This window comes from Coregonus clupeaformis, chromosome 19, assembly GCF_020615455.1.
Source record: "Coregonus clupeaformis isolate EN_2021a chromosome 19, ASM2061545v1, whole genome shotgun sequence".
NCBI lineage: Eukaryota > Metazoa > Chordata > Actinopteri > Salmoniformes > Salmonidae > Coregonus > Coregonus clupeaformis.
The window spans coordinates 38481013-38553101 of record NC_059210.1 but is presented as its reverse complement, the minus strand read 5'-3'; the positions used below and the strand labels follow the sequence as shown (position 1 = coordinate 38553101).

Sequence of the window (72089 nt, the reverse complement as noted above, 5' to 3'; positions counted from 1 at the left end):
TTATCCGCTTATCCCTTATGCTGCAAAGGGAGAAGCACCTGTAAAAAATAAATAAATCATATGGTTATTTTAACACGGCATTTTCACCTATTTTTGTACAACTAAATTCCTTTGTAAAATACATTTTCAAATGATTTCCAAAAGTAAGATAAAGCAACATACATTCTTCTTGAAGTGCGTCTTGACACAGTGGCTAGTGTGAGATATAGGCTGGTCCGGTCTCTCCAGGTCTCAGGCTCCTTGTCTCCTCCCTGTCGACCCATTGTGTTCTGCCTGTGAGAGCAGAGAGCTAAGAGGTCAGAGAGACAGTGGCGGGTCCCAGTCCCACGGGGCCAGATAAATGGAGGGAGAGGGTGGAGGGGTGGAGGGGAGTTGGTGCGCTCCTATGCTGAGCCAGGGCGGTCCCTGGGTTGCCCCCCTCCTCCCTCTCTCTCTCTCTCCTTTTCTTTTAGCCCCCTTCTCTCTCCCTCTCGCTTTCTCTTTCCTTCCCCCTATCCCTCTCTCTCTCTTTTGTACCCAGCCTTGCCAGTCTGTTCCTACCACTCTAGTGCCAAGGTCTAGAGATAGGGATGGAGAATAGCATGGTTGGTGAATCGGAAGTTCCACCCTCTACAGGAAGACATGCTGTGTAACCCTGGTCTGTCTACATAGACCCCAGAGCTCTGGACTCTGGACACACAGACCTCCAGAGCTTTAGCCCGAGCACAGAGACCCCCAGAGTGCTAACCCTGAGCACAGAGACCCCCAGAGGGCTAACCCTGAGCACAGAGACCCCCAGAGGGCTAACCCTGAGCACAGAGACCCCCAGAGCGCTAACCCTGAGCACAGAGACCCCCAGAGGGCTAACCCTAAGCACAGAGACCTCCAGAGCGCTAACCCTGAGCACAGAGACCCCCAGAGCGCTAACCCTGAGCACAGAGACCCCCAGAGCGCTAACCCTGAGCACAGAGACCCCCAGAGGGCTAACCCTAAGCACAGAGACCTCCAGAGCGCTAACCCTGAGCACAGAGACCCCCAGAGGGATAACCCTGAGCACAGAGACCCCCAGAGCTCTAACTCCAAGCACAGAGACCCCCAGAAAGCTAACTCTAGACAGACAGACAGAGAACCCAGACTACACTGTTCAAGTTGTGTCTACAGTTTCCCAACTTGGTCCTCAACCCCCAGGTGTTGCACGTGTTAGATACCAGCACTAGGCTAGTGAGGGAAGCAGCGTGATGCTCAGTGGACTAGTTGATACCAGCACTAGAATGGTGAGGGAAGCAGCGTGATGCTCAGTGGACTAGTTGATACCAGCACTAGGCTAGTGAGGGAAGCAGCTTGATGCTCAGTGGACTAGTTGAATCAGGTACAGTGGGGAAAAAAAGTATTTAGTCAGCCACCAATTGTGCAAGTTCTCCCACTTAAAAAGATGAGAGAGGCCTGTAATTTTCATCATAGGTACACGTCAACTATGACAGACAAATTGAGAAAAAGAAATCCTGAAAATCACATTGTAGGATTTTTAATGAATTTATTTGTAAATTATGGTGGAAAATAAGTATTTGGTCACCTACAAACAAGCAAGATTTCTGGCTCTCACAGACCTGTAACTTCTTCTTTAAGAGGCTCCTCTGTCCTCCACTCGTTACCTGTATTAATGGCACCTGTTTGAACTTGTTATCAGTATAAAGACACCTGTCCACAACCTCAAACAGTCACACTCCAAACTCCACTATGGCCAAGACCAAAGAGCTGTCAAAGGACACCAGAAACAAAATTGTAGACCTGCACCAGGCTGGGAAGACTGAATCTGCAATAGGTAAGCAGCTTGGTTTGAAGAAATCAACTGTGGGAGCAATTATTAGGAAATGGAAGACATACAAGACCACTGATAATCTCCCTCGATCTGGGGCTCCACGCAAGATCTCACCCCGTGGGGTCAAAATGATCACAAGAACGGTGAGCAAAATCCCAGATCCACACGGGGGACCTAGTGAATGACCTGCAGAGAGCTGGGACCAAAGTAACAAAGCCTACCATCAGTAACACACTACGCTGCCAGGGACTCAAATCCTGCAGTGCCAGACGTGTCCCCCTACTTAAGCCAGTACATGTCCAGGCCCGTCTGAAGTTTGCTAGAGTGTATTTGGATGATCCAGAAGAGGATTGGGAGAATGTCATATGGTCAGATGAAACCAAAATATAACTTTTTGGTAAAAACTCAACTCGTCGTGTTTGGAGGACAAAGAATGCTGAGTTGCATCCAAAGAACACCATACCTACTGTGAAGCATGGGGGTGGAAACATCATGCTTTGGGGCTGTTTTTATGCAAAGGGACCAGGACGACTGATCCGTGTAAAGGAAAGAATGAATGGGGCCATGTATCGTGAGATTTTGAGTGAAAACCTCCTTCCATCAGCAAGGGCATTGAAGATGAAACGTGGCTGGGTCTTTCAGCATGACAATGATCCCAAACACACCGCCCGGGCAACGAAGGAGTGGCTTCGTAAGAAGTATTTCAAGGTCCTGGAGTGGCCTAGCCAGTCTCCAGATCTCAACCCCATAGAAAATCTTTGGAGGGAGTTGAAAGTCTGTGTTGCCCAGCGACAGCCCCAAAACATCACTGCTCTAGAGGAGATCTGCATGGAGGAATGGGCCAAAATACCAGCAACAGTGTGTGAAAACCTTGTGAAGACTTACAGAAAACGTTTGACCTGTGTCATTGCCAACAAAGGGTATATAACAAAGTATTGAGAAACTTTTGTTATTGACCAAATACTTATTTTCCACCATAATTTGCAAATAAATTCATAAAAAATCCTACAATGTGATTTTCTGGATTTTTTTTCTTCTCATTTTGTCTGTCATAGTTGACGTGTACCTATGATGAAAATTACAGGCCTCTCTCATCTTTTAAAGTGGGAGAACTTGCACAATTGGTGGCTGACTAAATACTTTTTTCCCCCACTGTATTACCAGGTGTGCTAGTGCTATAATTATTTGTTCTATTCACCCGTTGAAACCTGGTGATTATGTACAACAATTGGAGGTCCCTAAGGACAGGGATGGGAAACACTGGAAACACCGTCCACATACAATGCTATGGTGGTCCAATAACAAAACTGTCTGCAGCCATTTCATTAAATAAGTGATCAGGCTAATGGGGCCCTGTGGCTGGGCAGACCATCCCTTCTCACTCCATGTTATTTCAACTAGTCCTCCTGAAATGGTGGGAAAGTAAACTCATCATGTCCCATGTTAACCTCACACACTCAATCACACACACACACACACACACACACACACACACACACACACACACACACACACACACACACACACACACACACACACACACACACACACACACACACACCTTTGCTTTAATGGGAGTCATAAAGCGCTTCCTCCTTGTCATTCAGTCCGGTCCAGGCAGGGTTTGGCTGCTAATGCTAGCAGCTCAGGAAATCTCCTGTTCCTCTGCAATAAGCCATTTCCTGGTTCAATCAGAGTCTGGTGACCTTGTGCACACATCCACACCCTGACCTATGAACCCTGAGGAGGGCTGGAGAGAGATGGATGACCCAAACTGTCTGTCTCTGTGATGATGGGGCAGAGAGCCCAACATAGCAAGCTGGCTGTATTAGTGTACTAGGTCAAATACATTTGTGCCTTAGTTCTAATGATATTGTTTACATTGTGAAGTACTTGACATGTTGTCACTGCTGAGGAGCTGTTGAAGTGTATTGCATTACAAGTGATCTGGGATTACAATTTGATTACTTGTCGATAAAACATTCCAGGTATTCTCTGGTGGTAGAAGAAGGGAGGAGAGAGGAGGAGGAGGGGAGAGGAGGGGAAAGGGGACTAGGAAAGGAGGAGGTGACCCCTCTCCTCTGGCCATCCAGACTGATGACTGAGACAGAGCACACAGAGCACAGCTTCCATCCTGGTGTTCTGGTCAGGAAACGACCTGACACGCACTCCTGTCCCAGCCTTTCCCCTTTTATAATCAGGCAGAGTTGCCCTAGCATGTCTAGGGGTCCTGATAACATCCTTGTGAGTCTGCAGGTCATCCCTTGGTCCATCTCCACAGGCCATATTGGCTTCCTCTTATTGACCTTTCATTTGAAATGTTGAGGTCTATCTTATATTTTTTATTTTTTATTTTTTTATATTAAAACATACAATCTACTTGCAGCGAAGCTGGGCAACATCTACATCACATTAGTCATCTAACAGACTCCCATCCAGAGCGACCCACAGAAGCAACCAGGGTCAACGCCCTGCTCAAGGGCACGTCGACAGATCTCCCACAAGGTCAAAAATGGGGACACGAACCAGCGACCTATCAGCCACCGGCCCAAGCTCTTAACTGCCAGGCCACCAGCCCTCCAAGATCCCCCCCACAGTTCCCCGAGAGCTGCCTCTCAACCATCTGAGACCCCCCCCCCCCCAATATAATTCCATTCCACACCCACAAGACCCCACCAATGCACCAACAAGCAACATATAGGCTGGTTAGAAGGCTGCCTAGAAGGTCAGCATCCCGGAGTCGCCTCTTCACTGTTGACGTTGAGACTGGTGTTTTGCGGGTACTATTTAATGAAGCTGCCAGTTGAGGATCTGTGAGGCATCTGTTTCTCAAACTAGACACTCTAATGTATTTGTCCTCTTGCTCAGTTGTGCACCGGGGCCTCCCACTCCTCTTTCTATTCTGGTTAGAGCCAGTTTGCGCTGTTCTGTGAAGGGAGTAGTACACAGCGTTGTACGAGATCTTCAGTTTCTTGGCAATTTCTCGCATGGAATAGCCTTCATTTCTCAGAACAAGAATAGACTGACGAGTTTCAGGAGAAAGTTTCTGGCCACTTTGAGCTTGTAATCGAACCGACAATTGCTGATGCTCCAGATGCTCAACTAGTCTCAAGAAGGCCAGTTTTATTGCTTCTTTAATCAGCACAACAGTTTTAAGCTGTGCTAACATAATTGCAAAAGGGTTTTCTAATGATCAATTAGCCTTTTAAAATGATAAACTTGGATTAGCAAACACAACGTGCCATTGGAACACAGGACTGATGGTTGCTGATAATGGGCCTCTGTACGCCTATGTAGATATTCCATAAAAAATCAGCCGTTTCCAGCTACAATAGGCATTTACAACATTAACAATGTCTACACTGTATTTCTGATCAATTTGATGTTATTTTAATGGACAAAAAAAATGATTTTCTTTCGAAAACAAGGACATTTCTAAGTGTCCCCAAACTTTTGAATGGTAGTGTATATTTAGCACCCCTACTTTGTAAAAGTGCTAGGTGGCTAGTATTACAGAGAAACAACAAAACATTTTCGTTTGATTTATTCTTCAAGAAATCAATAGGCTACATAACTTAATCAAATTCATTTTCAAACATACAGTGGGGGAAAAAAGTATTTAGTCAGCCACCAATTGTGCAAGTTCTCCCACTTAAAAAGATGAGAGAGGCCTGTCATTTTCATCATAGGTACACGTCAACTATGACAGACAAAATGAGAAAAAAAAATCCAGAAAATCACATTGTAGGATTTTTAATGAATTTATTTGCAAATTATGGTGGAAAATAAGTATTTGGTCAATAACAAAAGTTTCTCAATACTTTGTTATATACCCTTTGTTGGCAATGACACAGGTCAAACGTTTTCTGTAAGTCTTACACAAGGTTTTCACACACTGTTGCTGGTATTTTGGCCCATTCCTCCATGCAGATCTCCTCTAGAGCAGTGATGTTTTGGGGCTGTCGCTGGGCAACACAGACTTTCAACTCCCTCCAAAGATTTTCTATGGGGTTGAGATCTGGAGACTGGCTAGGCCACTCCAGGACCTTGAAATGCTTCTTACGAAGCCACTCCTTCGTTGCCCGGGCGGTGTGTTTGGGATCATTGTCATGCTGAAAGACCCAGCCACGTTTCATCTTCAATGCCCTTGCTGATGGAAGGAGGTTTTCACTCAAAATCTCACGATACATGGCCCCATTCATTCTTTCCTTTACACGGATCAGTCGTCCTGGTCCCTTTGCAGAAAAACAGCCCCAAAGCATGATGTTTCCACCCCCCATGCTTCACAGTAGGTATGGTGTTCTTTGGATGCAACTCAGCATTCTTTGTCCTCCAAACACGACGAGTTGAGTTTTTACCAAAAAGTTATATTTTGGTTTCATCTGACCATATGACATTCTCCCAATCCTCTTCTGGATCATCCAAATGCACTCTAGCAAACTTCAGACGGGCCTGGACATGTACTGGCTTAAGCAGGGGGACACGTCTGGCACTGCAGGATTTGAGTCCCTTGCGGCGTAGTGTGTTACTGATGGTAGGCTTTGTTACTTTGGTCCCAGCTCTCTGCAGGTCATTCACTAGGTCCCCCCCGTGTGGTTCTGGGATTTTTGCTCACCGTTCTTGTGATCATTTTGACCCCACGGGGTGAGATCTTGCGTGGAGCCCCAGATCGAGGGAGATTATCAGTGGTCTTGTATGTCTTCCATTTCCTAATAATTGCTCCCACAGTTGATTTCTTCAAACCAAGCTGCTTACCTATTGCAGATTCAGTCTTCCCAGCCTGGTGCAGGTCTACAATTTTGTTTCTGGTGTCCTTTGACAGCTCTTTGGTCTTGGCCATAGTGGAGTTTGGAGTGTGACTGTTTGAGATTGTGGACAGGTGTCTTTTATACTGATAAAAAGTTCAAACAGGTGCCATTAATACAGGTAACGAGTGGAGGACAGAGGAGCCTCTTAAAGAAGAAGTTACAGGTCTGTGAGAGCCAGAAATCTTGCTTGTTTGTAGGTGACCAAATACTTATTTTCCACCATAATTTGCAAATAAATTCATTAAAAATCCTACAATGTGATCTTCTGGATTTTTTCCTCTCATTTTGTCTGTCATAGTTGACGTGTACCTATGATGACAATTACAGGCCTCTCTCATCTTTTTAAGTGGGAGAACTTGCACAATTGGTGGCTGACTAAATACTTTTCCCCCCCACTGTACCTCCTGCAATTCCTGCCCATCATCAATAGCTAAAATCAAATCATATGCTGTGTCACTACACTTTCTCTCCTCCTCCACTGACGATATCATAATAAATAATTATGATAAAACGTGGGCTTGAAAATGAAGTTTAGCATGGCAGCTCTGTATCATTTGACCATGAAACAGATGAAGACTAAAGGACTGTAAGTTATTTATAATGAGGGATACCTGGAGAAAATCTGACCTCTCTGAAATGAAAATGGATGGCCCTCCCTTCAGTAAAATATAATTTTTTACCTGACCCTCCCTGAACGCTTAAAAAATATATAAAAAAGTGACCCTCCCCTATATCTAAAATAATAATTCAAACAGTGGATAGCAGAGAATATGCCTGCCATTTACCCTCACTCCGAGGACAGACCTTAGATGTTCAGTTTTAGAAACTGTTCTTTGTTTTGTAAGTGTTACATGGCAAAGTAGCCTGAAGGTTGTGGATTCGCAAACCACTGTGGACAAGGGTAGGGGTGAAAAAATCCCCATTATTGAGAAAAAGCCATTAGTTTTTAACACAGCAACCGCATAGGCCTATATGCACTTGCAACATTTTTTTTAATTTGGGAAACTGTCATTTTATTTTATTTTATATACAGTACCAGTCTAAAGTTTGGACACACCTACTCATTCAAGGGTTTTTCTTTATTTTTACTATTTTCTACATTGTAGAATAATAGTGAAGACATCAAAACTATGAAATAACACATATGGAATCATGTAGTAACCCAAAAAGTGTTAAAAAAATCAAAATATATTTGAGATTCTTCAAATAGCCACCAGTTGCCTTGATGACAGCTTTGCACACTCTTGGCATTCTCTCAACCAGCTTCACCTGGAATGCTTTTCCAACAGTCTTGAAGGTGTTCCCACATATGCTGAGCACTTGTTGGCTGTTTTTCCTTCACGCTGCGGTCTAACTTATCCCAACCCTCTCAATTTGGTTGAGGTCGGGGGATTGTGGAGGCCAGGTCATCTGATGCAAATCAAATCAAATCAAATCAAATTTTATTGGCCACATGCGTCGAATACAACAGGTGCAGACATTACAGTGAAATGCTTACTTACAGCCCTTAACCAACAGTGCATTTATTTTTAATAAAAAAGTAAAATAAAACAACAACAAAAATGTGTTGAGAAAAAAAAGAGCAGAAGTAAAATAAAATAACAGTAGGGAGGCTATATATCCAGGGGGGTACCGGTGCAGAGTCAATGTGCGGGGGCACCGGCTAGTTGAGGTAGTTGAAGTAATATGTACATGTGGGTAGGGTTAAAGTGACTATGCATAAATAATTAACAGAGTAGCAGCAGCGTAAAAAGATGGGGTGGGGGGGCAGTGCAAATAGTCCGGGTAGCCATGATTAGCTGTTCAGGAGTCTTATGGCTTGGGGGTAGAAGCTGTTGAGAAGTCTTTTGGACCTAGACTTGGCACTCCGGTACCGCTTGCCGTGCGGTAGCAGAGAGAATAGTCTATGACTAGGGTGGCTGGAGTCTCCTGAGGGGGAATAGGCTTTGTCGTGCCCTCTTCACAACTGTCTTGGTGTGTTTGGACCATGATAGTTCGTTGGTGATGTGGACACCAAGGAACTTGAAGCTCTCAACCTGTTCCACTACAGCCCCGTCGATGAGAATGGGGGCGTGCTCAGTCCTCTTTTTTTTCCTATAGTCCACAATCATCTCCTTTGTCACGTTGAGGGAGAGGTTGTTATCCTGGCACCACACGGCCAGGTCTCTGACCTCCTCCCTATAGGCTGTCTCATCGTTGTAGGTGATCAGGCCTACTACTGTTGTGTCGTCGGCAAACTTAAAGATGGTGTTGGAGTCGTGTCTGGCCATGCAGTCATGGGTGAACAGGGAGTACAGGAGGGGTCTGAGCACGCACCCCTGAGGGGCCCCCGTGTTGAGGATCAGTGTGGCAGATGTGTTGTTACCTACCCTTACCACCTGGGGGCGGCCCGTCAGGAAGTCCAGGATTCAGTTGCAGAGGGAGGTGTTTAGTCCCAGGATCCTTAGCTTAGTGATGAGCTTTGAGGGCACTATGGTGTTGAATGCTGAGCTGTAGTCAATGAATAGCATTCTCACGTAGGTGTTCCTCTTGTCCAGGTGGGAAAGGGCAGTGTGGAGTGCAATAGAGATTGCATCATCTGTGGATCTGTTGGGGCGGTATGCAAATTGGAGTGGGTCTAGGGTTTCTGGGATAATGGTGTTGATGTGAGCCATGACCAGCCTTTCAAAGCACTTCATGGCTACAGACGTCAGTGCTACGGGTTGGTAGTCATTTAGGCAGGTTATCTTAGTGTCCTTGGGCACGGGGACTATGGTGGTCTGCTTGAAACATGTTGGTATTACAGACTCAGTCAGGGACATGTTGAAAATGTCAGTGAAGACACTTGCCAGTTGGTCAGCACATGCTCGAAGTACACGTCCTGGTAATCCGTCTGGCCCTGCGGCCTTGTGAATGTTGACCTGCTTAAAAGTCTTACTCACATCGGCTACGGAGAGCGTGATCACATAGTCATCCAGAACAGCTGGTGCTCTCATGCATGCTTCAGTGTTGCTTGCCTCGAAGCGAGCATAGAAGTGGTTTAGCTTGTCTGGTAGGTAACTCTGGGTCTTCCATTCCTGTGGCGGTCCTCAGTTAAATATGACATTTAACTGATTACAAATTATATGACCCTCCCCTGGACTAACAAAAAAACAAAAATAAACCCTCCCCCTGACTGAAATTTTAAAAGCATGATCCTCCCATTTTCCTTTGGGTAACAATTGCGTAAATCTTGACCGCTCCATAACTTCTAAAGCCACCAACAGGCTATTGCTCTGTCCTCACTAATGTTCCTGAAAACTAAACATGATCCCTCACCTTGGACAGCTTGGCTGACCACAGAAAATGTTGCTTCCTCTTTTCACTTTCAGTCTTACGGCTACTTCCTAGACTCTCAGATTTGACTTGACACTGATTTATGAGATTGCTTAGGGAATCTTCATGCGTAAAAGCCACTTATCACACACGTAACCTTTTATAGTATGCTGTCAAGGATGAAACTGCATCATCAATTGGATAAATGAATTATATGTATCCATGGTGGTGGTGGGGGGTGTATTGAGGAACCTGTGTGAATTTAGACCGCTGCATTGCTAGAGCACCTGTCCCATTGGCAGATGTTTCATTGGTTGATAGAACCTATCCTCTATTGCATGTAATCAGTTACAGTGCCTTCAGAAAGTATTCACACCCCTTAACCTTTTCCACATTCTGTTGTGTTACAAGGTGGGATTATATAAACAAATAAAGAGAGTCGCACACTATGTATAAACTCCCAGTTATTTATTGGGTAAAAAAACACCAATGTTTCGGCATCACTGTGCCTTCTTCAGGGTCTACAAGGTAGGATTAAAATGGATGTAATTGTCTTTTTTTGTCAACAATCTACACAAAATAATCTGTAATGTCAAAGTGGAAGGAAAATATAAACGTTTGTAAAAACGTAATAATAATAATAAAACACTAATATATCTTGATTCCATAAGTAATCAACCCCCTGAGTCAATACATGTTAGAATCACCTTTGGCAGCGATTACAGCTGTGAGTCTTTCTGGGTAAGTCTCTAAGAGCTTTGCACACTTGGATTGTACCATTTTTGCACTTAAAAAAAAATATATATTCTTCACATCAGTCAAGTTGGTTGTTGATCATTGCTAGACAGCCATTTTCAAGTCTTTCCATAGATTTGTCAAGCCGATTTAAGTCAAAACTGTAACTAGGCCACTCAGGGACATTCAATGTCATCTTGGTAAGCAACTCCAGTGTATATTTGGCCATGTGTTTTAGGTAATTGTCCTGCTGAAAGGTGAATTTGTCTCCTAGTGTCTGTTGGAAAGCAGACTAAACCAAGTATTCCTCTAGGATTTTGCCTGTAATTAACTCTATTACATTTCTTTTTATCCTAAAAAACAACCTAGTCCTTGCCGATGACAAGCATACCCATAACATGATGCAGCCACCACCATGCTTGAAAATATGAAGACTGGTACTCAGTAACGTGTTGTGATGGATTTGCCCCAAACATAACACTTTTTATTCAGGACATAAAGTTAATTTCTTTGCCACATTTTTTGTAGTTTTACATTAGTTTGTTATTGCAAACAGGATGCATGTTTTGGAATATTTTTATTCCCGTAGAGGCTTCCTTCTTTACACTCTATCATTTAGATTAGTATTGTGGAGTAACTACAATGTTGTTGATCCATCTTCAGATTTCTCCTATCACAGCCATTAAACTCTGTAACTGTTTTAAAGTCACCATTGGACTCATGGTGAAATCCCTGAGCGGTTTCCTTCCTCTCCAGCAACTGAGTTAGGAAGGATGCCTGTATCTTTGCAGTGACTGGGTGTATTGATACACCATCCAAAGTGTAATTAATAACTTCACCATGCTCAAAGGGACCTTACAGATAATTGTATGTGTGGGGTACAGTAATGAGGTAGTCATTCAAAAATAATGTTAAACACTATTATTGGACACAGAGTGAGTCCATGCAACTTATATGTCACTTGTTAAGCACATTTTTACTCCTGAACTTATTTAGGCTTGCCATAACAAAGGGGTTGAATTCTTATTGATGCAAGTAATTTCAGCTTTTCATTTTTAATAATCTAAAAACATAATTCCAATTTGACATTATGGGGTATTGTGTGTCTCAATTTAATCTATTTAAAATTCTGGCTGTAACGCAACAAAATGTGGAAAAAGTCAAGGGGTGTGAATACTTTCTGAAGGCACTACATGTAATCTGATTATAAAAAAACGTTAACTATAATCAGTTACGTTACCAGCTAAAATATTGGAATCAGATTACAGATACTATTGAAAAACTAGATGATTACTTCTTGGATTAGCCTAATTTAAATTCAGAAAGGATGTTTGCGAAAAAATGCATTACGAAACCTTTCTGTTTTTTTCAATGACATTCAATTCAGCATTGAAAAAAGTTGCAAATGTAGGTTTGTTTCCACCGGAGCGAGTCTGACCACAAGTCAGATACCACTATGATGACACACCAAATGCGTTTGATGGACTAGTAACTGTAACGGATTACATTTAGAAAGTATACTACCCAACCCTGGTGCTGAAAAGGATGAAGAGCGCAATCTCACACTCACCTCCAGGCAGCTCTGCTTCTTCAATCAGGCTCCACAATTCGTTGAGAAACAAGGCCTGCAATAAGAGTGTGGTATTTTAATACACCACAAGATGGCAGTAATCTACAGGAGTCTACAGTAGCCCACACTGACACATGGTATCAATACTGTATGGTAATAACAATACAACGTGCGCTCCTCCTCCCTACTCCGCCTTTTGCTCACAACATCTGTCTATTATTGAATGGACTTCGTCATGATGCGCCGTGGCATGAATATCGCTCTACTCTAGCCAGACAAGCCATTGCAAAGAAACCAAGGGGGGAAGTCCAACACTAATTTTACTGCAAAGTGTTCTCTGAAGAACATTTCTGTGTATGGCTATTATGTGTTTTCTTGCTATTATTATTCTCACTTTTCTGCTTGGAGTGGCGGACTGCGCGGGCACAGAAGGGACCGGGGTTCTTGACACCGACACGGACTGCCCGTCGCTTTGTAACTGTGAAGACAACGGCATGCTTCTGCGCGTTGACTGTGTGGACCTCGGTTTCGCGGAGTTGCCTTCAAAGTTGAGCGTATTTACTTCCTACCTGTAAGTTTCAATTATATTCATAACTTGTTTGTGTGCTGGCAACTGTTGCGAGTGTAAACTTTACTGTATTATGGATGCTCTCCATACACGTTTGCACCGGTCTTTTCAGCAGGGGATAAAACACAAAATACCAACGCTAAAATAAGCGTCTCTCTCTCTCTCTCTCTCTCTCAGCACTAGAGAAAGTTAATTAGGTCATCTCTGTGATGGATTTGGTGGCCCTGCAGGTTCTCTCAGAAGTCTGTAGAGTTCTACTGTGAGGACACTCTGACCCTACCAGTGTCAGCCTTGAGTAGGATTACTGTAATGGTTCTTTACAAGAGTTGAAAGACCAAAGGACAAACCTCTTTCTGAGCCAGGTCACAGACATGACATTGCTCCAAATATCATAACATTCACTACATACTTTTGATTGTTGATGTGTGTGCATTGGCTTGTGTAAATACACACATGCCGATCTGTAAGTGCTGCTGCATACATACTGTACTTGTCCATAATAAAGGGATGAAAAAGGACAGCTCATTAACCCCTTCCCTGCTGGAGACAGCCATGCAGGAACTAGGGGATTTTCATAGGAAATGCTATGGATTCCTGACATGCATACAACATAGCAAATGGTTAACTGAAAGTTGAAGGCAAAGGGGGTCTTTGTTAGGGACCAGAGGGAATTACGGAGAGAGAGAAGAGGGGGGGGATAGAGAGAGGGAAAAGAGAGAGAGAGAGAGAGAGAGAGAAAGAATCATCCGCCCCAAGCCTCTCTGTCACCACTAAAAGCCTGCGAACAGAATGGTTTTGTCAGTCATGTTGCCTGCTTCTCACATTTCACCCTCAGCAGCACTAATGCAATGTTCCTCCAGTGCACATCCAACCATTTTAATGTACAGTAGTTCAATTCATACAAATATTACGCCGTCAAGTTTAAGATTGAAGAATTACATTCTTTCTGTTCAGACCTGTATAGATTCTTGGTATATGATGTAAAATTTGTACAGATACCTTGGCTTCTTAACATTGCACAGTACAACATTATTACATGTACGGCGATGCCTAAAGCAGACAGGCTGTCACAAATAGAGATTATTTATCTAAAGGGAATGAGGTACACACAGGAGGCATTCCTGCTCATTCCCTCTCAGTCAGATTGTATCCCCTCTGGTCCCAGACCATAACTGTACTGGGCTACTGGCTCATTGTTTTGGCTTTCTGTTTTTTTGACTGTGCACATGATATTACAATTAAATAACATTCTGCGTTTATGTGTTTTAGACCAGAGACTATTTGAAAAAGCTTGAAAGTAGATAAATTGAAGTTCTAGAAGTTATGAAGTTCTAGACTTCCCTTTGGAAGATTTGAGAAGTCTGAAACATTACAACTTTCCAGGGAGGAAGGAGTTAACGGAGACACGGTCACACTGTAGTAGCATGCTTTGCATCATGACACCCTTGCTAATGTCAGAGGGTCTTAGTTGTGAAATGTTAAGGACACCACACAGAATCAAAGCCTTTGATCAACGCCTCATCACCATCCTTTATCTAGAACAGCGGGACAAATCCCTCCTTAAATCTTTACACAGACACTGTCAGCCATGTCTAAATCTGTAGAGATAGTATAGGCCTGCTGGACTGTAACTTCCAAAGCCCGCTGGTATTGCAGTGTTGTATTATAACACATTATGATACAATGACTCGAACAGAGAACATGTGGTTCTTTCTGCTGACTTGAACACTCCTCTGCAGTATCTATTATTTTCCTAAGTGAAGTCCCAATTTCTAGAGCTTGCTCCTGAAAAATGCCATGGAAATATTCCATTTTATGACCAATTCTTAACACATATTGACCAAGTTATTCCATGAAAGACTGTGCAAATTGCCTTAAGAGGTCAGGGTCAAGGATCACCTCTGGGTTTGCAAGGTCCCAAGGCTGCAAGGCTTGACAGCCAAAGGGACCCAAAACATATGTACAGTGCATTTGGAAAGTATTCAGACTAGGGCTGTCCCCGACAAAAAAATGAATTGTTCGACCGAAAGTCATCTGTTCTTTCGACCAATAGATTGGTCGAAATGTTTAAACGTGTATTTTTCCATATATAGACACACCCTATGTGTTTTAATAAAATCAACTATATGCATTGAGCTTGTCTGGTGCTTAAAGCTTAAGGTTTGATAAAATAAGGCAAATGCCTCAAGAGGGCGCCAGAGATCTACATAACCAGAAGAAAAACAACGTAACCTGACCCAACTATTCTCCTCCCGCTCCTGCTGGCTTTTGCAGATTCTGCTATTATCTCCTGAAGTTGCCAGTAATAGGCTACACGAGGAGTCAGCAACCTTTCTCATGTTGAATGCCAATTGATCTTACCATTTCTACCGATCTGCATGCCAGTTATGGTTTTCATATGCACATTTTTGTGAAACAGTTTAATTTAATTTATTTATAACAACTTTATATCTCAAAATCAATGTCATGTGGTTAATCAAAATTTTATCCAAATGTAAATGAAAATTATACAAACCTAAAAAGTAACTTCTATTGCCATTGCCAACTATGTAAAAATAGCCTACATAAAGCCAACAAATAAAAACATTGCAGCCTGTAGGTAGAAGATATCCTGATAAAAATAAATATCCTATACAGTAAACCACATTGGCTACACATGGCCTGTCTACAACGAACTTGAAACATTGTATCAACTATTAACTTGCGTCCCGCCTGAAACTTGTGCTAGTGAACTTGCAACATTGTATAAAATATTCTGGGCCCTCAGAGTTTCCCATGCCAGTGAGCTCAGGACAGACACAGCTGTAGGCTATTTTCTCAAGGAATAAGAAGCAGTGCTTGACTTGGGCAGGAGCTCACCGGAGCTGAGTACCGGCACCTCAAATGTCCTACTGTTTGAGCTCATGTTCCTCTTATAGAATATTAGCTCAAAAGTATGGTAGAGATCCTGCACCTAAATATAAACAGTACCAGCACCCAAAATGAGTACCGGAACCTATTTCCGTCCAAGTCAAGGACTGATAAGAAGTAATCAGGCAGGCCTATTTTATGACGTTTCCATTGGATCTGAGAATTACATTTTTCCCTTTCACGCTGAGTGGTTATCGAAAGGGAGAGAGCTGGAAAGATTTTTCAAATATATTGAGGAACTACAGTGGCTTGCGAAAGTATTCACCCCCCTTGGCATTTTTCCTATTTTGTTGCCTTACAACCTGGAATTAAAATTGATTTTTGGGGGGTTTGTATCATTTGATTTACACAACATGCCTACCACTTTTACATTTACATTTACATTTTAGTCATTTAGCAGACGCTCTTATCCAGAGCGACATACAGGAGCAATTAGGGTTAAGTGCCTTGCTTAAGGGCACATCGACAGATTTTTCACCTAGTCGGCTCGGGGATTAGAACCAGCGACCTTTCGGTTACTGGCACAACGCTCTTACCCACTAAGCTACCTGCCGCCCTTTGAAGATGCAAAATATTTTTTTGTGTGAAACAAACAAGAAATAATACAAAAAAACTGAAAACTTGAGCGTGCATAACTATTCCCTGTGCACCCCCTAAAGTCAATACTTTGTAGAGCCACCTTTTGCAGCAATTACAGCTGCAAGTCTCTTGGGGTATGTCTCTATAAGCTTAGCACATCTAGCCACTGGGATTTTTGCCCATTCTTCAAGGCAAAACTGCTCCAGCTCCTTCAAGTTGGATGGGTTCCGCTGGTGTACAGCAATCTTTAAGTCATACCACAGATTCTCAATTGGATTGAGGTCTGGGCTTTGACTAGGCCATTCCAAGACATTTAAATGTTTCCCCTTAAACCACTCGAGTGTTCCTTTAGCAGTATGCTTAGGGTCATTGTCCTGCTGGAAGGTGAACCTCTGTCCCAGTCTCAAATCTCTGGAAGACTGAAACAGGTTTCTCTCAAGAATTTCCCTGTATTTAGCGCCATCCATCATTCCTTCAATTCTGACCAGTTTCCCAGTCCCTGCCGATGAAAAACATACCCACAGCATGATGTTGCCACCACCATGCTTCACTGTGGGGATGGTGTTCTCGGGGTGATGAGAGGTGTTGGGTTTGCGCCAGACATAGCGTTTTCCTTGATGGCCATAAAGCTTAATTTTAGTCTCATCTGACCAGAGTACCTTCTTCCATATGTTTGGGGAGTCTCCCACATGGCTTTTGGTGAACACCAAACGTGTTTGCTTATTTTTTTCTTTAAGCAATGGCTTTTTTCTGGCCACTCTTCCGTAAAGCCGAGCTCTGTGGAGTGTACGGCTTAAAGTGGTCCTATGGACAGATACTCCAATCTCCACTGTGGAGCTTTGCAGCTCCTTCAGGGTTATCTTTGGTCTCTTTGTTGCCTCTCTGATTAATGCCCTCCTTGCCTGGTCTGTGAGTTTTGGTGGGTGGACCTCTCTTGGCAGGTTTGTTGTGATGCCATATTCTTTCCATTTTTGCCTTCATTTGCGCGCAGGCCAGGAAGCCTATAGGTCTACTTCTATGCGTGCGCATTCTTACTCAACATTGACAGGAGCGCTCCAAACAAAAGACAATGACTAAATTGACAAAACTTGTAAATGGAAGGAAATAAACCAAAACTTGTTTCTCACAAGTGTAGCATAGGTTGTGGACTCTGCAAAGACTGGAATAATAATATTGAATGCATTAAAATAAATTCCCATAACCAAAGTAACAAACATTGTAGATTAGAAATTATAGGAATTAACGGTAAATGTGGTACTGGTGATATACAGTGCCTTCGGAAAGTATTCAGACATTTTGTTACATTACAGCCTTATTCTAAAATGGATTAAATAAAAACAAATCCTCATCAATCAACCTTATTTACATAAGTATTCAGACCCTTTGCTATGAGACTCGAAATTGAGCTCCGGTGCATCCTGTTTCCATTGACCATCCTTGAGATATTTATTCAATTTGATTGGAGTCAACCTGTGGTAAATTCAATTGATTAGACATGATTTGGAAAAGCACACAACTGAATATATAAGGTCCCACAGTTGACAGTACATTTTAGAGCAAAAAATCAAGCCATGAGGTCGAAGGAATTGTCCGTAGAGCTCTGAGAGAGGATTGTGTCGAGGCACAGATCTGGGGAAGGATACCAACACATTTCTGCAGCATTGAAGGTCCCCAAGAACACAGTGGCCTTCATCATTCTTCAATGGGAGAAGTTTGGAACCACCAAGACCCTTCCTAGAGCTGGCCGCCCGGCCAACCTGAGCAATCGGGGGAGAAGGGCCTTGGTCAGGGAGGTGACCAAGAACCCGATGGTCACTCTGACAGAGCTCCAGAATTCCTCTGTGGAGATGGGAGAACCTTCCAGAAGGACAACCATCTCTGCAGCACTCCACCAATCAGGCCTTTATGGTAGAGTGGCCAGATGGAAGCCACTCCTCAGTAAAAGGCACGACAGCCCGCTTGGAGTTTGCCAAAAGGAACCTAAAGACTCTCAGACCATGAGAAACAAGATTCTCTGGTCTGATGAAACCAAGTTTGAACTCTTTGGTCTGAATGCTTTGGGACAAGTCTCTGAATGTCTTTGAGTGGCCCGGACTTGAACCCGATCAAACATCTCTGGAGAGACCTGAAAATAGCTGTGCAGCAACACTCCCCATCCAACCTGACAGAGCTTGAGAGGATCCGCAGAGAAGAATGGGACAAACTCCCCAAATACAGGCGTGCCAAGCTTGTAGCGTCATACCCAAGAAGACTCAAGGCTGTAATCGCTGCCAAAGTACTGAGTAAAGGGTCTGAATACTTATGTATTCTGGAGTGAGAAGTGCATTGTGCATCTGGGCGCATGGTCAATCTGACGTCTGCATTGGCCATGCAGCATTGACAGTGATATGGCCTCAGCGGAAGTCAGGGCATTCATACTTCTTCAGGTGATGAGCAGTGCCTGGTTTCCTCCAGACGTGATGCTTGGCATTCAGGCCAAAGAGTTAAATCTTGGTTTCATCAGACCAGAGAATCTTGTTTCTCATGGGTCATGTGCCTTTTACTGAGGAGTGTCTTCCGTCTGGCCACTCTGCCATAAAGGCCTGATTGGTGGAGTTCTGCAGAGATGGTTGTCCTTCTGGAAGTTTTTCCCATCTCCACATAGGATCACTGGAGCTTTATCAGAGTGACCATCGAGTTCTTGGTCACCTCCCTGACCAAGGCCCTTCTCCCCCGATTGCTCAGTTTGGCAGGGCGGCCAAAGTCTTGGTGGTCTTGGTGGTTCCAAACTTCTTCCATTGAAGAATGATGGAGGCCACTGTGTTCTTGGGGACCTTCAATTCTGCAGACATTTTTTGGTACCCTTCCCCAGATATGTGCCTCAACACAATCCTGTCTCGAAGCTCTACGGACAATTCCTTCGACCTCATGGCTTGGTTTTTGCTCTGACATGCACTGTTAACTGTGGGACCTTATATAGACAGGTGTGTGCCTTTCCAAATCATGTCCAATCAATTCAGTTTACCACAGGTGGACTCCAATCAAAAGTTGTAGAAACATCGCAAGGATGATCAATGGAAACAGGATGTAGCTGAGCTCAATTTCAGGTCTCATAGCAAAGGGTCTAAATAGTTATGTAAATAAGGTATTTTTGTTTTTAATTTACAGTGGGGTAAAAAGTATTTAGTCAGCCACCAATTGTGCAAGTTCTCCCACTTAAAAAGATGAGAGAGGCCTGTAATTTCCATCATAGGTACACGTCAACTATGACAGACAAATTGAGAATTTTTCTTCTCCAGAAAATCACATTGTAGGATTTTTTATGAATTTATTTACAAATTATGGTGGAAAATAAGTATTTGGTCACCTACAAACAAGCAAGATTTCTGGCTCTCACAGACCTGTAACTTCTTCTTTAAGAGGCTCCTCTGTCCTCCACTCGTTACCTGTATTAATGGCACCTGTTTGAACTTGTTATCAGTATAAAAGCCACCTGTCCACAACCTCAAACAGTCACACTCCAAACTCCACTATGGCCAAGACCAAAGAGCTGTCAAAGGACACCAGAAACAAAATTGTAGACCTGCACCAGGCTGGGAAGACTGAATCTGTAATAGGTAAGCAGCTTGGTTTGAAGAAATCAACTGTGGGAGCAATTATTAGGAAATGGGAGACATACAAGACCACTGATAATCTCCCTCGATCTGGGGCTCCACGCAAGATCTCACCCCGTGGGGTCAAAATGATCACAAGAACGGTGAGCAAAAATCCAGAGAGCTGGGACCATAGTAACAAAGCCTACCATCAGTAACACACTACGCCGCCAAGGACTCAAATCCTGCCGTGCCAGACGTGTCCCCCTGCTTAAGCCAGTACATGTCCAGGCCCGTCTGAAGTTTGCTAGAGTGCATTTGGATGATCCAGAAGAGGATTGGGAGAATGTCATATGGTCAGATGAAACCAAAATATAACTTTTTGGTAAAAACTCAACTCGTCGTGTTTGGAGGACAAAGAATGCTGAGTTGCATCCAAAGAACACCATACCTACTGTGAAGCATGGGGGTGGAAACATCATGCTTTGGGGCTGTTTTTCTGCAAAGGGACCAGGACGACTGATCCGTGTAAAGGAAAGAATGAATGGGGCCATGTATCGTGAGATTTTGAGTGAAAACCTCCTTCCATCAGCAAGGGCATTGAAGATGAAACGTGGCTGGGTCTTTCAGCATGACAATGATCCCAAACACACCGCCCGGGCAACGAAGGAGTGGCTTCGTAAGAAGCATTTCAAGGTCCTGGAGTGGCCTAGCCAGTCTCCAGATCTCAACCCCATAGAAAATCTTTGGAGGGGAGTTGAAAGTCCGTGTTGCCCAGCGACAGCCCCAAAACATCACTGCTCTAGAGGAGATCTGCATGGAGGAATGGGCCAAAATACCAGCAACAGTGTGTGAAAACCTTGTGAAGACTTACAGAAAACGTTTGACCTGTGTCATTGCCAACAAAGGGTATATAACAAAGTATTGAGAAACTTTTGTTATTGACCAAATACTTATTTTCCACCATAATTTGCAAATAAATTCATAAAAAATCCTACAATGTGATTTTCTGGATTTTTCTTTCTCATTTTGTCTGTCATAGTTGACGTGTACCTATGATGAAAATCACATGCCTCTCTCATCTTTTTAAGTGGGAGAACTTGCACAATTGGTGGCTGACCAAATACGTTTTTCCCCCACTGTATAATACATTTGCCAAAATTTCTAAAAAGCTTTTTTCGCTGTGTCATTACGGGGTATTGTGTGTAGATTCATGAGGGAAAACAATTATTTAATCCAAATTAGAATAAGGCTGTAACGTAAGAAAATGTGGGAAAAGTTTCTGAATACTTTCTGAATGCACTGTATCTAAAAAATAAAATAATTTTTAAAAAGTACACATTTCAAAAGTGGTGTTGAATTGCAAATCAAGAATCCTTCATCAAGACTGGTTTTTGTATGCACATGGTGGGGTATCCTAATGTTTGCTGTACGTCTCCCCCCTTCAGCCCTACCATATCAGTCAGGATGTATGATGGCTTTTACTATGTGTGGAATGGACAGCTGGAGAGCCCAGTTGTGGTGTGGCGCTAACACAATCATGTCATGCTAACACACTGCTACTGTGTAACAAACTGCTACTGTTCTCTGTTCCCCCATCAGTGATCTGAGTATGAATAACCTCACCCTGCTGCCCAACAGAGCCCTCTCCAACCTACACTTCCTCCAAGAGCTGTGAGTATTAGTCTAGGACAGATGGCACACCTTTTTATTAGGAATTTGTGAGTATAAGCTTTGCCCATCCTGGAGATTAGATTTCTCTGTTGGACAATTTCTCTGTTCTGATGCGGACTGCTGAAGAGTATTACACCGGTCCCCAAATTGTCTGTAATAAATCCCCAAGTAAAAAACACAGAGTTAGTGTCTGCTCACTGCTGAAAACCCCCTCTCTAGTCTACATGTAGTATGAATCAGACACTAAATATGAGGTAAGGAAAACTTTGTTCAAAACCAGGAGAGACAAACACAAAACAGAAGGATCAATGTCGCTCGATAGATGAGCTAACAGAAAGGGCCGGGAGCCAGAAGCAGTAACCATGTTAATATTAGACTCCATTCTCTTTACTTGCCCCTGTATGAGAAAACCAGTGCTGCCTTTTGTTGGAGCTGTTAAAAGGGAGTCAGGATATTGAAATTCAGTAACAACAGGCTCAGGTTACAGTTTATGGTGCCTGGTTGGCTTATTAATTAAATAGACTGGTGCCGGCTGAATCAGTGGAAGTTCAGTTGTTTTTTAATTATTTATGTAATACAGTACAGTGTGTGTGTCCCCCTGCAGACGACTAGCAGGAAACGACTTAACAGACATCCCTGAAGGGGCTTTCTCTGGCCTCTTCAATCTCAAAGTACTGTAAGTCATACATTACTAACTCATACATGATCAATTTCTAAAAACCTGCATCTTTGTGAATGAATCCCTTCTGTCTTTCTGAACAGAATGCTCCAGAACAATCACCTAAAGCAGGTTCCAAGTAAGGCTCTTGAGAACCTGAGGAACCTACAGTCTCTGTGAGTATATCTGAACGACTGAACACATGCACTATTCATAGGCTACTACATGACACTGTCTAATTCAAGACCCAGTTAGTTTTCTCTGTATGATGTCCACCTAAATAGCCACTCTGCAGAGCAGTTGGAGAAGGAGCAGAGCAGGTAATAGAGGAGAGGAGGAGAGAAATGCCTCCATATTGAGTCTTGGCCATAGACATTGGATAGACATCGAATCATTGTAACTGTCCCATTATGGCGTCTGTGATAGCACGGGCAGTGGTGTAAAGTACTTAAGTAAAAATACTTTAAAGTACTACTTAAGTAATTTTTTCGGGTATCTGTACTTTACTATTGATATTTGACAACTTTTACTTTTACTTTACTACATTCCTAAAGAAAATGTTATACTTTTTACTCCATACATTTTCCCTGACAACCAAAAGTACTCATTACATTTTGAATGCTTAGCAGGACAGAAAATGTTAAAATTCACACACTTATCAGGAGAACATCCCTGGTCATCCATACTGCCTCTGATCTGGCAGACTCACTAAACACAAATTATTCGTTTGTAAATTATATCTGAGTGTTGGAGTGTGCCCCTGGCTATTCGTAAATTTGAAAAACAAGAAAATTGTGCCGTCTGATTTGCTTAATATAAGGAATTTTAAATTATTCATACTTTTACTTTTGATACTTAAGTATATTTAAAACCAAATACTTTTAGACTTTTGTTCAAGTAGTATTTTACTGGGTGACTTTCACTATTACTTGAGTCATTTTCTATTAAGGTCTCTTTACTTTTACTCAAGTATGAACATTTCCATTTTTAAGTAGTCCATTTTGTTCTACTAGTACTTCTATGAGTTTGCAAATAAACTGAAAGGGTGCACACTGCCACCTAGAGTGTGTTGTTTGAACAGGTATAAAGCCAAGGTTGGTAATTTTTTATCACCTGCCATTATGGAATGTTTACTCACGTGTATAATTCATTGACTGATCCCTCCTGGTGACCTGGATGGAATTATGTGATCCTTCCTTAACCCATAGGAAGTCCCACCAAGTTGACGACTTAAAAATTGTGAAAGTCGTCAATGGCGCTGCCCATGCTAAAACTGTTTTTTTGGGGCACTAGAGTCCTCTATCTAACTCTATGGTCTTGGTACATCTGTCCAGTCTTAGCCTTCTCCAATAGCTTATTTTGTGTCATTCTATCTGGAAAAAGTGTCTCCTTGTATTTAGGAATTCTGACAGTCACTGAAGATAGACAGACCTTATTTGATGCTAAGCTCAATTTTCAGGTTAATTTCATATGTTTTGTTTATGCTCTCACTGTTTGGAAGTATTATTCTCCAGAGGCAGGAAACACAATGCAACATTCAAGAAAAACATTTGTGGTTAAAGCCACTCAAGAGAGCCACAAATGTAATTGTCCATGTCATTTGTAAACATGGCACAACGTTGGTAATGTGGGAATGTTTTTCTCTCTTGATGCCACACACATACACACCGAACTTCTGTTACACTTAATATTGAAAGTTCAGTAGCTTTAATATGTTATAATCAAAATCATGTAGAACCTCGAAAAATCGAATGAATTATATCCACACACACATTTTAGCAGACACTCTTATCCAGAGCGACTAGGGTTAAGTGCCTCGCTCAAGGGCACATTGACAGATTTTTGGCTAGGGGATTCAAACCACCGACCTTTCGGTTACTGGCCTAACACTCTTAACCGCTAGGCTACCTGCCGCCCCCCCCCACACACACACACATGAAACCCACTCCGTCCTCTTACAAAATGAATGGTTGTTACACTGAGCCCTGAGGCATCCCTAAACATGTTTACCTGATCCTCTGTCCTCCACATCTCAATCAGGCTCTTGTTTGAATGCTCTGGCCAGAGTAAACAGCTATCCATGTTGTTTAGACGTACCAATCTGAAGTTCACACGTTAGACAGACAGACAAAGGACGACCACATGCAAGCTGTCTGCTTGTGGTGGTGCCAGGACCCCTTGTCAGACAGCTAAGTCCCTACAGTGAATGTCAACACCAGAAATTACTACCATGCACCAAAAGAATGCACAGACCTCCCTGATCGAGGATGTATCTCTGGAATAAAAAGCAGCATGGAGATGCAGTTTAATATGAGAAATGAATTAAAGCGCAAGGTCTACATTTATTTTGTGTTTTCCAAACAACTTTATATTCTACTTTGCAATATAAATGTTTTACATTTATTTACTGGACATACCAGCTCCATGTCAAAGCATGTATTTATAGAAGAAGTAGAAGGTGCATGAATTTGTTTGTGAAATTGTGTTAAGATGAATAAACATGTCCGCTCCAAAGAAATGACTTGAGGATTCTTAAAAATGCACTTTGAATGTAATTGATTACTGTATTTTCCCAAATGTATTTTCAAGGAAATTCTGACTGAATGGGACACTGTCTGCATCTCCCTCTCTCTCTGTCAGGCGTTTGGATGCCAACCACATTGCCAGTGTGCCTGAAAGCTCCTTTAGGGGCCTGGCGTCCTTACGCCACCTGTGGCTGGATGATAATGCCCTGACGGAGGTGCCTGTCCATGCCCTGGCCATCCTGCCAACCCTGCAGGCAGTGACCCTGGCCCTCAACAGCATCACCCACATCCCAGACCACGCCTTCGCCAATCTCACCAGTCTGGTGGTCCTGTGAGTAGCACGGTTGGATTGACCAACTGTTGGTTGTTATACAATTCTGTTGTTTGTTTAAGGGCCAGCCTCGCTCTCTCCGTCTTTACATTTTCATTGTTTTCTACTGTCTCTCTCTCTTTTGCTCCTACTACATTCACACACGCATACCCACTTCCTTTCTACCACTGTGTAGAACCCTGCAGGGCGTTATTGGGTCTTTGATATCTTTCCATACATCTCTTCCTAGGCATCTCCATAACAACCAGATCCAGTCGTTGGGTGAGAGGTGTTTTGATGGGCTTCTCAGCCTGGAGACTCTGTGAGTTCACCTCTACCTCAAATGTACCTTCATCACCTTATGACTTGATTGACACTTTATTTTTTACGGTACAGAAATTACCAGGTATTTACTGAGACATTAAATTATAAAATGCTAATTAACTAATAACCTACTAATTAATGATTTGATTCAAGTGAACACGCATCACTACGCATCATCATGTTTTTGCTAGTCTGGGTGCCAGTCTCTCTTTGCTTCAGCCAACGTTTTGTTGTGTTTTGTCGTTGAACGCATAGACATTCAGGTACCCAGGCTATGGATTTGCATGTCAGAACAGAACTCTAAATGTGCCTTTTTACAAGACATCTAAACAGCCACCACTGCAGTTCAAACGATCTCTCAACGATTTGGTGCACCTCAGTGTGTGGCCGCATGATGCAGCACTCTACCAATTACCCTCAATCTAGCAGCACATGTTTCCTGAGTTTTAGCAGGGTAATACCCTAACAACCTCCAGGCTACCAGTAATGTATACTTCAACTCACAACCCCCATTATACTACTGACCAGAGAAAACAGTCATGTTGGAAGATACAGCAGTAATTCACAAGTTACTACATCAAAAAGATAAACATTTAAAACATGATATGTATTTGCACTATATTTACGACTGTATTTACAGTACTGACTACTGTATTTACAGTACTGACTAATGTATTTACAGTACTGACTAATGTATTTACAGTACTGACTACTGTATTTACAGTACTGACTACTGTATTTACAGTACTGACTACTGTATTTACAGTACTGACTAATGTATTTACAGTACTGACTACTGTATTTACAGTACTGACTAATGTATTTACAATGCTGGGGGGGGCTGCTTTAAATGCGTCAGGCTGAGATCTGAGATATTGCTAGATTGGCCCATTATTGCAGCCTTATAACACAGAACCACTTGCGGTCTGTTTTGTGCACACATGAGTTGAGCGCTGTATGAGTCAACTGAAAGAAATACTGTACCACCGAGTTATCCCAATGTACCATTTCTATAATGACTATAATGTACAGTACATGAGCCCCAGACTGCTATTCTGTTGCATTATTTTGTTTGTAGATCTCTTTGTCTCCCTCCATATCCAGTGCCTTCAGAAAGTATTCACACCCCTTGACTTTTTCCACATTTTGTTGTGTTACAGCCTGAATTTAAAATTGATTAAATGTCGTTTTTTTGTCACTGGCCTACACATAATACCCCATAATGTCAAAGTGGAATTATGTTTTTTGACATTTCTACAAATGTATTACAAATGAAAAGCTGAAATGTCTTGCGTCAATAATAAGCATTCAACGCCTTTGTTATGGAAAGCCTAAATAAGTTCAGGAGTAAAAATGTGCTTTAACAAGTCACATAATAAGTTGCATGGACTCTGTTTGCAATAATAGAGTTTAACATGGTTTTTGAATGACTACCTCATCTCTGTACCCCACACATACAATTATCTGTAAGGTCCCTCAGTCGAGCAGTGAATTTCAAACACAGATTCAACCCTAAAGACCAGGGAGGTTTTCCAGTGCCTCGCAAAGAAGGGCACCTATTGGTAGATGAGTACAAATGTAAAAGGCAGACATTGAATATCCCTTTGAGCATGGTGATGTTATTAACTACACTTTGGATGGTGTATCAATACACCCAGTCACTACAAAGATGCAGGCGTCCTTCCTAACTCAGTTGCCGGAGAGGAAGAGAATCGCTGAGGGATTTCACCATGAGGCCAATGGTGACTTTAAAACAGTTACAGAGTTTAATGGCTGTGGATAGGAGAAAACTGAAGATTGATCAACAACATGTTAGTTACTCCACAATACTAACCTAATTGACAGAGTGAAAAGAAGGAAGCCTGTACAGAATACAAATATTCCAAAACATGCATCCTGTTTGCAGCAAGGCACTAAAGTAATACTGCAAAAAAACAATTGGCAAAGCAATTAACTTTTTGAGCTAAATACAAAGTGTTATGTTCGGGGCAAATCCAACACAACACATCACTGAGTACCACTCTCCATATTTTCAAGCATAGTGGTAGTGGCATCATGTTATGGGTATGCTTGTAATCATTAAGGACTGGGGAGTTTTTCAGGATAAAAAAGAAACGGAATGGAGCTAAGTACAGGCAAAATCCTAGAGCAGTGGTCACCAACCTTTTCTGAGTCAAGATCCCTTTCACAGTCAAAAAGCAAGAAGATTTGTTTTTAAACATGACTTAAATGTAACATTAACCTAATAAAAACAGTTTTGTAGGAATGTGGATGGTGCAGTAGGCCTAATACTTTACCACAGCATATTGGCTATATGCCTGGCCTGACAATATTGTCCTTCTCAGACCATATTATATTTGAAAACTGGAGCTTTGATAACGAATCATTTGGTGTAGCACTTGCGAGGCACAGCTGTGCATTAATTGAAATAATTTGTTTTTTTATTGTAATGAACTGATGGTACCTGCATTTGATGGTCATGGTGCTTTCAAGACAACTGGGAACTATGTAGCTGGTCCTCTGTAGCTCAGCTGGTAGAGCATGGCGCTTGTAACGCCAAGGTAGTGGGTTCGATCCCCGGGACCACCCATACACCAAAAATGTATGCACGCATGACTGTAAGTCGCTTTGGATAAAAGCGTCTGTTAAATGGCATATTATTATATTATTATAACTCTGAATGAGGTCAAATCATGATGTCAGTGATCTTCAGGTCGGAAAGTAGGCACTCAAGAAAGATGCCCGAGTTTCCGACTTGGAATTCTGAGATGGATGACTATTCAAAATTATTTTCCCCAGTCGGATTTTGTTTTTTCTGAGTTCCCAGTTGTCATGAATGCACTGAAGTCGGAGATTTCCGAGTTCCCAGTTGTTTTGAACATGGCATTAGTCTTAGAGGAGGGCGGGAGAGAGCAGCATAGGGTCCGCCTCTCACGGTCCATGCTCTCTTCTTCCTTTCCTCCGGTGAGACTGAACAGAGACAGGCGATGTCATCTTCCACCTTATGGCGAAACTCGAGTCGTAGTGCATCGCCTCATGAACAAATTCATGTTGTTCCTATGACCAGAGAAAGTGAAATATTCCTAGATATTAAAATTGACACAACGAGCTGCTAATAATAATAAAATTGATTGATACACTTGGCTACTCATTGCAGCTGCAGCGCGAGTGGAACTAGGCAGAAGCGCGTTTTATGTTTTGTAATAGCGTTGACAGTGCTGAATAAATACTTAAACGTCAACTCACTCATAAAAACAGCAACACTTTGCTGTATTGTTTGACAGTCTCTCTCTGGTCGGTCATGGTTTTAAAAGTTATGAAATCTCAAGTAAGCTAGTATCAAACTTTGCTGTGGCCGGGGTCGCGGACCCTCTGCTGCTCTCTCCCTCCCTCCTCTAAGACTAATGCCGTGTTCAAAACAACATGGTGATTTGAGCTAATCCGATTGGCCAGTACAGTAGGAGTACTCGATTTAGCCACAGATCTCCCGGTCAGCCGGGTAGGCGTAGTTTGTCTTTTCAGACAAATGAAATGGTTCAAAATGGGAACACTGTTTCTACCCGATGCGCAGGGCTTCTGAATCAAGTGCACCTACCGCCAACAGCGCAACACATAACAACAAAAAAGGAGCGCAAGACTATGCCGTTATCGTTGGTTTTTCTACAGAAATATTTGGTGATCGACTAGGAATGCCCTGTGACCGACCGGTTGGTGACCACTGTCCTAGAGGAAAACCCCCTGTGACCGACCGGTTGGTGACCCCTGTCCTAGAGGAAAACCCCCTGTGACCTACCGGTTGGTGATCCCTGTCCTAGAGGAAAACCCCCTGTGACCGACCGGTTGGTGACCCCTGTCCTAGAGGAAAACCCCCTGTGACCGACCGGTTGGTGACCCCTGTCCTAGAGGAAAACCCCCAGTGACCGACCGGTTGGTGACCCCTGTCCTAGAGGAAAACCCCCTGTGACCGACCGGTTGGTGACCCCTGTCCTAGAGGAAAACCTGCTTCAGTCTGCTTTCCACCAGACACTGGGAGATTCATTCACCTTTCAACAGGACAATAACCTAAAAGGCCAAATCTACACTGGAGTTGCTTACCAAGAAGACAGTGAATGTTCCTGAGTGGCCGAGTTACAGTTTTGACTTAAATCTACTTGAAAATCTAGGACAAGACCTGACAATGGTTGTCTTGCAATGATCAACAACCAATTTGACAGAGCTTGTTGAATTTCTAAAAGAATAATGGGAAAATGTTGCACAATCCAGGTTGTTGAAAGCTCGTAGTCTTACCCAATAAGACTCACAGCTATAATCACTGCCAAAGTTGCTTCTACAAAGTATTTGCTCAGGGGTGTGAATACTTATGTAAATGAGATATTTCTGTATTTTATTTTCAATAAATTTGCAAAAATGTCTAAAAATATGTTTTCACTTTGTCATTATGGGGTATTGTGTAGATTGTATTTATTTATGTTTTATTCAGGCTGTAAGACAACAAAATGTGGAATAAGTCAAGAGGTATGAATACTTTCTGAAGGCACTTCAGATGGTTCCAGGAAGCCCCACTGTACTGTTATGACGTGTGTAAATAATGTTTAGCAGTACAATAGCCTCCTACCCACAAAGGAACAAGCAGGTTGTGAACTACTGTAAATCCTCATCACCTTCCGCCTCGGAGCCAATCCAGACCTGGCAGTTCTTAGCATAGACCTGTAGGTTCCTAGGCATCTAGTTTGGACAAACAGGAAGCAGCCTCATGTGAGAAAGAGGCTCTAATATGAGTGGTGTAAATTCTGGACAGAGACAGAGAGAGGGTCTGAAACCTTTCTGTACCTCACTGCAGCCATGAACACCTGACAGGAAAGTAGAGTAAGGGAAGTTACTGTATCTGTGCAGACAACTGTAATAATTCATATATTGTTTTTTTCCCAACCCTCAGAGATTTGAACTACAACGACCTGGCCATGTTTCCCATGGCCATCAGAGCCCTCCCCAACCTCAAAGAGCTGTGAGTGAAACTCATTACACTCCAGTGCTGCCACTTATAGAACAAATCACGTTTTCAGTTATCTTAAATCTTAAATATTTGCCCCCAAGGAGTTTCCATAGCAACAACATCAGATCTGTCCCAGAGCATGCCTTCGTGGGAAACCCTTCCCTTGTCACAATGTAGGTGCTCTTGCGTCATCGTCCTGATGTAAAGTTGATCGTGAATAAGTAATCAATCATTATGATCGTATCACAATGATTCGATGAGTGAGGGGATTTTGATCCCTCTGACGATTGTGCTGTATTTCCTCTCTAACAGATACTTCTACAACAATCCCATCCAGTTTGTAGGCAAGTCAACTTTCCAGCATTTACCAGCGCTACGGATGCTGTAAGTCAGCATTATCCCTCTTCATTCTGTCCTACCTCATTTGAGAGGAAGTAGATGAAAATGTAAGAAGAAAGCTAAGCAGGTGTGATTTTTGTCCGTCTTTTTTGTTATTGTGTAGATCACTCAACGGAGCCACAGAGATCACAGAGTTCCCAGACCTCACTGGCACAAACAGTTTGGAAACCCTGTAAGTCTCAGTCCTCAAAAGTCCCTAAATACACTGAATACACCCCAGCTATCATGAATCAGATTCAGCACATCAGCTAGGATTCCATCCAATTGCTGTCAGATTTTCATGCGAATATTTTAGAATCTGCATAAAGAACAAATGTCCAGTTTCCAACGCGCTCTAGCGACTCCTTGTGGCGGGCCGGGCACATGCACGCTGACTTCGGTCAGCAGTTGTACGGTGTTTCCTCCGACACATTGGTGCGACTGGCTTCCGGGTTAAGCGAGCAGTGTGTCAAGAAGCAGTACGGCTTGGCAGGGTCGTGTTTCGGAGGACGCATGACTCTCGACCTTCGCCTCTCCCGAGTCTGTATGGGAGTTGCAGCGATGGGACAAGACTGTAACTACCAATTAGATATCACGAAAAAGGGGTAAAAATAAGAAAAAATAAAACTAGTGCATTATGAAGTAGTGCACACAAAATGTACTTTTTCGCTTCAAGGGATACTTCTGGATTTTTGGTAATGAGGCCCTTTATCTACTTCCCCAGAGTCAGATGAACTTGTGGATACCATTTTTTATGTCTGCGTGCGGTTTGAAGGAAATTTTTAACTAGTGCTAGCGCAATTGCTAACAAGCATGTTAGCAGATACCAATAGACTTCCATTAATTGTGCTAATGCTAGTTAGCATTGGCTTGTGAAACTCTCTCTAACTTCTTTCATACTGGACACAGAGACATATAAATGGTATCCATGAGTTCATCTGACTCTTTGGAAGTAGATAAAGGTCCTCATTGCCAAAATCCCAAAGTATCCCTTTAAGTTTTCATGTACCAAATAAAAATCAAAAGTTCAATGTGTTTCCATTTCTCACAATAACTGTTGCGTTAAATAGCAAATGTGCAACTCTGGTCTTGTCACGTGTGCTATAGCCAACAGCTAGCAGATACAGTGTGGGTAGGCTGTGTGGGAAGGCTAGTCTACATGATGAGATTATTATGGATAAACGGCAGTCAAGCATCGATCATCATGTCACCAGAATAAGACCCCAGAAAAAAAGTTTAACAATAAATAAAAATACATAAATAATAAGACCCTCGATATTTATTGGAAAGGAGCGTCAAGCTCATCATCGTGCACTTTCACCCCCCTGTGAAGTTCATCATAACTTATTTAATCTTTAGCCTAATAAACTGCATGGTTTCCCGAGTCGTAGTGGGAGGACCACACACCATACATCGAGTGACTCCAAATTTACTTCGATATGATGGTTATTATATCAAAATGTGCGCATAAATGCATTTCCACCGCCATTTCCCGCATAATTAATTTTTCAGACACAAAAAGATCTCACCATGTCGAACTAACAAATGATCTGTCGACATTTATAAAATCACACCGAAATGTCCTGTTCACATCACAGCTGTTGTGATTTAAAAAAAATACAATTTGACTTTACTCGCATAAAAACTGTGGATTGAAATGTGGTTGGACTCTGTCCCTTCTATGACCAAATTCTCCGTCCATTCAGAGCTGTCACAGGTACACACATCTCATCACTGCCAGGGAACCTCTGTGACCAGTTACCCAACCTGATACAGCTGTAAGTCCCTGTACTGGTTGACCAAATATCTCTTGATACTATAATATCTTGGTACTATAATATCTCTTGGTTCTGTATCTTAGAAATGAAATGTGTTATCCTGAACATCATTTTAAATAAACTATAATGAACACTGTACCTGCAGGGATCTCTCCCATAACCTGATCCAGCATCTTCCCAGCTTCCGTGGCTGCAGAAAGATCCAGAAAATGTGAGTGGCTTCGTTACCATTATTGTTAGTCCTCAACCCAGCCATAAATACAATCCAGGTAACAGTTGCGATGTGTGTCGTTGTATTTAGTGACCTCCATCAAAACCATATCCACGAGGTTCCAGCAGACACTTTCCTAGAGCTGACTGGACTCAGAACCCTGTGAGTAACCTGGGCCATTTCCTCTTTACATACATGTAGATATTGGCGCCTGACTTTGTCTGAAAGTGGGGGTGCAAAAAATTATATATACAGTGCCTTTGGAAAGTATTCAGACCCCTAGACTTTTTCCAGATTTTGTTAGGTTACAGCCTTATTCAAAAATTTATTAAATTGTTTTTTTCCTCCCTCATCAATCTACACACAATACCCCATAATGACAAAGCACTTTCTTTTTTTAAAATAGTTTTTTGCTAATTTATTTTCTTGGTTTGACACTACAAGCTTGGCACACCTGTATTTGGGGATTTCTCCCATTCTTCTCTGCAGATCCTCTCAAGCTCTGTCAGGTTTGATGGGGAGTGTTGCTGCACAGCTATTTTCAGGTCTCTCCAGAGATGTTAGATCGGGTTCAAGTCCGGGCTCTGGCTGGGCCACTCAAGGACATTCAGAGACTTGTCCAGACGCCACTCCTGCGTTGTCTTGGCTGTGTGCTTAGGGTCGTTGTCCTGTTGGAAGGTGAACCTTCGCCCCAGTCTGAGGTCCTGAGCGCTCTGGAGCAGGTTTTCATCAAGGATCTCTCTGTACTTTGCTCTGTTCATCTTTGCCTCGATCCTGACTAGTCTCCCAGTCCCTGCCGCTGAAAAACATCTCCACACCATGATGCTGCCACCACCATGCTTCACCGTAGGGATGGTGCCAGGTTTCCTCCAGACGTTACGCTTGACATTCAGGCCAAAGAGTTCAATCTTGGTTTCATCAGACCAGATAATCTTGTTTCTCATGGTCTGAGAGTCTTCAGGTGCCTTTTGACAAACTCCAAGCGGGCTGTCATGTGCCTTTTACTGAGGAGTGGCTTCCGTCTGGTCACTCATGGTTGTCCTTCTGGAAGGTTCTCCCATCTCCATAGAGGAGCTCTGTCAGAGTGACCATCGGGTTCTTGGTCACCTCCCTGACCAAGGCCCTTCTCCCCCGATTGCTCAGTTTGGCCGGCCAGCCAGCTCTAGGAAGAGTCTTGGTGGTTCCAAACTTCTTCCATTTAAGAATGATAGAGGCCACTGTGTTCTTGTGGATCTTCAATGCTGCAGAAATGTTTTGGTACCCTTCCCCAGATCTGTGCCTCGACACAATCCTGTCTCGGAGCTCTACGGACAACTCCTTCGACCTCATTGCTTGGTTTTGCTCTGACATGCACTGTCAACTGTGGGACCTTATATAGACAGGTGTGTGCCTTTCCAAATCATGTCCAATCAATTGAATTTACCACAGGTGGACTCCAATCAAGTTGTATAAACATCGCAAGGATGATCAATGGAAACAGGATGCACCTGAGCTCAATTTCGAGTCTCATAGCAAAGGGTCTGAATACTTATGTAAATAAGGTATTTCTGTTTTTATTTTTAATACATTTGCAAAAATTTCTAATAACCTGTTTTCACTTTGTCATTATGGGGTATTGTGTGTAGATTGCTGCTATTTATTTAATCAATTTTAGAATAAGGCTGTAACGTAAGAAAATGTGGAAAAAGTCAAGGGGTCTGAATACTTTCCGAAGGCTCTGTATATACACTACATGGCCAAAAGTATGTGGACTCCCTTTCAAATTAGTGGATTCGGCCATTTCAGCCACACTGTTGCTGACAGGTGTATACAATCAAGCACATAGCCATGCAATCTCCATAGACAAACATTGGCAGTAGAATGGCCCGTACTGAAGAGCTCAGTGACTTTCAACGTGGCACCGTCATAGGATGCCATCTTTCCAACAAGTCAGTTCGTCAAATTTCTGCCCTGCTAGAGCTGCCCCGGTCAACTGTAAGTGCTGTTATTGCTAAGTGGAAACATCTAGGAGCAACAACGGCTCAGCTGAAGGGTTAGGCCACACAAGCTCACAGAACGGGACCGGCGAGTGCTGAAGCGCGTAGCGCGTAAAAATCGTCTGTCCTCGGTTACAACACTCACTACCGAGTTCCAAACTGCTTCTGGAAGCAACGTCAGCACAAAAACTGTTTGTCGGGAGCTTCATGAAATGGGTTTCCATGGCAGAGCAGCCACACACAAGACTAATATCAGCATGTGCAATGCCAAGTGTCGGCTCGAGTGGTGTAAAGCTCGCCGCCATTGGACTCTGGAGCAGTGGAAACGCGTTCTCTGGAGTGGCGCAGTGGTCTAAGGCACTGCATCGCAGTGCTAGCTGTGCCACTAGAGATCCTGGTTCGAATCCAGGCTCTGTCGTAGCTGGCCGTGACCGGGAGACCCATGGGGCGGTGCACAATTAGCCCAGCGTCGTCCAGGGTATGGGAGGGAATGGCCGGCAGGGATGTAGCTCAGTTGGTAGAGCATGGCGTTTGCAACGCCAGGGTTGTGGGTTCAATTCCCATGGGGGGCCAGTATAAAAAATTATGTATGCACTCACTAACTGTAAGTCGCTCTGGATAAGAGCGTCTGCTAAATGACTAAAATGTAAATGTAAATGTGGTGAATCACACTTCACCATCTGGAAGTCCGACGGACAAATCTGGGTTTGGTGGATGCCAGGAGAACGCTACCTGCCCGAATGCATAGTGCCAACTGTAAAGTTTGGTGGAGGAGGAATAATGGTCTGGGGCTGTTTTTCATTGTTCGGTACAGCACACAATGACATTCTAGACGATTCTGTACTTCCAACTTTGTGGCAACAGTTTGGGGAAGGCCCTTTTTTGTTTCCGCATGACAATTCCCCCGTGCACAAAGCGAGGTCCATACATAAATGGTTTGTCGTGGAAGAACTTGACTGGCCTCAACCCCATCGAACACCTTTGGGATGAATTGGAACGCCGACTGCGAGCCAGGCCTAATTGCCCAACATCAGTGCCCGACCTCACTAATGCTGTTATGGCTGAATGGAAGCACGTCCCTGCAGCAATGTTCCAACATCTAGTGGAAAGCCTTCCCAGAAGAGTGGAGGCTGTTATAGCAGCAAAGGGGGGGACCAACTCCATATTAATGCCCATGATTTTGGAATGAGATGTTCGACGAGCAGGTGTCCACATACTTTTGGTCATGTAGTGTATTTTCACCTGCCCATGGACTAAAGATGTAAATTAGCTGTCAGCTAAATGTGGTGCAACATATCACTTCTCATATTCTGAGACTTATGTTTTGTTGTACATTGTCCCTGACAAATAAACATAATAAATAATACATATTGCCTATTCAGCTCAAGCTAAACAATCCTGAACCACACATTTGACATGCAGTACAAGTAATGATTGACTCTCAAATCCACACAAATGTTTAGCCTGGTTTGATGGTTTACCATGTGAACAGCATCAAAACGTATCACGTAGGACCATAATGAAAGATAGAATGAAATTATGAGTCCATTTTAATGGGAGATATTCATCGAACAATGTACAGCCCAAACAGAATGGCATTTGGTGTATACATGAGGTGGTACTGGAGGTCTTGGCATGATGTTATGTCAGTGTTATCATCATGACTAAACCAGTTGGACATTACAAGCATGCCATTACAATCTATGCCTAATATGAATCCTAACGAAACCCACTCCTATTCATATACCTTTTTTTCTACACTTGACATTTCTGACAATACAATGTACAAATTCTAGCTTGGCATGGCAACATGACAATAATGAAAGCCAGAAAGAAATAATTCAAGAGGCCTCTTTACTCTGTGATATTTCTTGCATTTCCATGACTGATCAAAATGTGTTTTCTCATGGCTCTCTCTTGTCCCTCTGCAGAAGACATATAGTAAGCAAAATGTTTGTAACATCAAATCACAGTATCGAATCGCAATACGTATCGTATCGGCACCTAAGTATTGTGATATGGTATCGTGAGGCCCCTGGCAATTCCCCCGAAGAATGTCATGACTTTTTCCCCATTACACATTTTTTGAAAGATTTACTCTAAAAGATGGGCATTGTTGTGTGTGTATTCCCTCTAAACGTAAAGGATATTAAAGATCAAAAGAACAGTGAGAACAGTCTTCTTCGAACAGGTTTTAAACAGCCAGATGTCTAGAGCGCCATGAGGGATCGGATATCATCTATGCGTGACGTCTTCCTCCTGCTGGGGAGGTCGAAAGCCTTCTCCACAAGATCCTGACTCTTGATGCTGTTGTCCTCACTGTGCAGTCTGAGAAGGCTAGACATTAGAGCCTCCACCTTGGAGCTGCTCCTCCAGTTCTCTGAGAGGTTGCTCTCCTTCTCTTCTTCTTCCTGAGGAAACTCCACCAGTTCAGTTGCCTTGATCTGGCCTCTGCACAGAGGGCACCGCGCCTGCTCCTGCTCCTGCTCGGTACGTGTGACCTCTGCGGTACGTGTGACCTCTGCGGTACGTGTGCAGTGTATGACGACGGGCAGACGGACAGTCCAGACACAGCCAGCACGCTCCTCATCAGAGCCACTGCCCAGCACCAGCCTCAGCCTCTCTATCATAACTCTGCAGGAGTCACAGCTACCACACCTGTGTGTGTAGTTGTATTGCCTAGAAGGTCCCCTCTGCAACGTACCTGCTGATGGTGGTGCGTCCCAGCTCATATTCCTCCCTCTGTGTCAGCTCCACCTCTTCTATACTGATGCTCATCTCCGGTAGAGCGACCAGAGGCCACCCACACACACGGCTGGTCTTCGTACGACGCAGCCTGATACACTTCACCAAGGCCTGCAGCTTCTGAAGGCCGGTGCTGTCCCCCTGTGTGACAGGTCTCTGTATGACTCTGTTCCACCACTCTCTCACGTCGAATAACATCAGACGCAGAAACGCCACCAGCATCCACAGATCCCTCAAATGGAAAAAAACAAAGCACTAAGTAAGTGTTCATGGAAAGGGATGCAAATAGCCTGGCTATCCTATATTAATCATGGTATCATGTGATGACAGATGCTGACCTATTATAATTAATGGTAGTCTAGGCTTTATGTGGCTAGTAGGCCTATGTGCAGCTATCTGTAACATCATTATTCATCCCCCCAATGGGAAATCATAATTTTCATATTAGATTTTTGTTCAATGTTGGCGCAATTGCTGTAGCTACATGTGCTTACCTCTATGCAGCACAGGCTTCAATGTGTGAGACTCATTGTGTGCCCACAAACTGGCATAGTCTCGCAGCCTGGTCTCAGACTAGATGTAACATAGACCAGGGCTTCTCAAACTCAGTGTTGGGGACCGCAAGGGGTGCATGTTTTGGTTTTTGCCTTAACACTACACAGCTGATTCAAACAATGGACTCATCATCAAGCTTTGATTATTTTAATCAGCTGTGTAATGCTAGGGCAAAAACAAAACTGTGCACCCCTTGGGGTCCCCAGGACCGAGTTTGGGAAACACTGACATAGACACTCAGACATACATTTGAAAGGCTGGTCATGGCTCACATCAACACCATCATCCCAGAAACCCTAGACCCACTCCAAGTTGCACACCGCCCAAACAGATCCACAGATGATGCAATCTCTATTGCACTCCACACTGCCCTTTCCCACCTGGACAAGAGGAACACCTACGTGAGAATTCTATTCATTGACTACAGCTCAGCATTCAACACCATAGTGCCCTCAAAGCTCATCACTAAGCTAAGGATTCTGGGACTAAACACCTCCCTCTGCAACTGGATCCTGGACTTCCTGACGGGCCGCCCCCAGGTGGTAAGGGTAGGTAACAACACATCTGCCACACTGATCCTCAACACGGGGACCCCTCAGGGGTGCGTGCTCAGTCCCCTCCTGTACTCCCTGTTCACCCATGACTGCATGGCCAGGCACGACTCCAACACCATCATTACGTTTTCCTGACGACACAACAGTAGTAGGCCTGATCACCGACAACGATGAGACAGCCTATAGGGAGGAGGTCAGAGACCTGGCCGTGTGGTGCCAGGATAACAACCTCTCCCTCAACGTGACCAAGACAAAGGAGATGATTGTGGACTACAGGAAAAAAAAGAGGACTGAGCGCGCCCCCATTCTCATCGACGGGGCTGTAGTGGAACAGGTTGAGAGCTTCAAGTTCCTTGGTGTCCACATCACCAACGAACTATCATGGTCCAAACACACCAAGACAGTCGTGAAGAGGGCACGACAAAGCCTATTCCCCCTCAGGAGACTGAAAAGATTTGGCATGGGTCCTCAGATCCTCAAAAGATTCTACAGCTGCACCATCGAGAGCATCCTGACTGGTTGCATCACTGCCTGGTATGGCAACTGTTCGGCCTCCGACCGCAAGGCACTACAGAGGGTAGTGTGTACGGCCCAGTACATCACTGGGGCCAAGCTTCCTGCCATCCAGGACCTCTATACCAGGCGGTGTCAGAGGAAGGCCCTCAGAATTGTCAAAGACTCCAGCCACCCTAGTCATAGACTATTCTCTCTGCTACCGCACGGCAAGCGGTACCGGAGTGCCAAGTCTAGGTCCAAAAGACTTCTCAACAGCTTCTACCCCCAAGCCATAAGACTCCTGAACAGCTAATCATGGCTACCCGGACTATTTGCATTGCCCCCCCACCCCCACCACATCTTTTTACGCTGCTGCTACTCTGTTAATTATTTATGCATAGTCACTTTAACTCTACCCACATGTACATATTACTTCAACTACCTCAACTAGCCGGTGCCCCCGCACATTGACTCTGCACCGGTACCGCCCTGTATATATAGCCTCCCTACTGTTATTTTATTTTACTTCTGCTCTTTTTTTCTCAACACTTTTTTGTTGTTGTTTTATTTTACTTTTTTATTAAAAATAAATGCACTGTTGGTTAAGGGCTGTAAGTAAGCATTTCACTGTAATGTCTGCACCTGTTGTATTCGGCGCATGTGGCCAATACAATTTGATTTGATTTGATTCGAAATACAGCATCTTCTCTTTATCAGTGTTTCTCAATCCATTCCATCAGTGACCTCAGCTCCAACCTGCTGTCCTCCGTCCCTATGGAAGGCTTTCAGGACCTCACACACCTCAGACTGGCCGGCAACACTGCCCTGAGACACACACTACCTGCCCAGAGACTACCTAAACTCAGGTAGGGGACAGAGATAATGATTAAACTGGGCCCCTTTAAGACTCTTTCAACTCAAGGAAAGAGAGACAGCGTGTGAGTGAGTGAGTGAGTGTAGTAAGTCTTGTGGGGTTGTGTGCAGCTGTCTTACCATAAGCTATGCGTTGTTCTCAGGGTAGTGGAGATGCCCTATGCCTTCCAGTGCTGTGCCTTTGTAGCTGGCCCTGGAGAAAACTCAAAGTACCCCTACATCTGGAAAACGAGGAACATCAGTAAAGATCTCGTCACTGGAAAGGAAATACACATCGTAGCCAACCAAGGAACATACCTTAAAAAAAACAATCCTTAAAATCTGTTTTGTGTTTTGGTGTATTAAGTGAAAATAATGATGACTTACCATTTGCTTATAGAGGACGATAGAGAGAACTTCCTCGTGGAGAGTGAGGCAGACACCAGACCCCAGCACTCTGTCCACTGTTCCCCAGCACCAGGTAGGTCTGCCTGCATAAAAATCTAATGATTGATTGGTTGAACAGGTGTGTTAATGTTAAGCTGGAACAAAAGCCTGCACACACTGTACCTCCATAGGACCATAGTGGATGCCATGCTCATACATACCTAATTTGACACTGTCACAAATCTAATACTGGGGTTGTTGATGGACATCGGTTTGTCCCCAGGTCCGTTCCAGTCATGTCAAAGTTTATTTGGGAGCTGGCTGGTGCGAGTCGGTGTTTGGATTATCGGCATCCTCTCCTTCGTGTCCAACTCCCTGGTCCTGGTATCCATCGTTCTCTCCTCAAAGTCCCCGACCTGTCCTACCCAGCATCTACTGGGAGTCCTAACCTGGGTCCACCTCCTCAATGGCGTCTCTAGCGCCGCCCTGGCTGTACTAGACACCATTTCATTTGACCACTTTGCTGATTATGGTGCGTGGTGGGAGGGTGGGCCAGGTTGCTGGATCTTTGACTTTCTGTCAGTCTTCTCCTCAGAGGCCAGTGTCTTCCTGTTGATGGCAGTTGTCTTAGAGCGTGGATGTTCTGTCCGTGGCTCACAGTGGTCCGAGACTGAGGCCAGGAGGATTCCATTGGGGTGGGGGTGTGCTCAAGGTATCTCAGCTCTATGTTGCTTCCTGGCTGGAGCCATTGCCGCCTTACCTCCCCTCACTATGGGAAAGTATGGTGTCTCCCCTCTCTGCATGGCCTCTCCCTACGGACACGCCTCCCGTTTGGGCTGCAGTTACGCCACAGCCCTGGTGCTGCTCAACTCCCTGTGCTACCTCCTGATGACAGCCACCTATACCAGACTGTACTGCCACATGGACAGAGACACACCAGAGAAAGAGGGTGTCACTGTCCAGGACTACTCTGTGACCAAACTTATGGCCAGCCTCCTCTTCACCAACTGCCTCCTCTCTTTCCCTGTGGCGCTGCCCTCCTTCTCCTCCCTCCTCCAGCTCTCCGTCCTCTCCAGCCCCAAGGTGGCTAAGGCCATCCTGCTCCTCGTGGCGCCCCTGCCCTCCTGTCTTGACCCCCTGCTCTACATGCTCCTCTGCCCTCATTTCAGGGAAGATCTCAGCAGGCTTCTCTATTGGACAACATACAGGCTAAAGAAAGGGCAGCGCCGCACCAGTTTGTTCTCAGTGAACTCCGAAGACACGGAGAAACAGTCATGTGACTCCATGCAAGCCCTCGTCTCTCTCAAACTGTAGGTGGAAGAGGACACCTAACTGCTTGCTGGTACTAGTCCCCCTGCCCACTCCCATGTGTAGTACACCTCTAACTCAGGTGGCAAGCAGAGTCACATCAGCCCCAGTCTCAGGGGGATCCACACTGAAACAGTGGAGAGGGTTCCGATGACACCGTTGACAGGTTGGGGTATGGATAGATCATCATGAGGTTTGGACAAAGGTACAGATAACATTGAGGTGACCCTTGGATACATACACATGGATGTGGTCTTCATGTAACCCTGTTATTTTTAAGCAACTCTCAAGTACTTGAAATATCAGTACACACACAGTAACTGTCACCATACTTTGACAATTATATGACCTCAATGGAATAGTTTGTAATGAATTACAATTAACATTTATGTTGCATCCTTTTTTTTCTAAGTGTAAATTAGCATGTTTTTTTAAGTATGAAGAAAGAGAAGACCTACTAGTTGATCTATGGTTTGTGAATCTTCAGTAGGCCTATAGAGGAAATGTAATATTGTCAAGTCGTTTACCAAAAATAATAATAATATGAAGCAAACACTAATGTAAGGACATGTTTGTTTATTGCCTTTTTTATTGCTACAAGTTGAATGATATTACCAAATGTCACAGTAAGGTCAAATAAGTTTGAAATGTTGATTTAAATGTTGAGTGTTTGAAATGTGGAATGTATAAAGCAAATTATTTGGATCATGTTTGTTATTGATGGTCTGACTCCTTTGTGCTTGATGGAACATATTCAACATTTGTTTTCACTCCAGTTGACAAGGTTCCCTCTTTGCCCAAACCCAACCAAATCTTACACAGCAAATGAAGACAGAACAGAATAAATTAGAAAATAATTTAATATAAACACATTCAATTTCAACATACAAAAACAGTTGAAATACTTTAATCCTTGGCTCCTCCTCTCAAATACTCTTAACCATTATAATAATATTTTTGACAAAAACGAAATTGCACATGAGAACATTTAAACTAGTAGATGTTTGTGACTATCCTCGCCTAGTGATGCGTTTAAAGGATCTTCCCTGCTGGTCGACTGGCGGAGAGGAGATCACAGCATTCAGCAGTCTGGCTGGCAGTCTCAAAAATACACGGGTCAGTGATGAGAGGGGCCAAATATAAATACTTTTGCAGGCAGCCATTTTGTTGTCACCATGGCTGGCCCTTTAATTTTCATGTGGTTATTAATGTTTTTTTAATCACTTCTTAAAACAAATATAGAAATAAAATAGTCATTTATCTCTTCCCTTGGAAGACACCGGAAAACAAAAAGTTACACATACTGTAGATAGCAGCAGCGAGCGTCACTATTAGGGGAAAACATCCTTTAAAACACTCAAGACAGACGTACGTCAACATCCCTGTTAGGATGTTATAGTCTGTCAATTCCTCCAACCCCGTACATAAAGGTAAAAGGTTAAAATAAAAGCCAAACTAAAAACATGTAAATTAAAAATAAAACCGCAAAGATGTCACTTAGTTAGCAGGTCTATACTTACGTACATGATGTAAGGTGATATAACCCTGAGTGCGTGGCCCAGAGTTTGGACAGGGAGGCGGGAGTTCATTCATTGGCTTCAGGGATGAGCGAACAACCGTCCTGCGTAGGGGCGGACACCTCCCGACCGCCCAGAGAGAGTGCTACTGCGGGAGGGCTGCAGCAGAGTCTTCCCCTATCTGGCTAAACTAGGCAGTGGTCTGGTCTGGTCTGATAGGACTTAGATTGAATCTCGTTTTTTGGGGAGGGGGGTTGATCCCCAGTGCTCCTCTCCCTCCGTTTTGCTCAAGCCTAAATTTAGGGGCTCACTTAGACTCACTCCCACCTCTTGACACTTGTCAACAAGTTTCCTCAGTTTATCAGTTTTACCTCCCTCCGCAGCTTCAAACAGCAGGCGCTGGAAAGGGACAGAGGAGAGGAAAAGGGAAGGGGGGTAGGTGAACGTGCGTGCATTATCTGCCAGGTGGAACAAAAAAGTCTTAACGTTTTTCTGTTGAGGTGTGTGTGTTATAGAGATAGTATCGGCGGGGGAAATTACATCTTTCCATAGGGTGGCACACAGTGGAAGGTTTTGCAGGGCTTGCTGATAAAGAAGCCGGACCTACAACAAACAAAAACACCAAACGCGGGCGCCACATGTCAGTTTAGCGGAGGACAAGGACAAAACAGGAGAAAGAGCATGGAATAAGGTCAGTGGTTTTAGTGACTAGTACAGTTTTTACTCTCTAATACACCAAACCGTTACCAAGCAACAACATCCAACCATTCCATTTTGTCACCGTGGTCAGATGTAAGCCTTTTAACTGTCATACATTACATTGTGGGAACACTGATAATAGCCTGTAGGGAAGAAATAGATTACAACAAAATGAAGGGAAGATTATGGGACAGCTGGGTCAAGATAAATATGCAAAGTGGAACACCGACACACAAGAGGTTGTGACAGCAACACAGAATCAGCAACAGGTTAACAGAGCAACATGCATCATATACCGTATATCCAAACCACCCCCTGCTAACTTCCAGTCATATCTCCCTCCATGTTAATATCCCTCTCCCTAAACTATTACCTTCATCCATCCACTCCTTTACCAGTCTTTTACTCATCTCTCACTGCCCCTACTTATTTGTCTTTCATTCCCCCCGCCCGCCCACCCACCCACCCCTACTAACTCACCTCGGAGCGCTCCTTTAGTTCCCTCTCCACAGCGATCACTCTGCCGAAAAACACACAGCACAAAAGTCTGTCAGCACTTGAATAGCAGGCAATTCCTGCTATTCAAGTGCCTGTGCAGCAGCTTTTCAAAGCTGCGATTGAAGTTGGACAGAAGCTGCATTTTGTATGTGAAAAAGGCCATTTGAGAAGTGCATTAGAACAGTGAGAATCCATCTAGAAAAAATATTCACCTTGTTGCCATACCAGCAGCACAAGTGCTGTTCAGTGAAGAGGAGAGAGTTGGACTTACATTTTCCAGTTGGTCAGACAGTTTGGAACGCTACTGCTCAACATTCTGGCCTGGAATTTCAGATGTTCTATGTTTCCATCCTGCCATTCTTGATGTAGCAACCTATACAACAACAAATCAAACCTAACCGTCTGCACATTACAGGCCCTAGACAATAAATATTAGACCCAGCCATAACACTAGAACCTAGACAATAACATATTCCACAAACAGACAACTGCAGACGTAACCATACAACGACTAATATACCCAGCAGTCTAAACTTTAACAATAACAAGTCGCCAAAACATAATTCCAACTGGAATATATTTCCACTTCTAAAACCCTCAGTCCATGTCTAAGCAAGCATAAATAGTTAGCTACAATTGGCTCATAGTTTGTCTGCTGTGTGTATCGGGTGCTTTGTGTACCTCAGGGCAAGTTCAGCGTTGGTGGGCATGGTGTATCGTAATCTCTCCAGGACATGGGGGTGCTGGGTATGGGGCAGACAGCTCAGGTAGTGGGAGACAACCTGCCGAGCACAAGTCCAGAGGTTTGCAAATATGAAAACGTTTAAGTTAGGGACGCAAACAATGTCACAAACCGATGAAAGTTAAATGCTATCAATTCAAGGAGTCAATTCCTGACAAACAGAATCTGAGGGGTTAGGTGGATTTCTGGCAGTGGAAGCTGGTGGGAGGAGCTATAGGAGAACATGCACATTGTAATGGCTGGAATGAAATCAATGGAACGGATGTAGTTTCCATATGTTTGATACCATCCATTAATAGTCTCCCGAGTGGCGCAGTGGTCTAAGGCCTGGTTCAAATCCAGGCTCTGTCGTAGTCGGCCGCGACCGGGAGACCCATGGGGCGGCACACAATTGGCCCAGCGTCGTCCAGGGTAGGGAGTGGCCGGCAGGGATGTAGCTCAGTTGGTAGAACATGGCGTTTGCAACGCCAGGGTTGTGGGTTCGATTCCCACAGGGGGCCAGTATGAAAAATTCAAAAAATAATGTAGGCACTCACTAACTGTAAGTCGCTCTGGATAAGAGCGTCTGCTAAATGACTAAAATGTAAATGTAATTCCATTCTAGTCATTACAATGAGCACATCCTCCTATAGCTCCTCCCACCAGCCTCCACTAATTTCTGTGATCTGGTCCATGGCATGCAGTTATGGACTCCTGAGGTCACAGGTACGGGGAAGACAAAGGTTAGAAAACTTTCCGGATTGAAATGAGCTGACATGATTGCTTATACTACATTTCAGAGGCATGTTTGTTCTACATTATACACTGAGTATACAAAACATTAGGAACACCTTTCTAATATTCAGTTGCACCCCCTTTTGCTCTCAATTCGTCGGGGCATGGACTACAAGGTGTTAAAAGCATTCCATAGGGATGCTGGCCCATGTTGACTCCAATGCTTCCCACAGTTGTGTTAAGTTGGCTGGACGTCCTTTGGGTGGTGGACCATTCTTGATACACACGGGAAACTGTTGCGCGTGAAAAACCCAGCAGTGTTGCAGTTCTTGACACACAAACCGGTGCGCCTGGCACCTACTACCATACCTCGTTCAAAGGCACTTAAATCATTTGTCTTGCCCATTCACTCTGTGAATTGCACACACACACACACACACACACACACACAATCCATTTCTCAATTGTCTCAAGGCTTAAAAATCATGATTTAACCTGTCTCCTCCCCTTTATCTACATTGACTGAAGTGGATTTAACAAGTGACATCAATAAGGGATCATAGCGTTCACCTGGATTCAAGGGAAAATATTATTTTTTACATTTCTATCAGAACGTTCACAATGTTATTCCCTGCTGAACACAACCCAGTTACCTACCTTGTTGTGAAATCTGAAGCAGTTCCAGTACTGGGCCGAGCTGAACGGAACCTCAAGCCTGGACGGGACAGTTACTAGGCAACGCTGAACCAGATCTGATAACATCCGGAGCGCTCTGCTGTTGGAAGGGCTCCCAGCTAGCTTACTGCTGGTAAAGAGGAGATAACTGGAGACAGAACAGTTAGACCGTTAGTCAGGTTAGGTCTCTGGGCCCTCCCCCACCTGGATGTGTGGACATGATATTCCTATGGCAGCCCCTCTCAGAGGCTAGCTGCTAACCAACCACTGTGGTCTGATTAGATTAAACGTCATCCTGATTTAAGCCTGTACTCCCGAGGCCCTTTTATTTTACGCATGTCTGTTATCACTGCTATAAGGATCTTCAGATCTGGCTTGTTATGGCTTGACCCTCTTCAGAGGTGTCCCCTTCACCGCATGGGATGATCTTACTACCCTTATGGATGGCAATGGTGGGTGAAAGGCTGAATGCAATTGCAACGGACAAATGCTGACAAGTTGTTGTAAGACTTGACTCACTCCATCCACAGTTTGTGAAGAACATCCAGCTGCATTATGGCTCCCAGGGCTCTCTCGAAGGCATCAATCACCTCCCCTACATTACTGTGCACCCACTGCCACAGACTGCAAAACAAGACACCACAAAATTAAATATCGCCTGACTGTATGAAATTATTGTTATGATCAGGAAGCCCAACTGTCGTCATGTCGTCTTGTATTTATACATTTTTAATAACCTAATTATAAGCCTTTTATAAAGGTAACCTTATTGTAAACTGTTACCGATAAACGTTAACGACGGTGCATTGAACTGCCATATAAGAATAAGAACTGTGCTTGTGTCAGCCGGCATATCACATCACAATACTTACCAATGGACGAGGTTTAGGTAAGGCATCTGGTGGCTAAGCTGCTCTTTAAGTTGTTTTTTGATAACTGGGCCTCTTAGGATGTCCTCTGTTGGAATACAAAGGATGTACCTTGAAAATAAATGGAGATCACATTAATTCATGGAACATTGAACTGTATACCACTGTAGAACGGAAGCAACTTGGTTTATAAAAAGTCAGGTTGTTTTTGACGTTTTAGGAGTTAGGACATTCATTTCTGCTTAAGTTCTAGGAGAAAATGACCAACCGTAGCACATCCACAGGTTGCTGGTCACTTCTATCCTCGTCACAGAAAGACAGGACGAACCCTCGGAACAGAGGAGCGATGCAACTGGACTTCTCCTGTTCAGAGATATGATACAGGCTAGCTAGATCATGCTAGAAACTGTGTACAAGCAACTTGAAAGACACTCAAGCGAAAAATGGAAAGGAATCAGCTCTTAAATAGTGTTTTGGTAAATGTTCTTGTCATAAAAAAAATCCTTCTGTGAATCCTGTCAGAAATCTTAGTTGAAAAGACACAGAATGACTGTTAAAATGTAAATTGACAATGCCTTTCTTAATTGAAGGGGCTGGATACATAAAGTTGTATTGAATTGAACAGGAGCTCCACACAGCCCACAGAGAGAGACTGACCTGAGCCATGAGGAACTTGCAGGTGTGGTAGAAGACCTCTGCATTGTGTGGACACTGGGAAAGTGCCCGTAGCCACACCCCAACACCCTGCTCAACATCCCCCTTCCCCACATACAGGCCTGACAGGGCATCTAACAGGGCACAGGAGTGCGGGCACAGCGCCAACAGGGACTCGCACAGCTCAAGGCCCGCATCGTACCTACGGGATGCAAGTCATTTTTATGTTAAGACTAGCAGTAGATATTAGTAGAGTTTAAATGACACACCCACCCAACCACAAACGCACACACATTAACCTTTTACACTCGTTGGAATTTGCCGATAGGGGTAAATTGAAATGTTTCATATAGAAAAAATATGAAAAGCATATGCATAACCATGGTAGCAATTGAAAGGGAACAGTTTGGAGATATTGGGGAAATGATTAGACCAAAAGATGAGTACACAACAGTTTGCCTGACAAGACTGAATCCAAACATAATACTTGATTTTATGTGCATTTTAAAAGCATGTACTTTATGCCACATTTGTTGAACATAAGAATATTCCTGGTAAATGTGGGGTAGGTGCAACATAAGACCCCAAAAAATGACAAGGGTTTGAGTGAGAGGACTAACTGGTGTCTTCAAGTGGCCACCACACCTCTCCGAAGTGTGCACAGTTCCTAAGCAATTTCAACGCACTTTTAGGACTAAAAGAGTCATTAAATGATAAAGTGCTTTTATAAGCACGCCTAGCTGTGCCATTGAGGAACTAGAGCAAGCACATTTATAGTTGTTTTGTTTTCGAATACAACCCTGCATCCCTCTGCCATCACACAATTACTGGCGTTGTTTATGCAATCCAAAAACGTTCCATTATAAATTGCAATCTGGGTCAGGTGGGCATGGTTTCAAAGCTTGTTTTATTGCCAATATGAGTTATAAATGATAAAATACGATCTTGCAGTGTTAGGCTTTCACAAGGCAATTCAGAGAATTCAGGCAATTCAGAGAAACATATCGTAATTTGTGTCCTGAGTTAATTCAGGTGTTTGTTACGCGGCAAATTTACGCGGCAAATTTTCTTCCCAATAAACAAACATAGGCTCATTCTGTTCAGAACAACCCAGGGAATGATGCCATGTCATCTTGTAACTGTACATCAAACAGAGTGATAATAAACGTTGACACTGTATATGGTTTGGAAATGTGAAGTGCACATTTGGACTCGCGGGTGTTTGGCTTGCTTGTATGACATCAAAGCGGTATTTATTATAATCCTCAACATCTCATCTTCCAAAATACATTGAGTCCTCTTAAATTTACAGCATTTCACTCACTCAGACAACAAAAGTTCAGAACGGCTGTCAGTCAAAACCCATACAGCGCTGTGAAGAGAACCAGAGCTCTGATGTCAATTTACAGCATGTTACTGGGCTTGTTAGTGCCCAAATCAACCTGTATACGGGTACGAGTGTAAAGGGTTAATACCTTGCTTGTCCAAACACACAAACCTGATTTTATTGGGTTCCCCACACACACACACACCTAGCTAGCAGAATGCCAGCGTTGCGCTTACCTTCCCAGCAGGCTATAGGCAGTGATGAGGTTAGTGTGTAGAGGCAAACAGGCCAGGGTTCTTTCACTGGGAGGCAGAGTCTGGTCTGTGCACTGACGCAGTGCATCTGTAGGAATGAACAAACCAGTATGAAATCAATGGCCCTCTCTCTCAGCTGTCGACTTCAGAAAAACTGAAGACTAGTGACTGAGTGGAAATAGTATAACTGGAAGCATAATGGTTTTATGTGTCTAAATAAACTACTATTACCATGAGCAACTGTGGAAAAAGTAAACATTTAAAATTGTTTGAAAAAGCTAAGTAGGAGACCTGGAAAAAACATGGACAGTTTCTATGTGGGTGTTGTTGAACCCCGTGTTGTTGAACCCCGTGTTGTTGAACCCCGTGTTGTTGAACCCCGTGTCGTTGAACCCCGTGTCGTTGAACCCCGTGTCGTTGAACCCCGTGTCGTTGAAGCCCGGCTCACCTTCGAACACAGCGATTAGTGTGTCAGGCTCTGTGCGGACATCGAGCGGTGTTCTCCAGGGGAGGTCAAAGGCCTCGATGCTGACCACTCGGGAGGGATTGGAGTTAGCCGGGTCGTACAGGCTGGCCGGCAGGCGGTCAAACTCCATCAGGTGGATGAAGGATAGCCAGACCAGGCAGCGGTCACTTATGGTAAGGTAATCAGCAATGCACCGCTCAGTGACTGACTTCAAGGAATTCTGAAATGAACAGGTTATCGTTCGCCCTTGAGCATCTTGGGAACCTTGTGCATTTTGTATAGCAGTAGCTAATCCAAGAGTTATGAGTCAGTTTGGCCTGATTGTAGCAATAAGGTGTCATATGGCTTGGACCCGAATATTGATGTGTGCAGCTATATTGGCTGCACTCGAGGTTGTCTTTTTTGCAGTCTCTTACCTGTAGGATGGCCAGGGCGTTCTGTAGCCGGCCTGTGAACACACTGAGCTGGACCCTGTAGAGTAGAGACTCCAATAGCTGGAAGGACAGCCTCTCAGAGAGACCACTAGTCCCAGCACAGTCCAGCAGGTACTGCAGCAGACGACCACACACATAGTCCTTCCCCTCAAACGAGCTCTCCATGGTTAGGTACTAGGGAAGGAAAAAAGACAGCAGTTACATCTAGTCCTGCTGATATTCCTCTGTGCTATTTAACTAGGGACTGATTTCCACCTGGGACACCAGGTGTGTGGTAGTCTTCAGCCAATCAATAACGTCAAGTGTCCAAGGGAAATAAAAACCGTCAGGACTGCGGAACCGAAGGTCCTGAATTATGCACCCTACAGCCAGGCCTCAGAGGTGGACACACAAAGCCCTGTAGAGGAAATGGCCCACAGTAGGTTGTCAGAGGGTTGGTTGGACATGAGAACTTACACTCCACCAGACTTGGTAGTCGGAGGCGTGCTCCACAGCCATCTCACACATCTCCTGCACCTCATCCCTCTTCCCTCGGCGGGAGAACAGAGACAGGTAATGGCACCAGATCTCTGGGTTGTCCCGGTTGTCTTCCAGGGCCCGAGACAGAGTGTTCAACGCAGCGTCCAGGCACTCAGCCGCTGACCTACAAGGAAGCAACATAACACAATTTATTGCATTTCACACATTTGCATTTTCCATTTAGCCTAAACCAGGATTCAATCCCTTAAGGTTAAAAATACACTCAGTGACCAACTTAACACACCGGAGGGTCTGTATTTGAGGGGAATCCACTTACGTTTCTTTCTGGCCGAGATATTTGAATGCCAGTTTGATCCAGAGCTGTGCGTTGTGGGGGCTCTCTAGGACACTGGTCTCCAGGTTAGATATGTCGTCAGTCTCACTAATGAAGTAACGCTTGTCGTCTGGGGTCCCACACACATCCAGGGAAGCAGAAAAACTTATCTTGGAACAACCGTCTGTGACAAGGAAGGAAACAGACAAACAGCAGAGGTTTAAGGTCAGATCTCCAGGAGAAAAACAAACAACAACAGTTGTGTTCTGCACAACTGAAGAGAAGCTATCGCTGTGTTAGTGCTGCTTCCATTATTTACACTGCGCTTCAGATCAGTTGTAATTATGCTTTGAAGACTGGTTTGTTGCTGGGAGATGAGCCAACTGACTAACCAGTTCTCACCGTATTTGACTGGACCAGTGTCTCTACTCTCGTCCCAGCTGTCGTCCCCTGTGTTTGGGCTAGCCTGGTGAGCGGGCTGAGGCCTCCATCTCCTGAGATCCTTACACGTGGTGAAGGGAGGGACTAGACAAAACACAAGTTAGACACGTCAGAAGGGTTCTATTCTTGAACATTTTCTAAAAGAGTACATTAACTGCTCAATACAGTGTTCAACCCTAACTGCTAGAGTAAGAATGGTATGGACATCTCACCATGTCTTTTGCTTTCATTCACTTTGCTGACGAGTAGAACAGCCTTCTGGTCCATCCCCATGCGATCCTTGTTAGCCCCAAACAGCTGTTTGATGTACTTCTCTGAAAATAGGACAACCAATCAACCATTGTCAGTAAAAGCCTTAAACATGCATTTATCATGGAATAGATTCCAAAACGTGCACTATCAATCACCAATACATACATTCTAAGCTCAATGGTATTTCAATATTGCCAGATGGCAGTGTGGTTCTATTACCTGTGGCAACATTGATGTCATCAGTAGTACTGCTCTCGGAGCAGCCAATCAGGGCCAGGTTGTACGACAGGATATCCTGGAACAGCTGGTTTCCACCAAAAGTGCAGTTTCTCATGTGCTGCCTAAAACACAGACCAGATCACCCAGAGGAGGGAGGTGGGTTTGTTATAATGAAACAGACATGAGTCTAGATTCACATGCATGTTTACACACACACACACACTAAGAGGACTGACTTACCACTGGCAGTCATCGTCATTGCATGTGCCCGTGAGGTCGAAGCGACAGAAACATTTTTTGGGCGCTACAACGTTGCTGTAAGACACAGAACTGAGTGATAACTTCTCCTTGGTCCGAAAGTATGGACTGAACCTGAAGGCAAAAGAAGATGAGGTTTGATTGATGGCAAGATATTGTTTTTCTTGGCACGAGTAATTGGGAGCTACCCTAGTAGTGAACTAGCCACCTACCTATAAGACTTGAAGACCAGGAGAGGGCTGCGATATGGTCCAAAGGGGACAGGCTTCAGCTCGACACGGCCTGATTGGCCAGCCATGGTGTCCACATCCACCGATATCACCTGCACATTAAAGTAATGAACACAAACATTTCAGTCTCTCAACCATGGAGAATAAATGAAAAACATTGTTTTAGACCCGACAAGTGTGTTGTATGCTAGTCCAGAAACTGCACATATCAACCAAATAAGTAGTAAGAAGAAAAACTGTTTCAAGGCAGCATTTTTTAAAACCACAACCAAAGGAAATTTGAATTCAGCATTAGCGGGTCCAGTTAAAGTGATATATTATTATTATTATTATTATTATTATTTACCTTCCCAGAAGGGGGTTTCTCCACAGTGCCCCCTAGCGCCAGTAGTTCCCCCAGCAGCAGCTCTCCCAGCCTGGCCTGCTGCTGGTCCCTCCTCTGCAGGGCCTCCACATCTAGCCCCAGGAAAAGCTCCCCGGGCCCAGAGGCCTTAACCGTAACAGGCTTGGCTGGACTATCCTTGACCAGCCCAGCCCCACCAGGGTCCAGCTTAGGCTTGGTGAAGGAGCCGGTCTCTCTGAAGGAGCGTCTACGAACACTCCGGGCCGAGGGCGTGGCTGTAGCGGCAGGTTCCAGGTCGCTCTCCTCTGTCTCTGTGGGGTCGTCGCTGCTGACCAGGGTGAGTTTATCCTGGGTGAGGTCGTGCAGGGAGGGCTGGGGCAGGGGGAAGGGGCTGGTGGGGGGACCGCTGGGCTGGCGAGCCTTGGGGAGAGGGGTGGAGGTGGCCTGGGGTGGAGGGGGGTTCAGGGACAGCCCCTCTGTTGTGGAGGGCCTGGGACTCCTTGAGTTTCTGGATCTTGAGGGCGTATTCTGACTCCAGCTGCTGCAGACGCCGCTTCTGGGCCAGGAGGTCGGCGAAGTGCCTTTCTGAGCCGCGGGGGGCCACAGAGACTTCCACACACAGACGCTTCACAGGCTGAGGAGCGGAGGGTGAGCAGAGAAAGGGTTTAGAGAACTCTGGCCTTTACTTATGGCTGGTTCGTGTTTAGTAGAAAGGAAATGGGAAAATACATTTTGAAACAGAGGTGGTGTTACATGAATAAGTCCAATAACAATAAATTTCCGCTTCAAAACAATTTATGATGTGCCCTACTGGACATGTCCTTGTTGAACACGTCTATGTTTTATCAATCAACAAGCAAGGGCTCCGTCATGGTATAGTGTGGGTCGGTAAGGTGTGGTATGGTGCTCACCGAGGGGTGGCTGACGTCCGTGCGTCGTTTCTGACCCCCTGGCCTTCTGCCTGCCGCAGCCTGGGCTTGGACCAGCTCCTCCTCCAACTTCAGGCCGTTGTTCTTCTTCACTGAGACGCGGTGCTGAACACGATTAACCTATGGGGTGGGAACATACATGACAGACGTTAAAGGGTGGTAACAAATGACATATGAAAGCTGATACATAACACAACCTAATGACAAGTATGATAACTGCAATAATATATACAGTATATTTTATTTGTTATATCTCATCAGAACCTTGATTAGCTGAATCAGGTGTGTTGAGTGAAAACCAGCACACCCCTAGTATCTCTCCAATAGGAGGGTTGGTATGGCCACACCTGCTATATACACTTCCAAGGGCAACGGAAAGGAGAACTGAATTAAATGTGTCGTGTCCTTTACAGACATTACTTTAGCTTGGCATTTTCCCAACATTCCCAGTAGAAACATCTCCTATTCCATCATTCAGCTTCCACTGACTAAAACCCTCAGCCATCTGACTCATTGCTCTCAACATGCCCACCCAGACACAAATACCTCAGCTAGGAATTTACTTCACACTTCACAGCTCATTCCCATTTAATTTCATTCCCCCTGGGTTCCTTCCTGACTCTAACACCCACCTGTTCCTGGAGTCTGTTGAGGAGGGTCTTGTTGGCGCTGACTATCTTCTCTGAGGCCAGGAGCTGTTCTTTGAGCTTGGCCACTTTGGCCTCCGCTGCCTTCAAAGCCTCCTCCTTCTTCTGCTCCTGCTGTAAGAGCTGCCTCAGGATGGCCTCGTCCTTCAGGAGCAGGTTTCTGAGAGGAGGAGGGGTAGAGAGAGATGGAAAGCCATAAGTCCAAGTAATTCCCTAATGTGAGACAATTACTGAAAAGACCAATGTGTTTGGGCATCAGCCTTCGTCAAGGTGTTTTTTTCTTCTGGTGTTTGAGGCACTGACCCGTGTTTGGTCAGCATGGTCTCTGCCTCGGTCAGCTGTAGCTCGACCGCTGCCTTGGCAGCGAAGTCCACATCGGGATCAGAGCCTGCAGGAGAGGGCACACCTCGGGGACTGTGGTCCTTCAGAATCTTCTGCTTCTCCCTACTGCAGTCAGACAACAAATAAAACAGTAAGAAATTTTTAGATTTCAGTGAGTATAGTCCATTCTGTTCCATCAGTGACATTTTAAAGAAATATCCTCCCTCACTTTGGTGCCATTAATATTGCACTGCTGGTTAATGAATCATTAATGAATGTTATATCCATAGACAATGCCTGGGTGGAAAAACTACATATCACTTTGTCAGACAATCCTCTGAAAACTATACCTGGCTATTTCTTCTTTGAGCAGCTGATACTCCTCCTTCTTCTCGTCAGATAGAGCCTCTGGGGTTCTGACTGGGTTGTTCTCCTTCTCAGGTCCTGTGGTCGGTTTGGGTTTCGCTGCCTGGAAGTTGAGAGAAAGAGCATTACAGCCTGTCACCCTTCAACCACATACAATTAGCACACTTGCGCGCATCTCAAATTAAGATTCTGCCATTCGTATATAAATTGAGAGGATGTCCTCAGAGGCCAAACTGTTGGACCACACACACACGTACGTACCTCTGCATTCCTGCGTGCCTCCTTAATCATGAACTCCAGGCCTCCAAAGACAGACTGTGTCTGTGTAGAACTGCTGCAGGCCTCCATGTCTGAGTCACTGTCGTCTGAACCGTTCAGTTGTACCACCACAGCCTTGTGCCGTGGGAGCTGGGGGAACAATAAAACGTATGATTTGAACCGACTTCACAACTCAAAATCAATTAATCTCAAAATAGGAGTGCCAAGGTCACCTCTGTCTTATTCATTCTGATCTGAAAGGCCAAATGTATCCTATAGCAGCCCTCCTACTCTGGGATGCTTTGTGAATACGGGCCCTGGGATGCAGTCTAAGATGAGCTTATTGTTCAAGGGTGACAAACCACAGAGCGCTCTGGGAACATAGCTGAGGCCGGGTGTCATTGGGCACACATGTGCTGCTGTAATGTAATGTTGCCTATGGCAGCCAAGTCATTGTTCTCATAAGACGACACTACAAAAAAGTAGCATATGTCATTCTTGGAAAATATGACTTTGAAGTTAAACATTTTCAATAGAGCATATTTTAAAACATGTTTTTCAGCACATGCAAGACAACGAGACAGTTTTCCATTCAGAGAAGAATCAGTCACAAATCCACTGACTTATTTTTTCTGCATATTTCCATGACAGTGTTTGAAACGGTTTGGAATATAGGTGAACAGAATGAACGCTATTCCGTAAAATTGTGGTAGAAAGTGAGAAAGAATGAAAGCTCTTCAGGACTTTGTGGGTTTTAAGGAATGTGAACTATTTGGATCTCTATGGTTTCTTCGCCTGGCTAGGAGGGTAGATATGTGGCCATCACTCAATGGTTTGATTTCCTCCTATGGTATTATCCTTACCATCAGTAGCAGCCTGGGAAGGTGGTGCCCACGGCTGAACTTGTTGCTCCATGGCTGGGGTGCTGTGTTGAGGCTGACCACACTAGGGTTGCTCCTGGGCACAGGTTGGACCAGACTGACCAGGACGGAGGGAGGGGGGGGGCCGCTGTCAAGGGTCATATCCTACGGGGGGAGGAATACATTTTTAAAGCCAGATTCACATTTTACATTTACATTGTAGTAATTTAGCAGACGCTCTTATCCAGAGCGATTTACAGGAGCAATTAGGGTTAAGTGCCTTGCTCAAGGGCACATCGACTGAGTTTTTCACCTAGTCAGCTCGGGGATTAGAACCAGCGACATTTCGGTTACTGGCACAACGCTCTTAACCACTAAGGTACCTGCCGCCCCATTCACCAAGTCCACTGTTCAAAGACAATGCTCTGCTGTAGAACAGGAAAACGATATCGTGATTGAGTTGCCCATCTGATATAGCAGGGTACTGAGATAAGTTTGAACATTGTTTAACACCTGTAAATTAACAGAAGAGTGAAAAATATGCATCTTCTGTTGAGAGGAATTAACTTTCCAGAGTATGACTATGACTTAAGGGAACCCTCCTCTACTCCTAACACAATACAGATAACACAGGCATGTCACTTTGCCCTCTTATGGAGCCATATAGTGTTGTACCTCGGGCAGTGGCACCTTCTTGTTGGTCATAGACATGAGGCAGGTCTCTCTAAGCAACATCTCCTCTTCCTCTTCCTCGTCAGCGAACGGCGGCTTTGGGGGAGGCTCCAGCTCATCCGGGGGTGGGGGCATTGGGGGTAATGGTGGAGGGGCCGCAGATGGAATGACGGACAGGAAACGCGGCTGTCCCAAATCCTGGAAAGAAAGAGGAAGCTGGTTTGTTACCCCTATAAGAGTTGCATAGAACAGTCCTTGTTTAGAGTTTGGGCTGGAACGTACCATTCTGCATTGAGTGGGGGATTCCATACGGAAAGGCATGGGCATGTGACTGAAGCATCCTGGGATCTCAAATGGATCATGTACTGGAGAAGACGCTGAAAGAGAAGATGACAGAATGTTATACAATCAGATTCAGCCATAGAAATAAAACTGCCAAACATTGCAATAAGAGGCCTGGATTGATGGCCAAGTCCTTAGCTATAAACAATCATTTCACCATGTTGGAGGGGTTCTATAAAATCCCTTCAGAAATGTTCAACAGTGCAGTGAGTGCATTGGCAGGTGAGCTGGTTGCTCACCTGGAGAATTGGTCTCACTATCAGTATCCATGGCAACCTCGTCATAGTTGTCATACTGGTAGAGGTTCCCTGATGTGTCCAATCCCTGTTTACCAGAATACTTCCTGGTGTGGTCGCTGTCCTTGGACTGAGATTGATACACAAATGACACATTTCAACTTAGGCCCTCACATTATCTATTTTTCAATCATTTTGCATGTCCATGCCACTGACAGTAATGTAGGAGAGCTCTATTCCAATAGAGTTAAGAGAAAGAACCCCACACACCACATTAACAGATGTTAAGCAGAGACTATACAATTTTAAAAGGTTCACATATAATTGAAGGCATCAGATAACCTAAATGAAATGCCTAGGGGGTAGGGGGCAAGGTCTTTTTTCAGGATCTTTCTCTCCCTGCCAGTCTTACCTTGCTCCGGTTGCGCAGCAGCGGCGGCTTGGACCCGCCCACCAGCTTCATGAAGCGGTTGTACTGCTCGTCCTGATTGGACAGGTCCCGGATCTTGCGGATCTCTTCCTCCCTCCGGCGGCGTTCCTCCTCCTCCTGTCTCCGCTGCTCCTCCTGGTCTCTCTCCTGTTGGAGCTTCCACGTCCTTAGCTGCTGCTTTCGGAATGCCTGCTTGGCGGCCGAGCCTAGGGGATCAAAACCTATTTACTTTACTTAATCGCACATGGCAGTCACTATACATCACTAAATTACATAAATATTTACAGAGCTAAAATGCATTATTAAAATACACAAGAACCAAGATGTGACCAACATTTCCAAAACCAGAATGTCATTGTGATGGAACGTTTGGTGCCAACATTGAGGACAGTTCAGATCTGAATAAGCAGAAAGGCCCTCCTCACCTGGGCTGACTGTCTTCCTCCCATGATACCCCTTGACCGGAGCTTTGCCTTTCTCCGCTGGAGGCTTAACCCCAGCCTTGGCCTTCTCCTGGGGCTTGTTGGCCAGAGCTTTGGCCTTCTCCGAGGCAGCAGAGGCAGACCTGGTGGTGACTCTGCCCCTCTCTGGTGGTGTGGCACTGGAGGCAGAGGAGCTGGAGGTCTTCTCCTGGGAGGGCTTGGCCTTGGTGATCTTATCCTTGCTCTCCTTCATCACTTGCTGTTCTTTCTGCTGCCACTTCCTGCTGGCTGACTGCAGGGCCAGGAGACGCAGCTGCAGCTCAGACAGGTCCTCATCTTCATTTCTCCCCTTCACTTCAGGCTGCAGGGAGACAGAGGGGGAGGGCCGCATGACCAGGATCCTAACTTGACATACACACACACACACACACAACTCAAACGTTGTGTCAATGGACATCTGGACAAACGTTCAAAAGAGCTGCAAACACACACCTCAAGTTAATATTTGTGCCTTGAATGGCTTACTCTAGATGCCATGCCTTAAGGGGATAGTTTGAGATTTTGGCTTTTAAGCCTTTTTTCTACATACCCAGAGTCAGATGAACTCATTAATCACATTTCCATTCAGTTTTTAATGCGAGTAAAGTCATACCATATAAAAACAACAATCACGAAAGCTGTGATGGAAACAGGAAGTTTCGGTAATTTTTTTAAAATGCAGACAGATAATTTGTTTGTTCGACATGGTGGGATTTATGTAGGTAAAATGTATTATGCAAGAAATGGTGGTGGAAACTCCTTTATGCGCAAATATTGATATAATAACCATCCTATCGAAGTCAACTTTGAGTCACACAATGATATGGTTTGTGGCCCTCCCACTACGACTTGGGAAACCATGCAGTTTATTAGGCTACAGATTCAATAAATTATAAATAAACTTCACAGGATGGTGAAAGTGCACGGTGATCTTGATGCTCCTTTCCAATAAATATCGATGGTCTTATTCTGGTGACATGATGATCGATGCTTGACTGCCGTTTAACAACTAAACATATTCTTGCTCTTATCCATAATAATCTCATCATGTAGACTAGCCTTCCCACACAGCCTACCCACACTGTATCTGCTAGCTGTTGGCTGGAGCACAGGTGCCAAGACCGGAGTTGGCAAATTTGCTATTTAACGCAAAAGTTTGTGACAAAACTATCGGTAGAGTTGAAAATGCGATGGAAACACATTGAACTTTAGATTTTTATTCGGTACATGAAAACTTTAGTGAGAATGTACATTTTGTGTGCACTACGTCATCACGCACTGATTTTTATCCGCAACAAGTCAGTTTGGTGGAAACACACTACTGGTGGGAAAATGTGCATATTTTCTTTGTGAGGATTTTTGAATATTCGCATGAAAATCTGTCGCCAATTGGATGGAAAACTAGCTACAGATACCATTTTTCTCCCTCTGTGTGCAGTTTGAAGGTCGTTTCTGGAATTTCTAACTAGCTTTAGCGCAATAACGAAGTATACGGGATCTGCTAGTGTTAGCACAATCAACTAGCTGATCCCATAAACTTCCAGTCATTGCACTAACGCTAGTTAGCAATGGCTTCAGAAACTACCATAAACTTCCGTCAAACTGCACACAGAGACATAAAAATGGTATCCACGAGGTCACCTGACTCTGGGTAAGTAGAAAAAACAGGCTTTATTGCCTTATTATTATAATTTTTTAACAGATTCATACCTTGACAGGGGATTTAGCGGAGTCCTCTGATGATTCCCTGCAGCAGACTTTTGCATCCTTCTCCCCCTCTTTTTCATCTGCCTCTTTCTTCACACCATCTTTTTCCTCCTCTCCTGAAAAGACAGAAGAGAGCAGTGACACTATCAAGAGCAGTGACACTATCAAGAGCAGTGTGCAGGTTTCTTCTTTTTTCTCATCTTATTCAACTGTTACCATGCACCTGCAAAAAAGATAGCTCAGATGTGCGAGTGCCTTTTGAATTTTGAACACTGTGGCTAATAAAACAATACATTATTGATTATAGTCAAGTCTTATCTGCTTCACGGTGTTGCCTTAGTTTGTGTTACCACATTGCTGCAGTGTTGTGTTATATAGTGGCTTTGTTACACACCTTTGGGAGTAGCAGCCGGGATAGCAACTGGTTCAACAGGACCTTTTTCACTCTCCACGTCACTGTCCTCCTCCTCTGAATCTTTGTTTTCCGTTTTTATTTTGAGCGCATCAATTTCTGCAGGAGTGAGGAGTTTCTGACGTAGAGGTTTGAGGTTGAACGCCTGAAAACCCCTTTTCTCCTCTGTCTTCTCTGGGCCTGGTGGGTCCCCTGCAGCAGCTTCATTGGGAATACTGTTAGTGTCGGGTAATGGCTCGGTTAGGGGAATACTTGCAGAGACCTCAGCCTCGTTCTGAGCTGGCAGGTCTTTGGGCTTCAGAACCAGGTTTTCTTCTTTTCTAATACATTCCAGCTCCAGCTGAATCTGCTTGTACTTCGTGAGCAGATCCTCGAAACTCTCGTCAACACCATTCTCGATTTTGGCAGCATTGTTGTTGTGCATCATCTGTTGGTTTCTTACCTGATTCCTCCCCATCATTACCTTCTCTGAGGTCAGGGAGTGAAGGAAAGGCACAATTAATGAGTCTGATGAGTTTGACTACAGACAGACTTTGACCCTAATAGCTAAATGTATTTAGATCCTAAACCCATTTCCAGCTCAATAACCCTGGGTATTTTGTTTTTAACTCAAAAAGCGATTAAATCAATTGAGTCTTGATGATAGGGAGGGGAATGCTGTGTAATGATCAAATGTCATTACAAAATGGCAGATCCAGATGCAATATGACTACACTGAAATCGAAGGCCTATATGACTACACTGAAATCAAGGCCTATTGAAGGCTAGTAGCTACAACCAGCCAAACAGAAAGACATGTTACAATGTGTAGTTACATTTGTTAGGCTTTTACCTTAACATTGTATCACACACTTTACAATCACATAGATGTCATGAGATGAATGCCAAAGGATACGTTTGTTTCTCGAGGGAGATTCTTTCTTGTTACTGTGATTCTCCCCGGGCACATAACGACCAGGGGGAGGCCTACCAGCCTCTCTCCCTCCCCCACATCCGTCTCCCCAGCCTCCTTGTCCCCAATCCCCGCGACCGTCATCTGGTTTCCCCTGGTGCCTCAATCGACCCAGGGCTGTGTGACTTCGTTCCCAGAAGCTGGAACGCGGGCTCTGGTCACAGCGAGGCCCCAGTGGTAACCGGACGGGTCCACTTGGTCCGCCTTGCTGTCTGTGGTTCGCGGTAAAGCCGGAACTGAGCGAATGAGGTCCGCGGTTGTATGGAATTAAAAGTCGAAAATCTGTAGGATGGCTACCCATGATAGGTGGTAAAGTTCGTGCCGGTTTTTTCGATTTCCATGTATTTCGTGAGGAGTTGCTGTTATTCATGGTAGTAGGCCTCGTTGTACCCTGCTGCTGTACAAGCACATTTTCGTCTGTGTCATCATCGCAGATCTCTCCGTCTTCGAGCTCCCCTTCTTCTCTCGGAGACCGATTGCTTGAATTTGAATCCATTGTGTAGTCTAATCGAGTGTGATAGTAGTTAGATTAATACTTAAACGCACAACATCTGTTTATAATTACAAGATCGGATTTATAAATCGGTTGTTATGCCAATATTAACGAATATAAAGCTAACTAGCTACGCTCTTCCTCTTTCCACTTCTGCCTCGCTAATCTCGCTTCTCGCGATACTTCCTTTTCCACTTGAACAAAGAGCCTTCTTCTTCTTCTTCTTCTATGAGATCATGGCGGTCCGCAAACAATCGTTCAAGTGCATGCCGCCAACTATTGTGCTGGAAAGTACGATCAATCATGATCTGCCCAATTCTGTTCTACCAGATGGCGTAGCAGTGCGGTCGTGTACTATTATTATTTAATTTTTTTGTCATTTAGCAGACAATGTGTGTACTATGTGTGTGTCCATGTAAATAGCCTCACTCAATGTGGAACGGATTCTATTATTGACTTACCTTTTATCTATAATCTCCAGTTGAAACTAGCTAGCCAGCTAACTAGCTACTTGCTATTAGCCACCGTTAGCGGTTTTCACCCAGAACATTGGATTTTCTGCTGGAATAACTGAATCACTGGACATTAACACTGGATCGCAACTAGCTAGCTGCAACCGAATGGATGTTGCTGTTGGCTAATCACCACTGCCCCCGAAGCAAGCACCAGTTAGCCTTGAGCTAGCCTCGAGCCAGGCCCATATCCCGGCTATCTACCTCTCTGTCTACCGGACGGGAGTAGCCAGCTAACTAGCTACTTGCTATTAGCCACCGCTAGCGGTTTTTCACCATTGTCCGTGGCCTGCACTACCTACCAGCCAGCTCTAGCCTGGACTATTATCGGCCAGTCTGCACTGTCTGCACAGCGTGTTATCGACCCAGAACATATCGGTTTTTCTGCCGGAATCACTGAATCACTGGACCTTTAACTCCGGATCATCGCAACTAGCTAGCTGCAGCCAAATGGATGTTGTTGGCTAATCAGCCTTGAGCTAGCCTCGAGTCAGGCCCATCTCCCGGCTATCTACCTCTCTGTCAACCGGACGGGACCTCCTAGAGTCGACATGGAGCCCCGCCGATCCATCACGACTGGTCTGCCGACGTAATCGTCTGTGGTTTCAACAGGCTTCCCGTTGCGACGACCACGAAGATCCATCTGCTAGCCCCGGCCCGCTAGCACACGCAAACAACAGCTGTGCTACCTGCTAGCCAGTGCTGTAGCACCAATTCGAACTGCTCTCGGACTCACATATTGCTGTTCACTGGACCTTATGATCACTCAGCTGCACAGCTGATGCCTGCTGGACTGTTCCTTTACACAGTGTCCTGTTTATCTGTTTAGCCTCAGCCCAAACTTTCATTGCCATTACCAGTTGTCTTAGCTCTCTCGAATAACACCTGTGATTGCTTTATGCCTCTCTCCCATGTCAATATGCCTTGCCTATTGCTGTTCCAGTTAGTTCTTATTATACAATTTCACTGTAAAGCCCCAAGTACCTCTCGAACTGCCTCAAATAGCTCCTTTGTTCCACCCCCCATACACGCGGAGACCAGCTCAATCGGTGCCTCCAGTGATGCTATCTCTTTCATTGTTACCCAACGCTTAGGTTTACCTCCACTGTACTCATATCCTTCCATATCCTTGCCTGTACATAATGCACTGAATCTATTCTACTACGCCCGGAAATCTGCCCCCTTTACTCTCTGTACCCAACACACTAGAAGACCAGTTCTTAAAGCCTTTAGCCGTATCCTTATTCTAGTCCTCCTCTGTTCCTCTGGTGATGTAGAGGTTAACCCAGGCCCTGCAGCCCCCAGTATCACTCCTACTCCCCAGGAGCTATCATTTGTTGACTTCTGTAACCGTAAAAGCATTGTTTTTTTGCATGTTAACATCAGAAGCCTCCTCCCTAAATTTGAGTTATTCACTGCATTAGCACACTCCGCCAACCCTGATGTTCTAGCAGTGTCTGAATCCTGGCTTAGGAAGGCCACCAAAAATTCAGAAATGTCCATCCCCAACTACAACATTTTCCGTCTAGATAAAACTGCCAAAGGGGGTGGAGTTGCAATCTACTGTAGAGATAGCCTGCAGAGCTCTATCATACTATCCAGGTCTGTGCCCAAACAGTTTGAGCTCCTACTTCTAAAAATCCACCTTTCCAGAAATAAGTCTCTCACTGTTGCCGCTTGCTACAGACCCCCCTCAGCCCCCAGCTGTGCCCTGGACACCATATGTGAATTGATTGCCCCCCATCTATCCTCAGAGTTTGTTCTGCTTGGTGACCTAAACTGGGATATGCTTAACACCCCGGCCATCCTACAATCCAAACTAGATGCCCTCAATCTCACACAAATTATCAAAGAACCTACCAGGTACAACCCTAAATCCGTAAACATGGGCACCCTTATAGATATCATCCTGACTAACTTACCCTCTAAATACACCTCCGCTGTCTTCAACCAGGATCTCAGCGATCACTGCCTTATTGCCTGCGTCCGTTTTTTGTTTTTTGTTTTTTTTCCCACCTTTATTTAACCAGGTAAGCCAGTTGAGAACAAGTTCTCATTTACAACTGCGACCTGGCCAAGATAAAGCAAAGCAGTGCGATTAAAAACAACAACACAGAGTTACATATGGGGTAAAACAAAACAAAGTCAAAAATACAACAGAAAAAAATATATATACAGTGTGTGCAAATGTAGCAAGTTATGGAGGTAAGGCAATAAATAGGCTATAGTGCAAAATAATTACAATTAGTATTAACACTGGAATGTTAGATGTGCAAGAGATGATGTGCAAATAGAGATACTGGGGTACAAATGAGCAAAATAATTAACAATATAGGGATGAGGTAGTTGGGCGGGCTAATTTAAGATGGGCTGTGTACAGGTGCAGTGATCGGTAAGGTGCTCTGACAACTGATGCTTAAAGTTAGTGAGGGAGATAAGTGTCTCCAGCTTCAGAGATTTTTGCAATTTGTTCCAGTCATTGGCAGCAGAGAACTGGAAGGAATGGCGGCCAAAGGAGGTGTTGGCTTTGGGGATGACCAGTGAGATATACCTGCTGGAGCGCATACTACGGGTGGGTGTTGCTATGGTGACCAATGAGCTAAGATAAGGTGGGGATTTGCCTAGCAGTGATTTATAGATGGCCTGGAGCCAGTGGGTTTGGCGACGAATATGTAGTGAGGACCAGCCAACAAGAGCGTACAGGTCACAGTGGTGGGTAGTATATGGGGCTTTGGAGACAAAACGGATGGCACTGTGATAGACTACATCCAATTTGCTGAGTAGAGTGTTGGAGGCTATTTTGTAAATGACATCGCCGAAGTCAAGGATCGGTAGGATAGTCAGTTTTACGAGGGCATGTTTGGCAGCATGAGTGAAGGAGGCTTTGTTGCGAAATAGGAAACCGATTCTAGATTTAACTTTGGATTGGAGATTCTTAATGTGAGTCTGGAAGGAGAGTTTACAGTCTAACCAGACACCTAGGTATTTGTAGTTGTCCACATACTCTAGGTCAGACCCGTCGAGAGTAGTGATTCTAGTCGGGTGGGCGGGTGCAAGCAGCGTTCGGTTGAAGAGCATGCATTTAGTTTTACTAGTGTTTAAGAGCAGTTGGAGGCTACTGAAGGAGTGTTGTATGGCATTGAAGCTCGTTTGGAGGTTTGTTAACACAGTGTCCAATGAAGGGCCAGATGTATACAAAATGGTGTCGTCTGCGTAGAGGTGGATCTGAGAGTCACCAGCAGCAAGAGCGACATCATTGATATACACAGAGAAAAGAGTCTGCCCAAGAATTGAACCCTGTGGCACCCCCCATAGAGACTGCCATAGGTCCAGACAACAGGCCCTCCGATTTGACACATTGAACTCTATCTGAGAAGTAGTTGGTGAACCAGGCGAGGCAGTCATTTGAGAAACCAAGGCTATTTAGTCTGCCAATAAGAATGCGGTGGTTGACAGAGTCGAAAGCCTTGGCCAGGTCAATGAAAACGGCTGCACAGTACTGTCTATTATCGATCGCGGTTATAATATCGTTTAGGACCTTGAGCGTGGCTGAAGTGCACCCATGACCAGCTCGGAAACCGGATTGCATAGCGGAGAAGGTGCGGTGGGATTCGAAATGGTCGGTGATCTGTTTGTTAACTTGGCTTTCAAAAAGCGTTTGAAAGGCAGGGCAGGATGGATATGGGTCTGTAACAGTTTGGATCTAGAGTGTCACCCCCTTTGAAGAGGGGGATGACCGCGGCAGCTTTCCAATCTCTGGGGATCTCAGACGTTACGAAAGAGAGGTTGAACAGGCTAGTAATAGGGGTTGCGACAATTTGGCGGCTAGTTTTAGAAAGAAAGGGTCCAGATTGTCTAGCCCAGATGATTTGTAGGGGTCCAGATTTTGCAGCTCTTTCAGAACATCAGCTGTCTGGATTTGTGTGAAGGAGAAGCGGGGGGGGGGCATGGGCAAGTTGCAGCGGAGGGTGCAGAGCTGGTGGCCGGGGTAGTGGTAGCCAGGTGGAAAGCATGGCCAGCCGTAGCAAAATGCCGTAACGGGTCCGCGGTCAAACGACCACCCCTCATCACTGTCAAACGCTCCCTAAAACACTTTAGTGAGCAGGCCTTCCTAATTGACCTGGCCCAGGTATCCTGGATGGATATCGATCTCATTCCGTCAGTAGAGGATGCCTGGATGTTCTTTAAAAGTGCTTTCCTCTCAATCTTAAATAAGCATGCCCCGTTCAAAAAATTCAGAACTAAGAACAGATATAGCCCCTGGTTCTCCTCAGACTTGACTGCCCTTGACCAGCACAAAAACATCCTGTGGCGTACTGCATTAGCATCGAATAGCCCCCGCGATATGCAACTTTTCAGGGAAGTTAGGAACCAATATACACAAGCAGTTAGGAAAGCAAAGGCTAGCTTTTTCAAACAGAAATTTGTATCCTGTAGAACTAACTCCAAAAAGTTTTGGGACACTGTAAAGTGCATGGAGAATAAGAGCACCTCCTCCCAGCTGCCCACTGCACTGAGGCTAGGAAACACTATCACCACCGATAAATCTACAATAATCGAGAATTTCAACAAGCATTTTGCTACGGCTGGCCATGCTTTCCACCTGGCTACCACCACCCCGGTCACCAGCTCTGCACCCTCCGCTGCAACTTGCCCATGCCCCCCCCGCTTCTCCTTCACACAAATTCAGACAGCTGATATTATGAAAGAGCTGCAAAATCTGGACCCCTACAAATCATGTGGGCTAGACAATCTGGACCCTTTCTTTCTAAAATTAGCCGCCGAAATTGTCGCAACCCCTATTACTAGCCTGTTCAACCTCTCTTTCGTAACGTTTGAGATCCCCAGAGATTGGAAAGCTGCCGCGGTCATCCCCCTCTTCAAAGGGGGTGACACTCTAGATCCAAACTGTTACAGACCTATATCCATCCTGCCCTGCCTTTCGAACGTTTTTGAAAGCCAAGTTAACAAACCGATCACCGACCATTTCGAATCACACCGTACCTTCTCCGCTATGCAATCCGGTTTCCGAGCTGGTCATGGGTGCACCTCAGCCACGCTCAAGGTCCTAAACGATATTATAACCACGATCAATAATAGACAGTACTGTGCAGCCGTCTTCATCGACCTGGCCAAGGCTTTCGAATCTGTCAACCACCGCATTCTTATTGGCAGACTAAATAGCCTTGGTTTCTCAAATGACTGCCTCGCTTGGTTCACCAGCCACTTCTCAGATAGAGTTCAATGTGTGAAATCGGAGGGCCTGTTGTCTGGACCTCTGGCAGTCTCTATGGGGGTGCCACAGGGTTCAATTCTTGGGCAGACTCTTTTCTCTGTGTATATCAATGATGTCGCTCTTGCTGCTGGTGATTCTCAGATCCACCTCTACGCAGACAACACCATTTTGTATACATCTGGCCCTTCATTGGACACTGTGTTAACAAACCTCCAAACGAGCTTCAATGCCATACAACACTCCTTCCGTAGCCTCCAACTGCTCTTAAACACAAGTAAAACTAAATGCATGCTCTTCAATCGAACGCTACTGGCACCCGCCCACCCGACTAGAATCACTACTCTCGACGGGTCTGACCTAGAGTATGTGGACAACTACAAATACCTAGGTGTCTCGTTAGACTGTAAACTCTCCTTCCAGACTCACATGAAGCATCACCAATCCAAAGTTAAATTCAGAATCTGCTTCCTATTTCACAACAAAGCCTCCTTCACTCATGCTGCCAAACATGCCCTCGTAAAACTGACTATCCTACCGATCCTTGACTTCGGCGATGTCATTTACAAAATAGCCTCCAACACTCTACTCAGCAAATTGGATGTAGTCTATCACAGTGCCATCCGTTTTGTCACCAAAGCCCCATATACTACCCACCACTGTGACCTGTACGCTCTTGTTGGCTGGTCCTCACTACATATTAATCGCCAAATCCACTGGCAAATCCCCGCCTTATCTTAGCTCATTGGTCACCATAGCAACACCCACCCGTAGTGAGCACTCCAGCAGGTATATCTTACTGGTCATCCCCAAAGCCAACACCTCCTTTGGCCGCCATTCCTTCCAGTTCTCTGCTGCCAATGACTGGAACGAACTGCAAAAATCTCTGAAGCTGGAGACTCTTATCTCCCTCACTAACTTTAAGCATCAGTTGTCAGAGCACCTTACAGTTCACTGCACCTGTACACAGCCCATCTGAAATTAGCCCACCCAACTACCTCATCCCCATATTGTTATTTATTTTGTTCATTTGCACCCCAATATCTCTATTTGCACATAATCTCTTGCACATCTATCATTCCAGTGTTAATACTAATTGTAATTATTTTGAACTATGGCCTTTTTATTGCCTTACCTCCATAACTTGCTACATTTGCACACACTGTATATATATTTTATATTTTCTGTTGTATTTTTGACTTTATGTTTTGTTTTACCCCATATGTAACTCTGTGTTTTAGTTTTTATCGCACTGCTTTGCTTTATCTAGGCCAGGTCACAGTTGTAAATGAGAACTTGTTCTCAACTGGCTTACCAGGTTAAATAAAGGTGAAAACCCCCCCCCCAAATAAATCATTTAAAAAAAACAAATAAATCCCTACTAACTTCTACCCCCCCCCTCCCCCTCCCACAAAACCCCCTCCCAACCTCCCCTACCCCATTAAACTTGATCTATATCATGCTGAAACACTCCACACTTAGGGTTGTTCCGCATGTCAACAACCATTTCAACAGTAACATCTGTTACCCACAATATCTATTTTGCCATCTCAGTGGAGGCTCCTCAGAGGAGGAGGGGGAGGAAAATCCTCCTCAGTGAATTTCATAAAAGTAAAAATGGTAAAACATAAAAAAAGTTATCATTTTTAGATAAAACTATACTAAATATAATCACATGGCACCCAATAATTGATTAAAACACACTATTTTGCAAAGAAGGTCTACAGCAGCCTCAACAGCACTCAGTAGGGTAGCACCATGGTGTAGCTAGAGGACAGCTAGCTTCCATCCTCCTCTGGGTATATTGACTTCAATACAAAACCTAGGAGGCTCATGGATCTCACCCCCTTCCATAGACTTACACAGTAATTATGACAACTTTCGGAGGACATCCTCCGACCTATCAGAGCTCTTGCAGCATTAATTGACATGTTGTCCACCCAATCAAAGGATCAGAGAATAAATCTAGTACTGAAAGCAAGCTACAGCTAGATAGCACTGCAGTGCATAAAATGTGGTGAGTAGTTGACTCAAAGAGAGAGAAAGACAGTAGTTAAACAGTTTTGAAAAAAATTATTTATTCCAAAATGAAGGAGAAGCAAGAGAGAAATAGAGAGAGAGAGAGAGATTTCATCATTTTTTTTCACTTTCAGTTTGACTTACTTAGCTAGCAAATGCAGCTAGCTAGTTTAGCCTACTGAAACACCCTGCTCAAACAGAGGGATGCTATGTTAGCTAGGTGGCTATGACTTTCCAACACAACACTGGAACTCTTCCAAGTCAAGGTAAGCTTTTGGTTTTACAAATGTATTGCCACCGGGGCCCACCGGTGTAACTGCTTACTGACTGTACACTGTAACATTACTGCATGATTGTAGCAGGTTTACTAACGCGTTAGTTCTAATAGCTATGCTGACTATGACGTTACTTTAGCTAATATGGTGACAACGATGTAGGCTGTGTGTAGCGGTTTGGCTTGGAAAGTTTTTTTCGTCTGGTCACATACAGCTGATGTGTTGTGCATTGAAGTCCACAAGCGAAGGGACAAGGTGAGAGGAGGAGAGCGCATAGATGCGAGAAGGAATACAACGTGGCTGCTATGAAAGTAAACTGTGTTTACGCGTGATCAGGGGTGTATTCATTCCGCAGATTCTGTTGAAAAACGTTTCTTAAACGGAAGCAAACGGATCAAAACAGGGATAAACATACCTGAATTTGTCCAATAGAAACTCTCGTTTGCAAATGTTCGACTAATGATAGGGAAAATTTGAGTATCATGTTGTAGCCTAAACCTATCGCTGTTACATTGAACTGGGTGAATGAAATATGAATGACAGTCATCCAATATGCTGTAATAGAAATAAGGCCATGCTCATGAAATAAAAATAATCCTCCCTCATCTTAAATGGCACTGACCGCCACTGGTCTCCATAATAACCTTCAACATGGCATTTCTGCTTTCCACAACCCGAGTCATATTAATAACCCCAGCCCCGACACTAGGTCCCCTTACTACAGGAGCAGCCATGGAAGCTCCATCATTCCACACTGTAGTTCCACCAATCTGTCTTACAGCCTCTGCATATGATACATCATGAGTGATTCTATATCTCTGAGCCTCTCTAGCCTCTCTCTGCACCTGGCATCCACCAAATGCTGCACTATGTTCCCCCACACAATTACAACACTTAACCTTTACATTGCTCCCACATTCACCGTAATCATGTTCCCCTCCACACTTGGCACATCTTTTCCTTCCTTTACATTGAACAGCTACATTCTTTGTCCCATTCTTTGGCATATAAAACACTGCAATGGGGATGGGACAAATTCTCTGACTGAATGATGTTTTTGGGAATTAATTATTTAATATCATCTATGGACATAGATATTGGGACCCCTTCAATCTAGTATATCCACCGGGGACATGGCTTTTAAGCTTTTCCATTTTCAGAATCTTCTCTTGCTGAGCCTGGCTACCACAAAATATTAACAATCTACCATTTCCAATGAACCGAGCTAATTTGACTTCACCTACCTCTTTCTCTACAGCATTAGTTAGTCGGATAGGGTGTAAGTGAGGCCCTGTGGTCTCATCAAACACTATCACCACTTTCCACTCCAACACATCATTGCTCTTGCTTCCTACCTTGGCCCTCTTTATGCTTTCTTTACTGGACGCTCCACTGCTTTCTGTATCATGATCTCTCTTCACTCTCTTCACTACGGACCATTCGGTTCCTTGACCCTCATCCTCCCACTCCATACCATCAGAATTGACCCCCACATTGTTCGCATTCCAGTACAGTTGTTGCTTCACCAACTTTTTCTCAATTTCCTCAATTTCTTCCGCACTACTCGCCGCGATTTCCGACTCCTCGGCTCTTGACCCAAGTTTCCATCAGCTCATTCTCTTGAACAAATATTGCGGGAACACTGCCAGCTTAATCGTTACATTGATGGGGGGATGTGGGGGATGCAGAGGGAAGAAAAAGTTAGCTAGGAGTTGCAAACAGTTTATTAATCCTCCTATGTCAATTAACTGCATTTACCAAAACTGGAAATGGTTTAAAGTGGCAATCAGCAGTTGATACACACAGTACATTTTTGTACTTCTAAGTTAACAGTGGTGTAAAAATACTTTAAAGTACTACTTAAGTAGTTTTTTGAGGTGTCTGTACTTTACTTCACTATTTATATTTTTGACAACTTTTACTTTACTACATTCCTAAAGAAAATAATGTACTTTTTACTCTATATATTTTCCCTGACACCCAAAAGTACTTGTTACATTTGGAACACTTAGCAGGACAGGA

At 44.3% G+C, this 72089-nt stretch overlaps 2 protein-coding genes across 2 annotated transcripts; one reads left to right on the top strand and one right to left on the bottom strand.

Moving 5' to 3' along the window:
* Positions 1-12432: 12432 nt before the first annotated feature.
* LOC121559018 (leucine-rich repeat-containing G-protein coupled receptor 5) lies at positions 12433-42267 on the top strand. Its single transcript, XM_041872313.2, has 17 exons — positions 12433-12776; positions 21437-21508; positions 22113-22184; positions 22271-22342; positions 24807-25022; positions 25252-25323; positions 30262-30330; positions 30420-30491; positions 30631-30702; positions 30821-30889; positions 32403-32474; positions 32620-32685; positions 32776-32847; positions 39751-39876; positions 40027-40124; positions 40263-40343; positions 40533-42267. The coding sequence occupies exons 1-17, from the start codon at positions 12562-12564 to the stop codon at positions 41561-41563; spliced, it is 2547 nt and encodes an 848-aa protein (XP_041728247.1). The 5' UTR covers positions 12433-12561; the 3' UTR covers positions 41564-42267.
* A 132-nt stretch (positions 42268-42399) lies between these two features.
* LOC121559020 (zinc finger C3H1 domain-containing protein-like) lies at positions 42400-62193 on the bottom strand. Its single transcript, XM_041872315.2, is given in 36 exon segments — positions 42400-43473; positions 43615-43677; positions 44254-44293; positions 44543-44644; positions 44953-45053; positions 46385-46550; positions 46922-47026; positions 47275-47382; positions 47540-47670; positions 47770-48127; positions 49489-49594; positions 49955-50192; positions 50389-50580; positions 50863-51049; positions 51203-51383; positions 51602-51724; positions 51853-51954; positions 52112-52233; positions 52352-52483; positions 52582-52691; positions 52946-53322; positions 53324-53576; positions 53854-53991; positions 54504-54678; positions 54822-54965; positions 55190-55308; positions 55467-55613; positions 56327-56488; positions 56999-57193; positions 57278-57372; positions 57577-57703; positions 57986-58224; positions 58429-58786; positions 60175-60287; positions 60566-61051; positions 61479-62193. Coding segments are annotated over 36 exon segments (6525 nt in total). The 5' UTR covers positions 62032-62193; the 3' UTR covers positions 42400-43296.
* Between the last annotated feature and the right edge of the window lie 9896 nt (positions 62194-72089).

Coding starts and splice junctions, on each gene's coding strand:
- LOC121559018 (XM_041872313.2), top strand. CDS start 12,562: ATGGCTATTATGTGTTTTCTTGCTATTATTATTCTCACTTTTCTGCTT. Junction 25,023..25,251: donor CTCACCAGTCTGGTGGTCCT/GTGAGTAGCACG, acceptor ATCTCTTCCTAG/GCATCTCCATAACAACCAGA. Junction 32,475..32,619: donor TTACCCAACCTGATACAGCT/GTAAGTCCCTGT, acceptor CTGTACCTGCAG/GGATCTCTCCCATAACCTGA.